Source organism: Pholcus phalangioides, unplaced genomic scaffold (genome assembly GCF_987345545.1).
Source record: "Pholcus phalangioides strain wild (caught in Gottingen) unplaced genomic scaffold, Ppha-v1.0 ptg000016l_1, whole genome shotgun sequence".
Lineage (NCBI taxonomy): Eukaryota > Metazoa > Arthropoda > Arachnida > Araneae > Pholcidae > Pholcus > Pholcus phalangioides.
In genome coordinates this window covers 6,948,533-7,020,621 of record NW_028301609.1, presented here as the reverse complement: position 1 = coordinate 7,020,621, position 72,089 = coordinate 6,948,533, and the positions used below count along the sequence as shown (strand labels likewise).

Sequence of the window (72,089 nt, the reverse complement as noted above, 5' to 3'; positions counted from 1 at the left end):
GTGAACGCCTTAGACCACTGGACTACAGAGGCACCGAATTCCTCAATCTTTCCTTGGAGTTCGTGTACACTGAAAGGGACCGTACATGGACGGCTGGACCAGACTCAGGCCAAGCTCACAACTGCTGACGCTGCCACCAGATGGCGACTTATACAAGGATGACGTCACTCTCCGCTACCATACGAAGGTTTTTTAACAACTGGCCGTTGCGAAGATATATTTTGGAAAGAGGAAATTCAACTGCCCCAGCGGGGAATCGAACCCACGTCCTTTCACTTTCCGGGTGAACTCCCTAGACCACTGGACTACAAAGAATGTAGTCTAGTGGTCTAGATTGAGAAATTCGGTGCCTCTGTAGTCTAGTGTTCTAGGGCGTTCACCCGGAAAGTGAAAGAACGTGGGTTCGATTCCCCGCTGGGGTAGTTGAACTTTCTCTCTTTCCAACATATATCTTCGCAACGGCCAGTTGTTAAAAAACCTTCGTATGGTAGCGGAGAGTGACGTCATCCTTGTATAATCCTTTATAGTCATTAGACTCTCTACCTTTTGGTTCCAGAAGTTGATGACTTGTATGAGAACATGGAAATTTAGTTTGTCATCAAAATTTTTCCTATGTGAATTGCTGCAGCATCGATACAGCTTCGTGGTCAGAATCTCGATGCATAAAATTGATGGTCAAGGCCAAAGTTGGCCACAGTACAACGTATTCGTACGATATCAGCACGCGTTTGTCATACTGCCCAAGCAAATACACACGCGTGTAATTTTGCGTTTGCAGAAATGTCCCGTTTTTCTATCCGTAATGTGAAGATTGAAGTATTCTAGGTTTGCAAACACAACCAGGAAAAGACATTAAACACGGACTCGATCAAGTTGATGTAAATTTGCATGAAAATATTCATGTGATAAACCGTTTTTAGTCAGATCATCTAATTTTTTTGAAACAAAGTGGGGGAAAAAAGTAATTTGGCACTTTTCAAGATGCATTCAATCTACTTAATGCAAGTAATTTTTTACCTCCGATATGGGTGAGAACATAGAATTAGAAGATGAAAATGCAAATTACAACCATATCCCTTAATTTGGGCTTTCCAGTTTGTCACTTCATGAACAGCTCTCGTAAATATCTGGGGTGTTGTAATTTTTCTTTACGTCTTACGTGCGAAATAACACTATAATCTCGGCTTGGGCCCCCCCCCCCTTTTCGTACGCCAATGTGCCTCCCTAACCAGTACCTTCTAGAGAAGACCACCTCTATCTTAGGGAGGTGCTGCCCTAACGCCCCCCTCCAAAACAATCGACCCTGAACATGGGTCCTGATATGAATTCTATTATATAATTTTGGGGGGAGGGGGGAGATTTTTAACAGAAACAAAGTGTATCAATTTTTTGGATCATTTTAGGTTTGGATAATGTGTGTGTATGATAATGAGAATTTAGTGAATGTTAGTGAGAGGTTTCTTTTTGTCATTCTTGATACAGCATTTGAGAGGTTCTATGATTTTTCACTAATTAATGCCAGTAATTAATAAGAGATTGTTCGTTACTTGAAAATTTTATGTATTACTCAAGGCCTGATGGATTCCATTGTCCGGGCGAGCACAGGACAAATTCACGAATGAGATGCTTTAATTTGAAATTAATAATATTTTTTTGTATGTTTGAAGTTAAATATTTCACTATTTTATCGTCTTCGTGAAAAAACATCGGATGTCCCATAAATGTGTGCATAGTTCAAAAATTAAAAGGATTGGTATTTGAAGTGTGTGTGTGTGTGTGTGTGTGTTCAATCTCTTCTACGCCCGAAACGTTCGTAAAGCTTAAGCAGCACCTCCTAGAGATAGAAGGCCTCCGCACTCTGCTTGTGCGGTCATTAAGTAGTCCACTTTTCCCTCAGAATATTCAGGGAATAAAAATTCCCTTCTCGTGCCAGTATTATCGTTGTGAGGAGAAGAAATGATCGGGCTCAGAATTGGCGATTTCTATGCCCCACATCTAATCACTATGCGGTGTTAGTGAGCCAATCAGGAAGATTCTACGCCAAAATAAAAAGAAACGAAATAGGATGGTGTATTTCAAAATGTGGCAAACTTGCTAGGTAGTCTGAATGACGTTTATGGCAAACAGTGCAGAGGCCTTCTATCTCTAGGAGGTGCTGGCTTAAGCCGGTGATTCGTGGCTGAAGAAAAACAACTCCACCAATAATGCTTATCCACCAATGTCAACATCACAATGAAAACCTTATAAAGCGCCAGCAACAGGAAAATTCATATATGAGCCGTCATTCACACAACCTGCATTTTATAGGAGTCTGATTTACATATTTCCAGTGATTCGCTTTCGCGCAGCGCTCTCTACGGACGAAAATTCGAAATAAATTTTTTCTGCCCCTCCCCAAAAAAATCTCCCTTCGTGAAAATAAATTTTTCTTTCCTTCAATTTTTATGAATTTTTGTTTCAACTATTTACGGGACACACCGTATAGTCGACGAGACCACACGTGTCCAATTTCAAAATTGTGATGCGTAGTTCTGGAATGTTCTGGAATAGAGTTTACAGTTGTTATATACCCGAGAAAGGGAAATATTCTCCGTTTTTGTTTAACGAAATTCCATTCGTACTAAATATTATCGAGGGATTCGAATTGTGGAGCGGCAATTGGATTATACGGAGGAGAAATGCTCGGCGATGAATGTGTATTCGAACGTTCGAGCATCAACAGGAATCATCGCGATGAATGGAAACTAAATTGGTTATTTAAGAGAACAGGAATTCGCACGCTTAGTTCAATCAGATTGTTTTTAGTACGGCTGCCATCGCTTGGCTATAATTCATCATCATCGTTTGTGCGATTGGCTGGAAACCCTTATATGTATATAGAAATTTCTTTTCGACCTATAATACATTCAATACACATTTAATACATATCTTTTCCCTGAGGGGGGGGGGAGAAAAATGCTGTAAATCAATTTTATTACAGCTGCGATTCCAATTTTTACCAAACTTGATTAAATTTGCCTTAAGTGTATCTATCGATTGATGACTGTAATTTGTTCACAGGCAGATTGATCGTTTTATCATTTTTAGACCGATAAATATTTTATATTAATATTTTATATTGTACTGTATTTTAGTGTGTATAAGTATATGCAAAAAACAATGCGATTGTACATGATGTAGATGAAAAATTACATACTTTAAGAATTTGATCAATTCTTGACCGATGTGATCTTCCAATGTTATAAAAAATTTGTATCAGAACTAAAACAATATTATATTCCCATGGTTTCTGGTGCAAAAATACTATTCACAGAACGCTAATGGAAGTGAATCTCTGTACCAGGGATTCCCAAAGTGGGCAATATCACCCCTGTGTGGTGATGGAACTAAAGATTAACACGTTTCCCGGGTTTTTCCCTTCAATCCCGGGAAAGCCAGAATCAGAAGAGTGCTCATTCCCGGGAATTTCCCGAGATTCGGTTATCGTAAACATGGTCAATTTATGTAAATTTAGAGGCGTTTAATAACAGATAAAGAATTAATATTTAAATTTTATTCATAGTTAAAAACTGTTAACTAACATCATTGATAATTACGTGCTCAATTAATTTGTTATTTAAAAAAATTGAATAACTAATACATTGATTTCCTTCTCTTCTCATCGAAGGTTCGACTCCAAAATAGGTCAATGTGTCTGGGAGAGGGGTGAATGTACCTCGCAGATTGCCAATAGTGCTTTGATTATTTTCATTTATTTATTTAGACAAGACAAAACAACATAAAAACAAACACTATTTGACTCAAATGGATGATCCTTCCTTCCATGGATCAAAAGGAGTAAGTTGTAACAAGATTCATGGCAATATACAAATGTACAAAAATAAACAGTAATAATTAATGAAAATGTTACCCCTCCCATTGTCCTACAATGATATTCAATCAACACTTTCAGGGAAAAAAAATAAAAAGATTATAGTAAACAGAGGAAATCAATTCCATAAAAACAATATTCCTACAATGTTGCACGCAAGAACTCACGTAAAACTCCCTACCGGTTTAGTATGGTAGGTTCTACCTATTTGGTATAATAGATCCCTCTTAACACTAACTTCATGTGATAGCATTTTATTCAATGCGGCTTTGTTTTCATTCTTGAAAACGCTACCTGAGACGCCGACGTGAAAAAAAAAGATTTACTTGGGAGTGGGTGTTGATGCTAGGGATGCTGGAGTTCCCATTTGTACGGTATTCAAAGACGTCCGCTTGGTCATCATGCATTAAATTATATGTTCATGAATTCTTTAGAGGTCGAGCCTCCGTTGCGCAAAATAGTGTCAGTAAAACGAACTTTTATCGATACATATATATAATCTACATTACGGTAATCAAATTTAAGATTTTAAAAAAAAAGTGAAAACTAATCCCATAAAACAAATTTTAACACTCATACCACACATATGGTCTACGAACTGTAAATAGTAACCCTTTTCAAACAAGCACAGGAATCGACGAATAAACACTAGACAAACCCAACGTAACATACAATTTCTCATTTTAAAAAAAACCACTACTCCAGAAAAAAAAATTCACAATATTAAAAATGCCTTTTCCTCACAAAATCCGTAAATGAGAATTTTTCAGAACCAAACAATACTTTCAAATCACGCAAAAATTACGCATTACCCCCATCACAAAAACACAAATCGAGCTATTATATCTCCCAACGCGAAAATCCATCTTTCTCTTCAAATCGAAACCAATAAAATGAACATTTCCTTTTCAAAAAAAAAAAAAAAAAAAAAAAACCAGCACAATAAATCTTCCTCACAAAAAAAATAAATTTAGTTTCATACGTTAATAAGAACAAGTAGGGTGTCGTTGCCCCTTTTCCAAAAAAAAAAAAACACCCAAAAAATTGGATTTTTCCTCGGCGATGTTCTTCGGAACAGAATATCGGGGGGGCCAGAAAAAAGGTAAGAAAAGACAAGAACGGACAAGGAAAAAAAAAAAAAGTGAGTAAAGTCCTTGATTAAATTTATAGCGAGTAAGAAAACGCACTTGATAGATTACGGCCAAAGGCAAGGCATGAGAGCAACAGCTTCTCTCTCTCTCTTCCATTCTTTTTTGCTGTTCGTTATAAAGTACTTCACCTTGGTTTGGTGTTGCATAAAAGAAAGAAAAAAAAGCACATTCTTCTTCTTTTTTTGCTGTCGGTATTCGAATAAATGAGGAAAGGATCCACTTAAAACAAACGCTTTTTTTTGTTTTTTTTCAAACATTTATCCTTTTTTTTTTTTCTGTGAATTTTCTCACTATTCACAAACAATCAGAGATTTACAAATGGGCGTAAGCACGGTTTGTTCTTAATTGCTTCCACTTAATTTAGCTGCTCTTCTTGTGGAAATTTACTATAGTTTTTTTTCTTTTTTTTTACTTAAACCTTTGTCTTCTTTTAATATTATTATTTCTATTCTTGTGTGATTCATGGATTAACACCAAATTTTTTTTTTTTTTTAGCGTTTTTACTCCTTTTTTTTTTTTTTTTTCTTTATTGCACCTTGTCTGTCTCGCGTTCTCATAGGAAATAGGTAAAGAAAATTGTTGTTTCCTGTTGGTTTTCATTTGGTTTGATTCTCCGAAGAAGAGATAAATTGTTACTAGTGTTTTAATGTGTTCAGAGGGATCATCAAAAATCAGTTTTATTTTAATCCTTTTCCTGCTTTTGGGAGAAAGAATTACTTTAGGAAAAAAAATTTTTTTTTGGGAAAATATCGTTTGAAGACTTTAAAATGAATTTCGGTTCGATCGTTTTATCTTCTCTATCCGATTCTGATACCATAAGATTTCTTTCAGAATGTTGACGAAAAAAATATGTATTTTCTTCGCGGAATATTCACGGAGGAAAATTATTTCTTTGAATATTGAAGAAACAAAATACGTATTTCTTTTACAGAATATATATAAAAAATATTTACAATACAATACAAATACAGCGCCACAACAGGCAAAATGTCCAACGAGGTGGCTGAGAAAAAGATGCCCGTAACAAATATGGATGAAACATACATCATGTATATTTTACATCATGTATATATACATCATGTATATTTTATAGAATCTTCATTAAATATATAAGTGATAGGCCAGGATTACACTATAAAAGTCTGATAAAAGTCCTTTTATAAAACTTGAAAAATTGTACCAATAAGATTATCTGTTGCGTTTTCTAGAATGTAACCAATAATGTTATTGGTGGCATTTTTCAAGTTTTATAAAAGTATTTTTTTCAAACTTTTATAGTGTAATCCCGATCTTAGAAATGCTTTTTTTTGGAATCTCGATGAAGTATTCGCGAATGGGCGTTATCACAGTTTGTTCTTTAATTGTAATTAAGAGCTACGCGTGTCCTTATTGGCACACAGGGCTTGAGTTATGAAGAGAGACTTCATTTTTTGAATATGTTCACATTGGATGAACGCAGGTGTCGAGGAGATATGATCGAAGTGTTCAAAATTTTCAATGGGATGGATAGGATGGACCATGAATTTTTAGTACACCGCCAATCGACTGCTTTTACAAGGGGACACCGGTATCGATTGGTGAGGGACAATGCAAGGTTATGGTGTCGCAGGGAATTTTTCTCTAATAGGGTTGTTAATAAATGGAACAGCTTACCCCCGGAGGTAGTAAATTGTAACACAATTGACACGTTTAAAAAGAAATACGATAAACATGTTGGGGTAAATCGAGAAGCTCTATCCATGCTTACAATAAGACAGCCATAAGTATTCTTTATGGGCATTGTATAATATTTTATCATGTGTATATATTGTTTATAATTTGTGTTAATGGCATTTTTAATTGGGTTGATGTATTTTTGAAATATATGATATCCATATTTTTATGGGCATCTTTTTATCAGCCACCTCGTTGGGCATTTTGTCTGTTGTGGCGTTGTATTTGTATAATTGCTTCCACTTAATTTAGCTGCTTTTCTAGTGGAAATTCACTATAGTTTTCTTTTTATCTTCCTCTTCTTTTAATATTATTTCTATTTTTGTGTGATTCATGAGTTAACTCCAAATTTGTTTGCACCTTGTCCCCCTCGCTCTCATAAGAAATAGGTAAAGCAGATGCTGTTTCCCCCTGTTGGTTTTCATTTGATTATTTCATTCTTCGAAGAGATGCATTATTACTAGTGTTTTCATGTGTCCGAAAGGATCATCAAAAATCAGTTGTTTCAATGAAATAAAAAATCATTTATTTTAATCCTTTTTCTATTTTTGGGAGAAAAAATTAGTTTAAATTTTTTTTTTTCACATTCCATTGGGAAAATATCGTTTTACGAATTCAAAATGAATTTTGGTTTGGTCATTTATCTTCTATCCAATCCTGATAGCATACGATTTCTTTTACAGTAAATTAGCGAAAAGGATACATACGTATGTATTTTGGCAATTACGGAATTTTTACAACTTTGAATTTATTAAGTTTCGTAATTCCTGAGAGAGCCACACCCTCAATCATTTGCGATAAACGCTGAAAACTTCAAACACAAATGCAGTACGTCTATTAATATTGAATTTTTGTTTTTCAATAAATTGATCTTCACGTATTCCCAAGGGATCAGCGTGATCCGTCCAGGGAATCTGTTAGTGTTAGTAGACATCCATGCCCGAACCGGGATTCGAACCCAGACCTGCACAGTGAGAAACTAGTTCCCTAACCACTCGACTGCCAGGCGGCTAGAATATGCAATTTTTAGTAAATTAATTCTCAGAGTGGCATTTACATTTCACTAACTGGAAGTTTTGGCACACAGGGTTTACATAAAAAGTTGATTTTTCTATTTTTTTTTTATGTATACGACCCCTTGGGAAAGGTACATATTTTCAGATATTTTTAGTAATTTCACGTCATTTGGAAACTTTTGTAATTGAAAGTATGTTTCTAAAGTCAATAGTCGTATTCCGTAGATAATCCGCTATGCAAACAATTTGCGACAGCTTGATTGCGAGTTGTTCTGCATATTTCAGATTTCATTATTGGCGATGATGATAATAATAATGATAAATGTGTGTTGCTTATATACATATCAAAGACTCTATAGTAGTATAGGAAGTAAAGGAAAGAAAGGACTCGCAATGGTGGAAATGTACGCACCGTATTGCTCTCTGGTGGAATTGCTATCCACGCCTTGCTTTTAATGCGCGTGATTGAGATAGGATAGTGCGTTGAGACACGAAAGGAGCCCCACGTGGATTGATAACAAACTGGCGATGGAAAAGGCTCAGAATAAGGAATTAAGCGATTGACTCCTCTTTGGGAAAAAGGATTCTTTTAGGCCCCACTTTCTCTCTCTCCCCCCCCCCCCCACATGGACGCCTACCCATCCTTCCTTTTTCTTCGGCAAAAGAATGTACACCGGGCTTCATTCACATAAAGGAGAAGTGGGGAAAACATTTCTGATTAGGAAAAGGTCCACCAACCACCACAACCACCACCACCAGAGGAAAACTCCTCTCTGTTTTTCGGTGGTTGTTGGAGAAGGTGGAGAAAATCGGCCATCGAGCAGTCGTCCTTAAGAAATAAAGCTCGCGGTGGAGTTAGCAGGAGGAGGATAAGGGATGGACTGCTCTGTGCAGAAAGGATTGCAAGGAGTGTGTATGTGTGCCGCCTACTGATAACGAGCATTCCACTGCCAAACTTATCCGGGGACGGTCGTGGTGGGTGATGGTGGCATGAAAGTGTATATGCTCAGGATTCCCACTCTCTCTTCCTTGAAGAAGATTCTTAGATTCTCTCTCTCTCTCTCTGTCTCCCCTTTTCTGGGGTGGGGATGGATTCCCAACTGTAGCATTAAGGGCTGCCCAAAATGAGCAAATACGTACGACCTCTGGAAACAAGCATTAACTTTTGCGTTAAATAGCAGAGATAACCTGTTTAGTTGCGCTGAGCCGGACATCCTTCGACAAGAAAACACGAAATATATATCTACGTATATATTCTTCTAGAGTTCTAGTTCACGCGCGCGCGTGTGTGTGCGTGTATTATCAAGAGGCTCATAATGAAGAGAATTTGCTGATGTTTGACCAGTCATGACCTGGCCATGTCCCGACAATAATTCGCTCTGAAAGTTATTACATGGCATCACCCCCGTGTGGTGCCAGAAAATTAACAAATAATTTTTTCTCTTGGTTCATGTGTCGTTAAGAAGTCTAATTAGACCGAATCGTTTAGCCTGAAATTGTTACTTTTTTGGCTCTAGGCTCGTGAATGTTTCATTATGTCAGTCGGTGCAGGATGCCTTGAAGACCAGAATCGGTATTTTGTACCTTGTCCTTGGTATCAGGATTCAGTATTAGTGATAATTCCTTGTTTATGGTCATTGAAAATACTAAAGTAGAAATAATTACCATTTAAATAGGTCCATACTTTCACTGTTCTTGAACATTTATCGAATGAAATCAAACGCAGTATTCAAAAGACTTAAAAAGTTTGAATAAAATAATTTTCATATAATTTATAGAAAAAAGCATTTTTCCTGTATTTAGAGAAAGTTTTTGTTGGTATATTCACTTATTTTTCAGCTTTATCAAGATTCTGAAAAGTATTTTTATCATTTATCATATTTTTCAGGATTATCAAAAAATGTTTTTACTACTATTATACAATATTTGATTACAAAATATCCTCTACAAACCGGAGCCAAAACTGACTGTTACCAAAATTTCCGGTTGATTTTTGTATGTTGCGTATCAAATGCTCTTTAAAAATATGTTTTTTAATTAATTAATTTTGGTCGATCTCTTTAATTGGACCATTTGAGTTAGGTACCCTTACGTATACCTCAAGTCTTAACTTGAAAAAAGAATCATTAAAGCTATTTAAAATCATTAAAAACCGTTAAAAATGAAGGTGCACATATGCGTACCCGTGGAGTGGAGAGAATATTGAATTAATATCGAATAATTCAGTATTTTTTAAAAATATATGATTACCTTAATTTTCGTTATCAAGTAACAGCAGACAAAGTTTTTTAATAATTAGCATAGAATAGTTTCATTTTCAGTAAAACTCCCGAACAAAATATTTTCCCCATAATTTTCATAAATACTAAGAAAAAAATTTTTGAATTTTGTTTTTCAATTTTATCAAAAGCTTTATATATAAAAAGACATTCTTTGTGTGTGTGTGCGAGTTGAAAATTTCTCCAAACAAAAGAGAATTTCAAATTCCGTATTTTAAACAAATTATCGAGAATACATGAATATACAGTCGAATCCCGTTTTAACGAATATTTAACGGGATAATCAATTTTAACGAATACCGTTATAGCGAAAATCTCGTTTTAACGAACACTTTTGAAATCCCCCCCTCCCAGATACGTTTGCATAGGAACAATGCAAAAAACCTGGAATTCCTTTATAACGAAATTTCGTTGTAACGGAATGATTTCTCCGGTCTCTTGGAGTTCGTTATAACGGGATTCGACTGTATTTGAGAAAAAAAGCACTTATACATACATACCTTATAATACATACCGATATTTTTTTCAAGATTATTTGAAAAATATGCTGTTATTATCCTACAACTTTTGTGTGAAAACAGTCCTAATATTTTTTAATTTTTCCCCCCGTCTTTCATGTTGTAATTTTATATTGTAATTTTTGTTATGGGATTATGAAAAAAAAAACTTTCATCGATATATTGTAGTTTTTATTGGGATTCTAGAGAAAGTTTTTGTTGATATTCTCTCATTTTATCTTTATCTAGATTCCGAAAAATATTTCTATCATTTATTGTGATGCTTTCTTTTAAGATTTTTTAAAAAAAAGTTTTCACTAACATTATATTTATATATAAAGTTTTACTAACAATTATTGAATTTGTCAAAATGTATAATTGCCTTAATTTTCGTTATGAAGTCACCGTAAACAAAATTTTCGTAAAAATTATTAGCGTAGAATTGTTATATATTTTCATCAAAAATCCAGAAAAATGATATTTGCCATCAAATATACTAAAAAAATAAGCAATTTTTTGGGGGTTTTTTTTTCAATTTTAATGTGAAAAAATGTAAATTATCAAAATCTTTACGTTTAAAAAAAACCATTCTTTACCAGTGAAAATTCCCCCAAACAAAAACTTTTCAAGAAACAAGAGGATAAAAAAAAGTTTCACATTCTATATTTTAAACAAATTATTGTGAATATATTTGTGAGAGGGGGGAAAAAAGCACTTACATACATATATATATGTAAGGATAATGTTTTGTTGTTTCTTTTGTACCCCCCAAAAAACCATTTTCAAAAGATTTTTCCTTCGTTGGTGACTCAATTAAGGAAACTACAGCTAAAAAAAAAAAAATAAAATAGAGAGGAAAATATATGTGTAGAAAGATATTCAGAGGGAGGATAAGGATAAAGGAACGTGGGGCAAGCGGGGAAAAGTTCTCGAAGATTCCACGAGTTCGAAATTGGGTTTGGCATCAATACACTCCCTTCTACCCTTCATTCCTTTCGGTAAGGTATGTATATTAATAGCTGAATACGAAAAGAATGAAAACTGTGGTAGGAACAATGATTGAATTTGTCGGGCCATATTAAGTTTAATGCTTTTATACAACCAAAAAAAAAGCAAAAGTATTCATTGAAATATTCTTATTAGATACCGAAGATGCCATTCGAATAACAAACTCCATCTTTTTATTTTTTCATTATCATTTTATCTCGTTTAAATTTAATTAAGGCATGAGTGCGCCATTCTCCTCACTTTGATTTTATTTCTTTCAAAGGGGGGAAAACTAATATTACTTTCTCTTTCAATTTTTTATAGTTCTTAAATATAAGAAGAATGCTTATGAAATGCGCGTAAGGAAGATTTGTTTCTATAGTTTTTTATGCTTACAGTATTATTGGCAGGAGAGTTGGATGTAATAATTGTTTTTGAAAGAGCCTTATGGAGTAGAAATTAAGATTTTGTAGAAAAAAACATTTTTTGGTTCATTCTTAAATAATTATTTTATACTAATTTTGTGTTAAAATATTTTGTATCGTCTTTTCTGTAATGAATGCTTTGGTCCTTTCATAAATGAATGAAAAAGTTTCTAATAGGAATCTATAGGTTTCTAATTCTGTATATTACGTAAATATTAAGTTAAATATTTACGTAAAAATTATATTTCTAATCAAAAGATCAAGATGATATATTAATTTAAAGATAAATTAATAAATTGGAAAAAACATTCCTCCAAAAAAGTGGAAGAAAAGAAAAATTTTATCAGAATTCTGTGAATTTTTCTATCAAAATTTTAAAATTTTTTTATCCAAGATTCTGTGAAATTTAAAAATAAAATCAAGATTCTGTGAAATTATTTAAAATCAAGATTCTGTGAAATTATTTAAAATCAAGATTCTGTGAAATTATTTAAAATCAAGATTCTGTGAAATTATTCAAAATCAAGATTCTCTCTATGAAATTTCTTCAAATCAAGATTCTATAAATTTCTTCATATCAAGATTGTGTGAATTTTTTTAAAAATCAAGATTCTCTGAATTATTTCTAAATTAGGATCCTGTAAAATTTTTTAAAATCAAGATTTTTGAAATTTTTTAAAATCTAGATGCTGTGAAATTTCTTCAAATCAAGATTCTGTGCATTTTTTTGTCAAATCTACATTGTATGTGTGAATTATTTTTAAATTAAAATTCTATGTGAATAATTTCATTAGTGAGATATAGATGGCTTTTTTTCTCAGCCAGAGATATCAAGGAAACAGTTATTTTTCGGATATTATGCTGAGGTGAGCTCGGAAAGAAAAGTCATCACGTCTCCGCCGGGACTCGAACCCAGGCCCTCTTGCATACATGCATCATGCTTGCCCGGTATGCAAGAGGGTCTGGGTTCGAGTCCCGGCGGAGACGTGATGACTTTTCTTTCCGAGCTCACCTCAGCTTAATATCCGAAAAATAACTGTTTCCATTAGTGTTCTGTAAAAATTTGCCATCAATTTTTCGTGAAAATATTTTTAACAGCAGATTAAAAAAGTTTTGTCGTGTTCTTGGGAAAAAACTATCAGGTTTTTTTTAATAATTTTATTACGATCTTTTTCAAATGTGTATTTTTCATCGTTTTTGTAGAAAATTTAAGTAATAAATATTTTTATTGCAATTCAGCAAGAATAAATTTTTACCAGGATTCTGCAAAATTATTTTAATAGTTAGTTATTGATTAAATTAATCTCTTTCATTAGAATTCTCTGCAAAAATATTTTCTATCAGATTCTGCAAAAAGCCTACATACATTACTGCATGGAAAAAATACATATTTCTGGAAATATATTTTCCATCAGCTATACTGTCAAGAATATTTTTGATAGGGACGTTGAAAGTATGTTTGATATCAGAATTCATGCAAAAATGATTCCTATCAGAACAACATACGTTTATTCAGATTTTTTAAAGAATAATTTTCATCAGGAAAACTGAGAAAATAGTTCCACTATTAACTTGTTCCGAAGGGAACATTTTCATAATGTTTTTAAAGGTGCTCTCTATCAGAATTCGCTGCAAACATTTTCTACCAGAATTTCGTATGAATTTATTCACATCAAGAGTACGCAAAAAAAATCATTTTAAGTACAGTATAATCCGGACTATCCGGCCTAATATGTGGGAAAGGCAGACCGGATAACAGAAAAGCCGGATGAGCCGGCGTTCTATAAATGCTCATTTCCTACTCATCATACCCCCCCCCCCCATTTCCTAGACATCAAAAACACCATTTTAATACCAACAACCACTCTTATTCATATTTTGTGACCTCTTGGTACAGGTCAGTAATTTATACATAAATGTATGTATATGGTACCGCCAAAGCCCGAAGTTGGCCTTTCCTAGAGCTGGCCGGGTCAACTGGACCGGGCAATGTACGAAAGTCGAGCTTTCGCCGTGCTTTGGCCGGCTTTTATATATCGATCTCTACATAGGGACAAGATGTCGGGGGCAAAGATTCCGTGAACCATACATATCTAAAAATTTGTCCCTATGATTCGGGGTCATCGCCATATTAGCATATTTTTTGTGATATTTATGGAAATTTATAATTAGCCATAGCTAACCCTAACTATTACGGTTAGCTATGACAACCCTTACGATCAAAGCAATCTGAATATCGATAGCTTAGTGATCCATATATAGGGAGTGGCATATAGGGGCCGACCAAAGCCCAGTGAAAGCACGAAATTCGGACATTGGCCGTATAAACTGGGCCGTCCAGTTCGCGAAGCGGCTAACTTCTGGCTTTGGCGGTAACATATACATAATGTAAATATTTGTTATGTACTGTACTGTAAGTTTTAAAAATTTATTACAGAAAAGGGAATGTAAATATTGTTACGAAAAATTCTTGTTATGTAAAAAAAATATATAATAAAATATTATTGTTATGTAAACAGTTCTTATTTAATATGTCTTTTTTTTTTTTTGCCTGTAAATAGACATCACTACCTCATGTAAAAATTTAAATTAAGGCATTCCTCTGTAAATATCGCAAAACTGGCAGCAAACTTAGCGAAGTTTGGTGACAGCTCCGATGATTTGGCGACCTCATGGCGCCAAGAGACTAGGCCGGATATTCGAGATTCTACCGTAATTGTGAAAGCATATTACTTGCTCAAAATTGGCTTTGTCCAACACTGAACGCGAGAAATAACAGTTAATTTAATTACCTACACAACGGTAATTACTGCTCACAAATATAATTTCATAGAGAAGAAAATTTCATAAAAATTGAAAAGAAGAAAATAAAAGAAAATGAAATGGAAATGGATCAGATTCCCTACCATCTTATTTGTTCAAATAAATTGATTAATCAAATAACAGACGAGTTGATGAATAATTAGTTTCGTTATCAAGTTATCTATTCCATTTGGTTTAATTAGTTTAATTTTAAGATCAATGAAGGAATATGAATTAGAGATTTAATACGATTTATGAGAATGGAAATTGATTAATGCGTATCACGAGGTTGATGAATTTAATCTAGTTATTAGTAACTGAAAATTGCATGTATCGATCGCCACTTTGGAAAATTCAATTAAGATGTATTTTTTTATTATCCATTTAATCCATTACAATTTAGATTTCTGAAAGATACGGAGTTATTAACCTCAATTATAGTTATTTTTTTTGTGTTTGAAAATTGAATATCGGAGACTTTTTGAGAAGTTTCTAATGATTTTCGCAATATAATTGATTGTATTAATTTAATTTTTGCATATCACGGTGGAATATTTTCCTCTGAATCCTCACAAAAACATATTCTTTATAAATTATAAACAATTTAAAGTACATATTGTGCAATTTATAATTGGTATTTTTCAGCTGTATTTCGAAAGTAAAATTTTTACTCATTTTCTCTGTAGATTTTTTTCCTTTTTTTAGGAATTCGACAAAAGTTTTGTGGATGGTAAAAATTTTTTGAATTCGGAAAAAATTTCCATCTGGATTCAGTTATAAAATTTTTAACTTTTCGTTACATGTGTAAAAATATTTCTCATTACACTGTTGTTCACTGAAAATGTTTTCCATTGATATTCTGCAAAAATGTTTAATTGGTGATGTGTAAAATATTTACATTAAATTTTTATCAATTTATTTTATAAAATACTTAGTAATATTCAACGTGGTTTTTTTAAACATTTCAACAGCTTGTTTACAAAATACTTTCTTTTTATGCATATTTTCAGAGAATTATCAAAATAAGTATTCTTACAGTATTTTCATCAGTATTCTACAAAATATTTTCATCAGTATTCTACAAAATATTTTCATCAGTATTCTACAAAATATTTTCATCAGTATTCTACAAAATATTTTCATCAGTATTCTACAAAACATTTTCATCAGTATTCTACAAAATATTTTCATTAGTATTTTCTATAAAATATTCTCATCTATATTCCGTAAACATTTTTATATGAATTCTATAAAATATTTTTCAGAATTATATAAAATATTTGTCAGAATTATACAAAATATTTGTCAGAATTATATAAAATATTTGTCAGAATTATATAAAATATTTGTCAGAATTATATAAAATATTTGTCAGAATTATATAAAATATTTTCATGAGTATTATGAAATATTTTTATCAGTATTCTATGAAATACTTTCATCAACATTCTACGAAATATTTTCATCAGCATTCTATAAAATATTTTCACTAGTATTCTATAAAAAATATTTTCATCTCGTTCTCTCTCGCATTGTTATTAAAATTATTTTCATCTGTATTCCAAAAACTTTTCTTATAGGAATTCTATAAAATGTTTTTCATCTCAGTATTCTATATTTTCATCAACATTCTATATTTTCATCAGCATTCTATATAAAATATTTTCATCAGCATTCTATATAAAATATTTTCATCAACATTCTATAAAATATTTTCATCAGCATTCTATATAAAATATTTTCATCAACATTCTATATAAAATATTTTCATCAGCATTCTATATAAAATATTTTCATCAACATTCTATATAAAATATTTTCATCAGCATTCTATAAAATACAAATATACAAATACAAATACAAATACAACGCCACAACAGGCAAAATGCCCAACGAGGTGGCTGATAAAAAGATGCCCATAAAAATATGGTTGTCATATGTTTCAAAAATACAGCAACCCAATTAAAAATGCAATTAACACAAATTACAAACAATATATACACATGATAAAATATTATACAATGCCCATAAAGAATACTTATGGTTGTCTTATTCTAAGAATGGACAGAGCTTCTCGATTTACCCCAACATGTTTATCGTATTTCTTTTTAAACGTGTCAATTGTGTTACAATTTACTACCTCCGGGGGTAAGCTATTCCATTTATTAACAACCCTATTGGAGAAAAATTCCCTGCGACACCATAACCTTGCATTGTCCCTCACCAATCGATACTAGTGTCCCCTTGTAAAAGCAGTCGATTGGCGGTGTACTAAAAGTTCATGGTCCATCCTATCCATCCCATTGAAAATTTTGAACACTTCGATCATATCTCCTCGACACCTGCGTTCATCCAATGTAAACATAAATATAAATAATTCATCAGCATTCTATAAAATATTTTCATCAGCATTCTATATTTCATCGGGCTTAAAAAGTAATTTTCACAAATTATTGTGTAAGTTTTCCTCAAGATTCTGGAAAAAAGTTGTTATTAGTATTATTTTACAATTTTTCTATCAGGAGTCTGGAAAGAAATCCTCAGTATATTCTCTGTTTCTTTTCTCGGGATTTCTTAGAAATACTTCAGTTAGTGCCGCATTCTGTAATTTTTATAATGGGATTGTAAAAAAACTACTTTTTATCAGTATCCTGTAGTTTTTATCGGAATTCTAGAGGAAGTTTTTTGTTCATATTCCCTTTTACATTTCAACCTTACCAAGATTCCAAAAAATATTTCTATCATTTATTATGACGTGTTTTTAGGATTCCGGAAAATATTTTTATTACTATTATATATGTAAAATTTTATTACAAAATATTGATTACAAATTCAGTAATTTTCAAGCCGGGATTATGAAAAATATTTTTCTCATCAGCATTCTGTCAGTTTTTATCGGTAAAAACAAGGTCACGATGAAAATACGTAGATGTAATCCGGTGAAAATAGTTTTCATTACGATTCTATGGAAGATGTTTAATACAGATTCCGTAAAAGACATAATGTAAGTATTTTTTGCGCATATTCTGTGTGTAAAATAAATAAACATTTTTTTCGTGAATAGTGTAAAAGAAATAGGTATTTTTTCTTCAATATTCTATGAAAAAAGTATAATGGTATCAGGATCGGATAAAAGATTCATTTCAAATTCTTCAAGTGATATTTTTCAATGTAATTAAAAGAATATATGTTTTGCAATTTTCCGAAAATTGGGAAAAACTCAAGATAAAACCGATTTTTTCGATATCTTTGAACGCATTGAAACCTAATAACAAAATATCTCTTTAAAGAATCAAAAACAATCAAATGAAAACAACATTTTCTTTACCTATTTCTTATGAGAGCGAGAGAGACAAGGTGCAAAAAAAAATAATAAAAGGTTGAAAAATGTTGTTTTAATCCATGAATCACACAGAAATTGAAATAATACTAAAAGAAAAAGATAAAAAAAACTATATAATAAATTTCCACTAGAGAGCAGCCATTAATTGGAAGCAACTAATGAACAAACCGCTTGCTTACACCCACTTGTAAATCTATCGAAAATTCTGAAAAAATATTTCTATCATTTATTGTAACGTTTTTTTTTAGGATTCAAAACAATGTTTTTACAAAAATTATGCAACATTTGATTGCAAAATATTGAACTGATATTAATTAATTCAATGCCTTTAAAATCGGGATTATGAAAAAAAAACTATTCTGTCTGTTTTTACTGAGAATTTGTAAAAAAAATATTAATAGTCCTTAGAAAATATGTTTTATGACGATTTTAAGGGAAGGCAGTTATTGAAATTTTCGTAAAATCCATGATGTTTATATTTTTTGTACATATTCTGTAGAATGAATACTTTTTTTTTGCCAATTTTCTATTGAAGAAATATGTATATTTTTTGTTAATTTTTTTCTGTAAAAGAAAATTGTACCCTTTTCGCTAATAATTCTGTTTTGACTAACTTTTTATGAAAGAAATATGTATCTTTTTCTCGGATTTTCTGTAAAAGAAATATATAACTTTTTGCTAATATTCGGTTTTGGCTAATTTTCTGTGAATGAAATACAATGGAACTTTGATTATTTCGTTCCGCCAACGTGCTCGTTATCCAAAAATCCCTCATATTCCCTATAGGAAATGATGGGAACTCGGATAATTCGTTCCACAATTATATATTCACATAAAAATGACTAACAGAAACGGCATTCAATCAATAATACAACACAATAATAATATATTAAATAATACAAAGATATATGTATATAATATATAATAACGCCATAAATAAACATACAAATACGATAATGTTTTTAGGAATTAACTTACTCTAAACGACGAGAGACAGGAGGACTACGATTTAAGGACTCGCTGTTGTTTGCACTAACTTATTCTTTTTGTGTGACTTTGAATAAGAACCTATCCAATGACACTTGCTTTTGCCTCCTTTTTAGGATTTCTCGGAAATGGGAAATCGCATTGTCGTTTGCTCGCTTTATTTGGTTGGTTCTTTTCTACAAAATTTTGCGCAGATTCCCATACATTCTATACATCTCTCTAATCTCATTGGAAGTGAGGGACTTCTCACTTCTCTATTCCTTAGACGAGATACGTCCATAAACACTTGCCGTTGCGTGCAAAGGAGATCCATGAGTTAATCTGCGGCCAACTTCAGGCCGTGTTCTTCCACTGGTTTTTGAATGTCATCCTCATACACCTCCGGTCACATTGTCTTCCCCAAGACGACATAATCTCTTCGATAAACGTTGGCTCCTGTTCATGAGCTAACCCCTAAAAGTTACGTTCACTAATGCTATCACTCGACACTTTTCTCCAAGCAGAATTTAAAAAAAAAATGCTTCCAACGCACATACGCATGGTTGCAATGCTACATCTAGTTTCGTATCGTAAACAGTCACGCTCGCACGTGTGTTCATTTCCTGTTATGCAGGCTGATCGGAGACTACTTTGAAGAGAATATTACCCACAATTCTACTGTGCATTTGTAGACGTAAACGAAAAACCATCAGCTCAGTTGTGATAACGTGAAAATAAATGAACAAGTCGCAAAAATTTTTGCTCGCAGTACGAATCATCGCTCCTTAACCGAATCAAATTTGTTCAAAACTTTTGCTCATTATGCGAATTTCTCATTAATCGAAGTTCCACTGTGTAATTTCTATTTATTGTGGATAAAGAAATCCATTCCATTTGCCTACAGTCCCAAAAAATCGCAACTTTTGAGCCAATCAACACGTGCCAACACACTGATAAGTTGCCAAAACGTTGTGTGATTTTATATGCATAATTTAAAATATCCCGATAGAGATGTTGCATTTAAAAATATGAATGTTTTTTGGCAAATGATTTTTTAGAATGGAATCTACACTTAGATAATCGGAAGTTTTAGCACACGGAGACTGTAATAAGTTAATTTGTTTATTTTTTTTACGTAAACGACCCCCTTAAACAAATTTTGAGATTTTAAAACTGCACGTCATTTGAAAACTCTTTTCTAACTGAAAATATATTTCTAAAGTCAACGGTTATACGTATGTCTGTTATGCAAACAAATTAGCACAGGCTGCATTATAAGGATACGAAACTATACAGGGTGTCCTGTAAGTACTAATGTGCCTTTAACTCATCAAAAGTCGGTCACAGAGGTATAGTTTCGATTTGGAAAATGCTCAAAAGACGTTCAAAAAATACCCTGTACCAGTTTTGAGCAAAAATGCAGCGTGTAACAAAATTAAAAAATCTAAATTTTATTACATTTCCTCTGTCCTCTAACTTCAAATTGGAAAGTTATTGCCCTGTCTCTTATGAGGCTAACCAAAAAAATAATAATAAATTCCAAGTTTCTAAGTGCAATATCAGCTGAGGTATTCGGATTCGGAAATCGAGTAAACGTTCGGAATGGACAGCATAAATGAGGGAAAGGAGCATTTTCCGTTAGTTTTGCTATTCTTTCACCACTTTTCTCCGATTTTTGAATTCGAATTTTTTTCTGTTGGCCTCAGGAGATACAGGAAAACAACTTTACAAGTGGAAGCTAGACGACAAGGAAGACGACATAAAAATTTAGATTTTTTTTTACATTGCGGCACACTGTATTGTCACTCTCAAATCTCGCACAAGGTAATTTTTGAAGGTTTTTTGACTATTTTTTAAATTGGAATCATACCTCTACGACGGACGGTTGATGAGATAAAGGCCGCATTAGCACTTACGCGACACCCTGTATACTCGCTACAACTTATTCACAAAAGTCATCCCAAAAAAAAAAAAAATTCAGTTCTTTACCACCTGATATATTCTTAATACAGTCGAATCCCGTTACAACGAACGCCAAGAGACCGGAGGAATCACTTCGTTAAAACGAAATTTCGTTATTAAGGAATACCAGTTTACCTAGCGTTGTTCCTATGCAAACCTATTTGGGGGATTAGACAAGTCTTCGTTAAAACGAAATTTTCGCTATAACGGTATTCGTTAAAACGGGATTCGACTGTATTACTAATTTATTACCTTTCAAACGACACATGAAGCAATAGCTTCTTTTTCCAATCAGAGACATCGAGAGTTTCTTTTAATTTGTTCTACGCTCCTTATTCACATAAATATTATGAATTAATTCTATCTTACGCATTGCAACAATTATATTGATTTTTATTATTTGGACTCATCTGAAAAACATGCACAGTACGTTTCACGCAGTTCCACTCCCTGCTGCTGCCAAAGAATACTACGTATCATTTCCCCCGTTTTAGTTTGTCGTTATTTTGTTCACTAATACGTACTCGTGTTCATTATTATTCATTATAAACTTGCAAGCAGTCGACCAGTCAGTCTCTTGACCCCTTCGGCTGATTTTTTTTTCTTCTCATCTTGAATTTACGTGAGAAATGAAATTAATAAAGTGAATTGGAAAAAGAAGAGCATACACAGAAGAGCCGCTGTGGTGGTCGAGTGGTTATAGTGACGGTCTCGCGATGCGAGGATCCGGGTTCGAACCCCACAGTGGTGGTCGGCTGAAGTTGGTTTTCTGTGGTTCCTAACTTCAAGGCGCAAATGCGAGCCGATCTCCCCGTTAAAAAGTCTCGCCACAGAGAGCAACAGTCCTACAATGATGAATCATTCAATGATAACACTTCACTCATAGTTAGAAAAACTAGTGGCAGATGGCAGCACTACACATAACAAGCATTACAGAGAAACAACGAAACTTCACGTCAGGTTTCACTACACGTACACGCACATTCCCGCATGTACCGATTCGTTGGGGGGTTCCGCGGGGTGCATGTGTGGTTTAGTAGTAGTAGGTAGGTAGGGCCTCCAAAAAATGGCTCGGGGATCCATGATGTTCTTAAGTCAGCCACCTCGTTGCGCAATTTGCCTGTTGTGGCGTTGTATTTGTATACACGCATATTCCAACATGTATTCATTCGTTAGAAATCCTATAGAGGTATATGGACAAGTGCATGTGTAGTTTGGTGGTAGAAGTCATATATAGTCACAAGTGCCGTCGTCCCGCATAGACCCACCCAAAAGTCCGCCCCCCCCCCCCGGCTCCTTCAGTCTTGTGATATTATTAATACTAGCAATTGATCAATATCGATAATTCCCACTTACATATTTATAGTTCATTGGACCTGAATTTGTACATGTATCCCCTGTTTTTCATGTTCTATTTTCAGATTCGGACCTATGAAATAAAAAAAAAACCCTTCCAACAGAAGACAAGATAAGAGAAGTTGGTGTTGCAGATTGGCTGATGGTTGGGGACAGAGTACAGTGATGAAGGCGGATGGCTCGGGATGTTTTCGTTGGCCTCTTGAGGGCGATTCGCCCGGGCTCCTTGGCGGGGGGTTCCGGGAACTTTGGGGGTCTGATTGCCGTGAGTCGGAGGCGATGGGGGCCCTGGCGGGATTGGGTCCTGTGGCTTACGAGCCGGGGATGCCTGCCGGGCCCGGACATCAAGATTTTCCCGCATGGCCCAGCCGCTAGGTAATCTGCCTCAGAGCTGGGCCACGTTTGGTGCTTGCATGCTTACATAGGCCCACCCGGGCACAATTGGGAGCCTCGTGAAAATTTTAAATGGTCAAAACTTCCGACAGTATAGGCAGAAATTTCTTTTTTGCCAAGTAAAAGCATAAGAAAAATCACTTTGCCAATGTTACTCCTGATACGACCATGTTGGCACCCAGTTTGAGGGACAGCTTTCGATTTGACTGGTTAAGAGTTCAAACCACTGGGAAGAGTATGAAAGAAAGCATTATCACCCGGTTTAGTCTCTTAATGTTATTAGGGGCTAATTAGCCTTCCTCATAAAATGTACCTTTTGTGACTAAAAACGATCAAATTATTCTTAAGAAAATAATCTAACGGTATCGTGTATCGCTTGTTACAAGGGGATATATTCTCATCATGCAAGAATATTAATTAGCAACGAAGTGATAGTTTCTGAATTGGAATATATTCATCCGTGAGAGAGAGAAGGAGGAACCAATTGCTAATAAGCAACTGTTAGTGTGTTAGGGATCCGTATAATATAGACTGACCACCTCCTCGCACTCGTTCTCCTTTTTATCTCGAATGCAGTGTAAGGGATGCAAGAGGAAGAACCGAAACTAAAAGAAAAGTTGTTGCTTGAGCCAGCGGGTATTTAATAGACTCTTCTTAATTAAGTTGGGCCCCTCTCCCCTCTGCATTTTCCTGGGGGCTAAGCCCGGGCCAAAGGGGAACCTTTAGTACTGACGTTGTACTTTAATCAGCTTTGGTTCCTTCTTTCTTTTTTCGACCTCACCCTACCCAAATCACCATTCTCGTGACCACCCACTGACCAACGCCGTCTACCTCTTTAATCCCCTCCTCCCTCTCTTTTCATCCCTAAAGAAAACTTACCCTTTGGGTTCGTAAGAAAATTAATGAGGGCTTTGTTTGCTTTTAGGGCTGACCAGAGCAGCAGTGACCAGCTAGAGAGAGAGTATTTCAGCCCAACCCCAACTAGGGCTCTCCAATCAACATCCTCAATGAAGATCTCTCTCTCTCTCTCTCTCTCCTTATTGTGTGTGTGTGTGTATATAACGCACATGCTTTTTTTTCTGCCTATATAGACACACACAAGAGGCATTTCCTTATCTTAAGTCCGAAGAGAGAAAAAAAGTTCTTTGATGAGAGAATGAAGGACTAAGAACTAATCCTCTATCAACCAATCGAATTTTTACATGGGATTGTTAACTCCACTCATTTCCTGTTTCCGGAATTCGATCTGTTAGAAATCTGTATCTGGATACGATCCCAATGAATTTAAGATCAAACGATGCGATGAAAAAAATCTCTTGATTAATTAATTTTTTTTTTCTGACAAATCGCTAATTATTATGGTTCCTTAAGAACTAACTTCCTCTCTACCGAGTTTAAGAGGATTTGGAGAAGAACTAATTTCCGGGACCAATTAACGAGTCCATTTTTTTTATCGCGCAATTTAAGAAAAATTTCCGGAAACTCATCAGTAGGTTGGTTTTAGCTGTAAAACATTCAAAATATATGTTTTGAGTAAAGAGTACGTCTGGAGTTCTAGAAACAGTACTCCCAAAAAGAAAAACATGTGTACCTGACTTGATTAGATTGCTTTGGTTCATACCTCTGTACAAAAGCATCGCTTACATCAGGGGTTCTCAGCCTATGGGTCGCGGACAAAACTGAGTCGTGCTCACTTACAGTCAAGGATTCTTAAGCTATGAGTCTTGACCCAATTGATTCGGAAGGGGACTTCCGAAATGGGTCGTAGGAATCCACTTACACCTAGGGTTACTTCAGCTATGGATCACAACCCTGTTATAAATGCACTTATGGCGTCACAGGTTTTAATAATTTCCAAAAATAAACAATCCCATGGGCCGCGAAGCTGTTCATGTTGTAGATTTTGGGTCTCGACTGAAAAAGGATAAGAACCCCCGGTTTAAATATTAGGTCATTAGAAAGTTTTTAGAGTTAACTATTGAAACAAAAATTTCAACACTATTTCAATTTTGAAGTGTACACTTTATTTCTTTTCGCACAGTTTCAAGCTAATTTTCAGGCACTTTCGAAATTTCATGCTTGTAGAATTCAGCTGAATTGGAAGCAGAAAAACATGATTCCGATATGTTTTTACAGCATTTACATCAATCAGAGCATAGTTATATACAGAAAAAATTTCAAAGGCTCGAAACAAATAGAGGCGGAAAGATACGATGCCTGATAAGTGCTCTGGATAATGATAAAACATACTAGCTAGGTGTGATTCAGAGTTTCCCCTCATAGTCTGCACAAATAGTCTTAGTCCTCCTAATATAAGTATGCCTTGCTTCACACGATTTCACTAAAACGCGATTTTCAAAAGTTTATTTTAGTAGTTGCGACCCGCTAAATTTGATGCGAAGTCTGATTTTAGTCCTGAGAATGGACTTGCAAATTATAGGTATGGGGTCATTCAAGTATTACGTCAGCATCGATGGGGGAGAGGGGGTTTCCGATTTGCTGACTTTTGATGACAGTGGGGGGGGGGTTGGATGATGCTTACGTCATCAACCACCCTTTATGAAGATATGAAATATTCTTACTGGCATCTTATTCGGTGCGCCAAAAACGAAAAAAAACTTTCGATAATTATTGGGCACCTGAACTAACATTCTCCCTATTGATAAGTCCTCTACAGAGCCACTTTAATGATCTCTGAATGTTTCACGGATCCTTCAAGTGCTCTGGAAATGTTTCCGGGCCGCTTAAGCGCTCTGGAACTGTGCCACGCATCACTCAAGTGATCCGCAATTATGCCACGGATCACTTAAGTCATCTGGGAATGTCCCGCGGGTAACTTGAGTGATGTAGAACCGCACTGGGGGTTACAGTTTTTCTGACTTTTGCTGACAGGGTGTGGGGGGGGGGGATCAAAAATGGCTAAAAATTTGCTTACGTAATACTTGAACGTCCCCTATGAAATAATTAAAATTAGAAAATCCGTTGGGTTTGTTATTGTAGATGAGACACACGTATGAGGCGTTCAGAGCTAAAGTGGATCAAGTCCAGTAAATTGTGATTTAAAATTGAATTGTGCCACCTTCATTTTTGATTTAAAATTTTCAAATTATGACCCATATTTAAGTTAGTCTTCCTACTACAACAATAAAATTATCCTCTAAATCACTTTAGATTTCAACTGGTGTTATAATAAACGTTAACTTTGATTATCTCAAATCTATAATTTATGGACTTGATCCCCTTTATCTCTGAACGCCTCTTTTACATGGAAGAAACGCTCAAATCCATCTTACCACATCTTACTAATGAGCATCTTTTTGTAGCACAACGCCACACAATGCCATATGGTCGGAAATAGAAAGAGGGGGGGGGGGGGCAATTCCAGGTGGGAACAAAGGACACCGTTACAAAATTATCGGATTGTTGTGGCGGTGGCAAAAGTTTCCAAATAACGTGCAGAACTCAGATATATCATTCACGTTTCAAGGGATTGTACAGTTATTAAAATAAAATATATTAACTTTCTATACAGTCCCCGTGTGCCCCGAAACCCAATTGGAAAGTTATTGCCTCGTTCCTCCTGATGCCAACAAAAAAAAAAGTATGATTCCAAGTGCACTGAGATATTCGAATTCGAAAAACGGAGGAAATTTGGGAAAAAGCAGCTCTAAAACAGTTTCGACCACATTTAACGCTGTTACCTCAGTGACTATTGCATTTAGAACATGGATTTTTTTTTTTTTTTTTTTTTTTTTTTTTTTGGCATCGGGAGAGACAGAGCAACAACTTTCTAATTGGGTTTTGGGGCACACGGGGACTGTATAGAAAGTTAATATATTTTATTTTAATAACTATACAATCCCTTACAACAGGAATGACATAACTGAATACTGCACGTTATTTGAAAATTTTTTCTATCTGGAAGTACACTTCTAGGATCAACGGCCCGCCCCCGTCATACCCCCTATTGCTATGCACTCTGTATGTACAGGGTGGTGCAAAATGAACGTTATGGTTTATATGCTTTATAACTTTATAATCCGTGCCATAATCCCTGAAATTTTGACGATTTCGTCTTACGCGATAATTTTGTGTACCCAATTGATCGCGTAAAGTGAGGGACGGCTGTGTATCTTTATATAACGCCAGGTTTACACAAGGAAAGTTTGATAAAAGATCTTTTACAAAACAACCAATTAACCAATTGGTTACAATGTACGCTTGTTGTCACGACGATACGCTTGTACGACGATGTTACAACGTTGTTGTAACGATACGCTTATTGGTTGCATTTTTTCAAGTTTTATAAAAGAACTTTTATCAAACGTTTTCAGTGTAATCCCGGCCTCTTAGATACTATACAGGGTGTCCTGTAAGAGCTAATGAGGCCTTTATCTCATCAACCGTCCGTCGTAGAGATATAGTTTCAATTTAAAAAATGCTCAAAAGACGTTCAAAAATTACCCCGTACCAGTTTCGAGAGTGAAAATACAGTGTGTAACAAAGTAAATGCAATCTACATTTTTATACGGTCCCTCCACCCTCTATTTTCAAATTAGTTGTTGCCTTGTCTCTCCTGAGGCCAACAAAAAATTTAAAGTTTCTAAGTGCAATATTTTCGCTGAGATATTCGAATTCAAAAGCGTAAAAATAAGGGAAAAGGGGCATCGTCCATTACTTTTTGTTGTTTTTCGTAACTTTTCCCCGATTTTGAATTAAAATATCTTTCGCGGATATCGTTTAAATTGCAATCATACCTCTACGACGGACGGTTGATAAGATAAAGGACGCGTTAGCACTTGCGGGACACCCTGTATATAAAGGGGAAAAAAAAAAATCCGAGATGCTTTTTTAGTCTTTCATTTGAAATATGATAGGACATGTTTTCGGAGACATGTGTTTTGAAGTGAAAACAAGAGACAGACGTAAGAAGAAGTAACTTAAAGATGTCGCTTCTTAATAATGGAAGCGACTTCTTGTTGCTTTCTCTGTGTCGTTGTTTTTGTTCTTTCCCGGCTCTCCTTTTGAAACTTTGATGAGAGAAGTCTCACTGTCGAGAGAGTTCTTGGTCCATCCTCTCATATCTCCGGTTCCTCATTGTCCTTGTAATAAGTCTTTTATTCCGCGAGGCTAGTTGGACACGGAAGCTGAGCCTGTCCGAGGATGGACGACGCTGAGGGAGTTTTTTTTTAAAGTCCCTCGGGATGTCACGAACAGCTTGAGATCTCTCGAGACTCTTATGTTCCGAGTTTATTTATATGTACTGTATATATATTTTTTCCACCTATATATATTTTGTGTTTCCTTCTGTTTTTTTTTTTACTCCATAGAAACTGACCGTATCGAGAGTTCGACCGAACGAGAATCGATTTCGGGGATGCGTCCACGGTTAGATCGTGATTTGCGCCCCCACTGATGGATCCACGACTTTCATATTTTCAATGTCCGGCTTCACGGGTCGGGAGTTGAAATGTCGAGTAGGCTGTAGGTCATGCATGCTCAACCCGTGGCCCGCGACAGGGCCGTCATTTCAACTGTTTCCAGGTGGGAGCAAAGAACACGTGCTCAATGGATTTATAATTTTATATGCAGTCAAACCTCGTTAATGAGTCACTCTTGGGAGAGCAAAAATATGACTTAGTAAGAGGAGTGACTCGTTAAACGGAGTGAGCCATGAATGTGCCGATTCCTGCCTGAAGACAATTGGGACTTCCAAAAAGTTACCCGGTAAGCGGAGTGACTTGTTAACCGGGTGACGCACTAACGAGGTTTGACTGTATATAAAGTATAAATACATATATATATATATATATATATATACATATATACCATTTTTAGTGTATTTTCAAAAGCCGGGGGGGGGGGGCACCCCAAATGACGGGCCTGGCCCGCGAGCCAAATGTGCCCTCCCCCCCGGAGTCATATATGTGAGAATTACCAAGCCCACTGAAAGTGGTCCACGAAAGGTTATCAAGCTATTTAAGAGGCACATTTCCAGTTCATTTAGGCTGCCAACGGAACATATCCCGATGACATATACTCCAAGACATATACTTGAATGACCCGCGGTACACTTTCAGTGTGTCAGTCACTCACGTGACTCGTGGTGCATTTGCAAATTACTTAGTGTGGCTGTCAGCATATTTCCAGATCACTTCAGTGTCTTGCACCACACTTACAGAACACTTCAATGGCTTGCACCACAATTATAGATCACTTAAGATGTCCGCGGCATTCTTATAAATCACTTAAGCGGCTCGCGACATTCTTATAGATAAGATTAGTGGATCTTGGCACATTTTCAGATCATTTAAGCAACTCAAAGCGAATTTCCAGATCATTTAAGTGACTCAAAGCGCATTTCTATGTCAGTTAAATTGCCCGCTGCGCATTTCCAGATCACTCAAGTGACCCACAGCACACTTTCAGATCACCTCAGAGGCTCGCGGCATATTTTCAGATCTCCTGAGAGGCTCAAGACTCACTTTCGGATCACCCGAGTGGCTCGTGGCACATCTCCAGATAACTCAAGTGGCTCGCGGCATGTTTCCAAACGAATGAAGTGGCCCACACTCACCAAAATGTCGAGAACCCTTGCTGTATATAGATAGATAAACCACTCGATCAAAAGCTTCTAGGCACGCATGAAAAGTAAGGAATGTTGACGTCACAAGGGAATAATTTAGAATGCGTGAAACATGAGTTAAACCCTCCGTGTATTTGAATTTAATGCATGAATTTGAGGGCCGACATCTCTTCTGAATTGGAGACATGTCCATGTCAGTAACAGGGCGACTGATGATAATATGCTACCCCCTCTTTATATTATGATAATTTTTTCTTATTTTTTTGGTCCACAGAGCGTTGTTATAGCGAGGTTTCAATGTAATAAATTCCGATGCGGCTCCTTAGCGCTTGTGGGTCAAGAAATTATGCATTGTCATAACAAGAAACATTCGTAAAATCCAAAAAATTCAATGGTTCATTAACTCGATCAATTTTTGTAGTAAGAAGATGAATCTTTTGGAATCCATATTTGGAAGAAAATATGGATTTTCATTTTTTATAAAAGCCCTATTTGTTGTGATTCCAAAACGGGCCTTGTTTTGTTAACATGATGCTTAGAATCAAAGTTACGTTCACTTTAGTGTTGCGTTTTTACATGCAAGTAATACGCGAATAAAGACTTTAAACGTGTTTCACGAACAATGCTATTTTTGACATTTTATTTGACTTTGTGACATGATTTGTAAAAATTGGTGCATTGCATCCTTACGAAATTTTAATGTGATATTTTGCTATATATTGTTGAGGTTATGAACCAAAATCTAAAGTCTATCACATATATTTTTTGAATTACTGTGTTTTATAGACAAAATCTAGGATGAAATTTCAAAAAATTCGCACGTGCTTAAACGTATTTTGGTGTTAACTTACGAACATGTCATGCAATCCTTTAAATTTTGGTTCATAACCTGCAACATTACTAGCTAAATGCACTGCGAAAATCACAAAGCATTTCATTGATAAAATTTTTTTGCAATCGTGTTTCGAATATCACATGAATTTTGCCTAACATTTGACATAAAAGCGACTTTTTCATAGAAACTATAATAGATAGACCAAAATTTGTCACTGTTTTGACCATTTCGAGACACTTTCTATCAAAAAATGTGTTTTAAGAGTTCACTCCAGAACCATTTTATAGAAAAATGACAAGAAAAGGTAGTCTTAATTCCATCAGCACCTGAAAGAATCTAAACTTACTGAACCATATGAAAAAAGAAATCAAATTTCTCTTAATAAATAGTTTTTTTACGACTAAAACCGATTGTGGGATGGTGCCTGTATATTTGAAACATTTTTTATTTGTAGTTTTAAAGTTTCCTCTAATATATATATAATTTAGGAATTGGATGTTGCGAACGATACAAGTGTACAACCTGTATATTGATCTTGGAACATTATAACTTACATTTCGTGATATTTCAGGCTCACAAAGTACATATATGAAATAAGCACAGTATTTACTCATCCCCAATCCAATAACCACCAGGCTTGAAACAACAAAGGAACAAAAAAGGGGATCCAACAAACATCAATTTCCCGTCCCTGGATGCACTTGCGATGGGATCCGGATCAAATCTGTAATTTTCCGTATCTTATAAGAAGGGAACTGTATCGCGGAGAAATTCAATCAGTTTATTTTAAAGTCAAACAGCAGGACCTGTATATATACACACACATATACACAATATATATATATATACACGTCTTTTTTGAAACTTTAATACCGCGATTTTGGAGCTTTAAGCTCGATGTTTAAAGACGGAACAAAAGAAAATGGTAGAGAAAAATACGGACTATCTCTCTTTTTTTTTTGTTTTCCTTTCGGTCTCGTAACAACGTCTGTGTTTGCTTCCAGGGTCTTAACTGTTGCCGTTTATTCCAAGTTCCCAAACTCTTGACCCTTTTATTTCTTCGCTCAAAATTACTTTTACTGCTATCGGTCAGCGACATGGATCGAGTCTTAAGGCTGTTGCCGAGATGGTCTCGACGAAGATGACGTCTCGGGGATCGTTCACATTCCATGTGTGGGATGTGGCCCTAAGCACACAGCAACTACATACGTGAGCTTATACAGTCGAACTTTTTTCAATTCGAAACTCGAGGGGACAGCAAAAAAAGTTCGAATAATCCAAAATTCGGATCATCCAATTCATCAATAAAGGATGACTACATTTTCGCAAGAAAAAAAAATAAAAGAATTCTTAATAATTATGAAAAATGTTATTAAATGCTATTTTCATTACTATGCTAATTTTCTCTCTGTTGCAACTAGTATACTTATACTCTACTTTTTTCACCAATGTCCACATTCGTAAGTTAACCATAATTTACATCTCATTTAGACATGGTCAAAAATGTTATATTGCTATTCCAAAATTAACGAAAAATAATGCTAGAGAGATATGAATTTTCAACGCGTTTCACCAGAAAATTCAGTAGGATTTCAGCAATCCAGCTTTAAAAAATTCTCTCTGAGGAGAAAATTGCCACGGGCACACTCACACAAACGTACTTCCTGGGTTTTGTAATTTGCATCTTCGATTGGCAGGCTCTAATGTGTGAAACAAGCCCCTGTGTAATGTACACTGATAACAAAATCGTTGCTTCTTAGAACCAAAACAAAATGAGTCCAGATTTTTTTTTGTATTAGTTGTAGTTCCCCCGGACTAAAACGGTACAATCATTTAATCATTGCACTTCACTCATATTTAGAAAAATCGATGGCAGATGGCAGCACTACACATAACAAGCATTACACAGTAACAGACTTCACGTTAGGTTCAGTACACGCATATTCCAACATGTACCAATTCGTTAGAAATTCCGCAGAGGAATGTAGACGAGGTGCATGTGTTGTTTAGTAGTAGTAGTACATCTTGTATTAACAAGTGGACAAATTCTCTACATAGGACATCTCTCTCTACATAGTGTCTTCCCACACTCAAAATTTTGTATTTCTAATGTAGTGCCATCCGTCTTGAAACAAGAATATTTTCCACCTGACGTAGTCTGAAACTACTCAATTCCGTCTCTTAAAGATTCACGATATACATACATACATACATACGGTATAACCTCGACTCGACGACCATCATGACCAAAAAGATCCAATGACCACTATCCGAGGGGTGAGTGTGAGTAGGCGGGAAGAATGAAACTCTCGGGTCTGGGGGGGAAGATAACAAATGATGATTAGGCTCGCCCCCCCGGGCTAATGATCCGGAGCCCCTTTAATTACAATTATCAATAACGCTGTAGATCTCCCAACGGTCTGGTCCCCACCCTACCACCAATACCACCACCACCACCACCTATGTCTCGCTATACCTATTCCTTCTTCAAACCCTGTACTTGATCTTTGCTCTTTTCTCCTGACATTGGCACCAGGGGACACTGGGCTCTCTTGCTGCACAACTCTTCTTCTAGCACCACTAACACGTACGCTTCAATCCCTATTTCCCGTTTGCTCCACCACCGACCCCATCTTCGGTTCCCATGTTTTTCCTCAGTGAGGGAGGAAAAACCCTTTCTCTCTCTTACCAGCGGCCACTCCATCAAGCTCTCCTGGTCATCTGGACATAGCAAGCAATGCAACATTCCCTACCTACCTACCTACCTTACCCAGCGATCCCTGGATCTCTCTTTCTTTCTGCTCATTTTCTTCTCCCAGGATCTTAATTATCTTCTCTTCGATAATGTCGTCCAGTCTTTCTTCTCTTTTTTTTTTTTCACTCGCTAGGAAATTCTCTCGCTACAGTCAAACTCGGTTACAACGACACTGAAGACTCCGTGATATTTCGTCGTTGTAGCCGAGGTTTTTAATACTTACTTTAAGGAAAACATAATTAGATGCTATTAAATAATGTGTGCCGTTTCATTTCATTGAAATCGCGATGACTATATTGGACGAGAAAAATACGGGACGCCGATTCTCACCAAAAATACTCCCTCTTAGTTGGCCCCACTTGATTGGATATCAACTATTCCAGTACACAATATCCGATTATGCTGGAGAACAATTCAATTGCCATTTTACAACGTTAGTATATGTAGTTTATACATATTGAAAACTGATGAAAGATCAATATTAATGAAGTTTCCAGAATAAGTCAGACATCAAAACTAAAACGAAAATTCTATTTAATTACGATGATCACAATACCCAAGATTTTCTCTCCTCATAAGGGAAGTTAGCGCCCTCTATTGGCTCAACAGAAAACGAAAATAAAATAATTAAATGTACGTATTAAAGACAAACTGAATACTCGCGGAGACCAGTATTTACTCTCAAATGAATTCATCTTAAGCGAGAAATATATTTTCCATTAATTCCAAATGTTTTAATTCATTACAAACATTATGTGTATAGAGGGTAAAGTGGTGTGTGTGTGAAATAACCTCTACACACATAATGTTTGTAATGAATTAAAACATTTGGAATTAATGGAAAATATATTCCTCTCCGGTTAAGATAAATTAATTTGAGAGTAGGTACTGGTCTGTGTATGTGTGTTTACCGGGTTCTCTATACCAGTGTTTCTCAACCACCGGGCCGCGGCCCGGTACTGGGCCGTGACATCATTCATACCGGGCCGCGACTGATCTGCCGTTTCCTTTTCCCCCGTTAATATTCCGTTAATCATGTGTTTGACCGGGCCTTCCACTTATAAAAATGAATGAAACCGGGCCGCGGACTTCCAAAGGTTGAGAACCACTGCTCTATACTAATCTACAATTTTAGACTGATCATCGCCAAATGTTGCATACATACGTACTAAATGGGACCCGACTTGAACGATAGGCTACTTTATAAATTTGTCGGAGCTACGCAAATGCCCGAAATGGGCAAAAAAACCTCGAGCAACAATGATTCCTGGGCCTCAACAATCACTTTCGGAATGTTTACTTTAATTACCGTGTTTCCCTATCAATGCGTTTCAGACATGTATATGCCCTTGCAGTGGTTTGTCACTTCTTTAATGCTGCTACTATAATGGTTTGTCACTTTTCATCCTCCCAGTAAATTATAGCTAGTTTATCATATTGAACTGGGAACTTTAACATTGTTTCTATGGGAGGGATTCTGGTGCGCGTTGATTTTATCCGTTTCAGCGGAAGGAGGGTGGGGGGGGGGGGTGGTATCCTTTTTTCCGTTATCCGATTAATCGGAGCCGACTGTATCCCTTAAACCTTTTTCGAGAAATAGTGATGCAGCAAAACTCTGCTAAAATGTATTTCACGGGAGAAAAATGAACATGAGCAAATATGTGAAATATGAAGATTTTTTTAGTCATATTCATTATAACACAATTTTTAAATTATGCAAATGCGAGTCATGTCAATCATCAAGTCGGAGCGTCAAACATGCAATTTTTGAACGCTACATATGAATAGAGCAATATACAAACATCACCTCAATGTGCTGATCTCTAATTCCATGATTTTGTTGACAAAACGTTATAGAAACGGAAACGAAACCGACGGAAAATTTGTCGTTATATCCAAGATCATCGCGTTTATTCGAATTAGTAGCCCGCTCTAGCGGTTATTGATGAGAGGTGTCGTTACAAACGAATTTGACTGTATATATATGCCACGGTAAATGTGATAAATCAGTTACTATGTGTAACCGGTTATTATAATACTTACCAATCTCCTTGGTAAGTTTCATATACTTATCACTAGAGCCCGGATTATATGCATATGTGCATATGCATTTGCATATAATGGCCTTTTTTAGCATTAATGCATATAAATGCATAAAATCAAAGAATTTTCAGCATATGTGCATATTTTTGAAGGTTTATTTAAGTCAACTCAATTTTTTTTTTTATAATATTTCAAATAAATATTGTTCACATAATGTTTTCATAACATCGGTTTTTCCCCGCAGGTGAAATTTAATGAATTAATACATATTTATAAAGTATTTTACGGAAATTAACCGTTTTATTGTAAGTCTATTTCTAGAGATATGTATCAAAGTGTTGCATTTTTTTTAGAAAATAGTGTCGAAATTCTTTTGTTACTGAGATTTTTGTTATTGAGCAGCTACACACAACAAACTGAACATTAAGAAATGTCTGAATAAAAATATGTAGAAGTTATTTGCATATGCGATATATATATATGAGGGGATATTTTGTTGGTAAATGTATACATATGCACGAAGAAATGGAAAAGATGCATTTAAAAAACACATCTTTCTTTTTGCATGCTGATTTTTTTTTATGCGTATTTTCTCATTTTTTGTACATATTTCGGAATTTTTGACTTTCAAAAGATTTTTAGTGCATATTCTGGGGTGTTTAATGCATATTTTGGGATTTTCAATGCATATTTTGGGATTTTCAATGCATATTTTGGGATTTTCAATGCATATTTTGGGATTTTCAATGCATATTTTGGGATTTTCAATGCATATTTTGGCATTTTAAGTGCACTATTTGCATATTTTGCCACTTTTTTAGTACATATAATCCGGGCTCTACTTATCACTTTTACAGGTAGTGCATAATACCGAAAGCGTCGTTGGCAAATTCGATAAATACTTGAAATTCATCTGTGTGTCTACGCATGTAATGTAGTGTAGGCATGTAATGTAACCACAATGTAATTGGTGAATTTGATAAATATGAAAACACTTCAAATGAGTCCAGTACGTGTATTGATGGGCGATAGTATCCATCCTGCATAAATTGAAATAGCTGAAAAAGTGTCAATTCTCTTCCATTCGAAAATCAAAAAATCAGCAACATTTTGCAACACGGGAAGCTCCGTAGAGGTTCTGAATCTCGAAGACTTGGATTCATTGCAGTTCAATAGCGTGGGTCAGGGAGAATCGCAAGAGGCAATTATTTTCTTTGTGTGTGATGGCTGGGAAATCAGACACGTGTCCATTGTGTGTGTGTGTGTATTTATGGATTAGGTTGGGTCACCGACGCTACCATCAAATAAGGTTTAGTGTGGGAAGGGGGCGGCTTTTCTCTCTCTCACAAATGCAAGCAGATTTTTTTCTGCTACAAGTTGCTGGTCAGTATGTAATTCCCATATCGGTCTCCCCACTCCCCATCTTGACCAATGGAGTGGAACTTCCATAAGGTCATCTTTTTTGCTGTGTGTGTCTAGTTTCAGTTTCCCCTAACTTTTTTCCCGTCTTCACGTTGCATCACCGTTAGCCTCACATAACGAAGCCTTCATGGCCATTGTCTACCATTGGTTTAGGGCAGTGTTTCTCAACCTATGGTCCGCGACGATGGTGTAAGTGGTCCGCAGGCAGACTTGATAATTGAATTCTGAATGAAAAGTTATTCAATTGTTGTTATTGGTATTAGTGATATCCATGAGTGTTCAAATATAAATTAAACATTCATACTTAGGTTCATCATACCGCATCGAGGAAATTGCCACCCTAAATGCCGGATATCATTGATTGTAGGGGGGAAAAAAATTCAATTTACGGCAAATTTTCTAATCACTGCTAAAATTGATGATGAACGGGCTCACTATAAATCACAGTAAAGCAAAATGTATTCAACGAGAAAAAAAAAATACACGCAAATATTCAAATGATTAAATGACCATATCTCATTGAGAAAAATACGGGTAATTGCTATCTTCAAATTGGTCCCTTGAATTGTTTCAGAAATTTTATTGGTCCTCATGTTCAGAAGGGTTGAGAAACGCTGATTTAGAGGGGGTGTATGTATATATATATATATATTGTGATTACTTTAAGATTCCAGCAGAACTGCCCATACATCCAGGTCCATCTCAATGTATGGACCTATCCAGGAATAGCAAGGAGACCCCTTCACGTCCAAAGTTAGCCTATGACGAGATCTGAGATACTTTGATTTTTGTGAGTAAGTATGAGAATATGAGAGTGTAAGTATGAGAGAGTAAGCCGTTATATATGTCCAGTCAAGTCCAGGGCTCTAAAACATCGCTTTGCCCCCCGGGTACCATCATGTTGAGACTGCAACTTGTCGAACGCCCGCAAGACTGTCGTTCACAGATCTTTTTTTGCCCGGGTGGGGGAGCGCGGAGTAATTCTGAAATTATTTCTAAAATAATTCTGATATTATTTCTTAAATAATTCTGAAATTATTTGTAAAATAATTCTGAAATTATTTGTAAAATAATTCTGAAATTATTTGTAAAATAATTCTGAAATTATTTGTAAAATAATTCTGAAATTATTTGTAAAATAATTCTGAAATTATTTCTAAAATAATTCTGATATTATTTCTTAAATAATTCTGAAATTATTTGTAAAATAATTCTGAAATTATTTGTAAAATAATTCTGAAATTATTTCTTAAATAATTCTGAAATTATTTCTTAAATAATTCTGAAATTATTTCTTAAATAATTCTGAAATTATTTCTTAAATAATTCTGAAATTATTTCTTAAATAATTCTGAAATTATTTCTTAAATAATTCTGAAATTATTTCTTAAATAATTCTGAAATTATTACTACGTATTATCGGAAACCTGCTTAGCGAGAAACTATTAACATAAGTACCATTATATTTTTAAAATAATTCTGAAATTATTTCTAATGTAATTCTGAAATTATTTGTAAAATAATTTTGAAATTACTTTTTTTAAACAATTTCCCTGAATTTTATATAACTCGTGAGCTTTTTCGTCGGTGCCCCCCCCCCCCCCGAAAGAAGCTTCGAGGACCAAATCTAAAATGCTGAACCCAATCCGTGGATAGCACGTTAGAAACAGTTGAGAGGTAAGAGTCATGCTTCGAGGGGCCACACGTGGGGTCCGCGGACCATGCGTTGAAGGCCCGTGTCTTGAAGGAATTTTATTTGGCCGTGTTACACTCAAGCACACACAACATGAGTTTCTCCTATTTTCCTTAAATAAAGGCGTTGTGTATTTTGAGCGCGTTTCGGCATTGATGCCCCCTTTAAGCAACTCCTAAACATTAGATTTTCACTTGTGAGCTGTTCATGAAGTTTCTACAATGACCAGCAGAATGACTCAAAGGTACACATGTCTCCTTTTTCTTGACAGGTCAAAGCAAGAACGTTTTTTGGCCATTTTGGAGGAAGTACCCCCATGTGTGGAGGAGATATATTACTGTGCATTCTTCAGCCATGATAGAAAAAGAAGTTGGCACAAACAATAAATGGCATTTTCGAACTCTTCAAATCTATGCAAACCATGTAAATACAGGGTTCCCCCCCCCCTGAAGTGCAACATCCCATATTTTTTTTTATATATTGACAATAATTTTTTTGTTGTTGTCATGCAATAGCATTCAGAGTACCTCATTTGCTTGATATAACCCTTGAAAATTTCTCTCCTTTGGATATTTCAATGATGGTCAATTAAAGGGTTAATTCTAAAAAAAATTATGAATTAGGGAAGGCTATGCTCCTGATTGGGGGGGGGGGCCATAAGAAGGAAATTCGGTCTAAAGGTCCGACTGATGATAGGTGTGTAAAAAATAGAAATCTCACCCCCGATAAGATGTCACCGGAATCGTTTCTGCCTTAAAACAGGCGAGCAAATACGCAAGTGCGTGAGTGGATCCGTAAGGGAGTCACTCTCATGCGGTCACTGAATCAATCGCTCACTCACTCGGTCACTTAATAATTTACTAACTCCGTTATTCACTTGGTCACTCATACGGCTACCGGCTCACTCAATCTATCATTCACCAGTTCACTCAATCTATCATTCACCAGTTCACTCAATCTATCATTCACCAGTTCACTCAATCTATCATTCACCAGTTCACTCATACGATTACTCAATCAATATATTACATGACCGCTGGCTCAATCGCTCACTCATTCGGTCACTCACTCGCTCATACATTCATTCACTTGCTCAATCACTCGGTCTCTCACTAACTCGTGACGGACTGATGTCGGTGAATTTTCCCGTCGATGAATTTTCATAGCTATGAATTTTCCTATCGGCGAATTTTTTACGGTGAATTTTCCGTAAAAACTTAGTGGAAGTTAATATATTTGACACCATCTTTCATGTCCATGAGTGTTCAACATTTATTGGCTAACACAAAACATTCTTACACCCCCACAGATTTCCATGGTGCGAGGAATACCATGATAATAACACATTTACATATATACTTGTACACCATTAACAGCTGAAGTAAAGTAAAAGTTGCCACCTGATTACGAGTATGAAATGTGTTGTATCAAAATTCATCCACATTACGCCACTGGAAACTTATCAAGTTGTGTTGCACTGCTCGTAAGTAGATCCGTATTCGAGCACTTGCACCTGCGTCGGCGCTGAAGAGAAAGAGCGATCCTCGTTCTCGTCGTCCCTCTCCGGATAGCACAGGCTCAGGACCTTGACGGTCAATTCGGCGACGGTGTCATTTTCGTTGCCCTGGAGGACCTCGAGCATGTCGATTCCGCCCTGCATGTCCAGACATCTCGCGAAACTCTTCAAGTCGAGACCAGGCGTTTCCAGTATGTTCTGCAGTGACTCCAGGGTCCACACGAGGACCTCCTGGTCCTGGTAATCCAGTAACCTGCTCAGGCGGGACACGACGTTCTTCTTGACCAGCTCGCTCACCTGCGACAGTACCTTGGGTGCCGTGAGGTACTTCATGATCTTGGCCATTTCCTTCTGCATCGAGAAATCGTTCCTCTTCAGCAGATCCCATCGCAGGGCCAAGGGTACGATCCCGGCGTCGAAGGTGGCCTGGACGATGTCGCTGTCACTTTCCGACTGTCGTTTTTCTTCTAACGCCTCTGCCAGAATGAACAGAGCCAGTTTCCTGACTTCGATCTCGGAATGGGAGAAAAGGACCTTCAAACCCCTGAAGACTTCCCGGTTGAATTGACAGAACTTGTTCAGCGTTCCGCCAGCCTTCGCGATGACTTCGATGAGATTCATCGCGGCCTCTCGGACATCGCAGTTGTTGTGGGCGACGAGCAAGATCACCCTGCACCCATCGAGGTTGTTCGAAAACAGCTTCTCAACTTCGTAGCCCGAGGCTTTGAGGCATGAAAAACTTCGCAACACGTCCACCAGGACCTCGACGTCAGAATCATACAGAAGCTGGCACACGGCCGAGAAGAACACGTCGATTATATCCACCGCAGGGGGTCGCTTCTTGTACCTGCAGATGTTGGATATGCACCAAGTGACGTTGCGCTTTACTGCAGTCGGGGTTTCGAGGCTCATCAGCGGCAACAGAGATTCCAACAGCCCCTGTTCGACGGCATAATCTCTTAGGCCCTGTCCGTCACCGACGATGTTGCAGATCGCCCACAAGGACTGTTCGCGGACCCTTTCGCACGGGGACTCCAGAAGATCGATGAGAAGCGGCATCGCACCGGCTTCGACGACCGCCTTCGCGTGTTCGGAGCTGGAGCACGCGACGTTCGTCAGGGCCCAGGACGCTTCGATCTGGATTATCGGCTCGTCATCTCTGCGTAGAACCCGTATCAGTGCCGGTAGAATGCCAGCGTGGATGATATCACCAGCCACTTGGTGGATCGCGTGCGGCGGCGCAGTCGACAACATCCTCCTGAAAGCGTAGATCGCGCTCAGTTGCTCGTGCGAGTCGCAACTGCTTTCCATGGCTTTGGCGAGAGATTTCAACCTATCTGTTTTCTCCTGTTGCAGCAGGGAATGGTCGCCCTTCATAGCACAGGCTCGTTTGCACCTATGACCTCGTACCCTTGCTTCAGGTTCCAGCGATCCTGGAATTTCAGCCCCTCTATATCCATTCGAATCATTATCTGCCGACATTTTGAAATGGCTAAATGATGTACTGGATCTTCGCCTACCGTCTTTGGATCAACACACGGAACCCCTTGAGAAAATTTTCGCCCTCACAGATCCTTAACCTTTGTTCGAAAACAAAACACGGAGGGAGAGAGAGATGTGTGTCAAGTACCAATAACTTCTGGACGTGGCACGGTGAATAAAGCCGATTGCTACCACGAAACTAAGCGCGAATGGCGAAAAACAAAACAGATAAAACTCAAAGCAAATACGGAAATGCCTTTGTATCGGCTTGTGGCTAGGTGCCAAAATTACTCGAGGAGCGAAAGAATGAGCCCGAGTTCGCGGCTGAATATGTTGGACATTAGCAGTAATTACGCTGGTTGTTATACCATCTTATTGATATAACAGGTTTGTGAATCACATCAAAGCTTTAATCTGGTCGCCCACTGGAACGAGCTACTACGAGCAAAAACAAATCGGGAGTGTATATGCGCAAAACCGCAGACGCGACTTATTATCGCTCGTGATGATTTACGGAAAATTCACCGCCCCGCAATTCATCGTTAGAAAAATCTCCACCGTGAAAACTCACGACAACAGTTTGTCACCAGTGAATGAGCGACCGAGTGATAGAGCAAGTGAGTAAGTGTGTGTGAGCGAGTGAGTGACCGAAGGAGAGTTGTGATGAACGAGTTAGTGAATAAACTAGTGAGTGAAATCGAGTTAGTGGGTGAGTTACCAAGCGAGGGAGCGATTGAGTGGCCGTATGAGTGAACCGTTGAATAGGTGAGTTACGAATAAATGAGCACTTGAGTGGGTCAGTGATTGTATTTGAGACAGAGTGAGTAAGGGATTGAGTGGATCAGTGATTATATGAGAAGCAGATTGAGTGGATCAGTGATTATATGAGAAGCAGATTGAGTGGATCAGTGATTATATGAGAAGCAGATTGAGTTGATCAGTGATTACATGAGAAGCAGATTGAGTGGGTAAGTTACCAAATATATGAGTAAGCGACTAAATGAACGGGTGAGTAACCGATTGAGTGAGTGTGTAACTGAATGAATGAATGAGCGATTAAGTGAGTGACTTGTAAGTGGCTCACCTGCTCACTCACTCATCCTCCCTGACCCAACTTTCTTACTTACTCACTTCCTCTTTCACCTGCTCATCCACTCACTCACTCACTCGTGTCACGTTGCCGATTTGTGGGTGAATTTCCCTAGCAGCGAATTGTCGGTTTTTGAATTTTCAGGTGATAAATCATTGGCGATGAATTCTCCGCACACGCTCATGGTAGCTTCCAGTGAACGACCAGCCTTATGTCTAACTGTACGCAATTGACTCGACCTGTCGGTTACGATCGGTAAGAATTGTTAGGATGAGGGCCTTACAAGTGGAGGAGTTGGATATCGGTCTAGTTAGGCCAACGGGGCTCTGCACGTGAAGAGTGTGGACTGGCCACAAGGGCCCTGTACGAGAAGAAGACGGATAACTGTGCAGCCAGGCCATAAGGGCCCTACACGCAATGCAAAGAATATCTGAGGAACTGTTGAGAATTGGCAATACTAGAAACGGATGCGCCGTAAAGGCCTGTGTCGTGAAGCATCCAGATGTCTGTAAATATTTTTGTGTGTAACTATTTATTGTTTTGATTTATAGTGAAGCTCTGGAAGGGGGGGCGTGATGTGGGGTTTTTGGGTGGTCGGGTGGCGGCTGTTGTGGGACTTGGCTGCGGATGGTGCCGAGCGGCGATGCTGTTCTCTTGTTGGGTTTTGAATGGGATGGAGGCAGGGTGGCGAGGGGCGCCCTGGGGTGGTGGGGGGGTCGCTTCTTTTGGCTAATACACCAGTCGGTTTTCCCGGCACGTCCGCGGTCTTATGACCACTGTGCTTAAAATTGCAATAGCGATAGAGCCTGGACGTGCTCGGTTCATTCTGTATTCCATTCTGTGTCGGTTACGATCAAATCAGGTTATTCAAGTTCAAAATCCTATCAAATCGCAACAAAATCTGTCGCAAAGGTCATGTCTCGTAATAAGACAGAAAACAGTCGAAAAACGGATATTTTCCTTATTTCAATAGTAATGGAAGAGAATTCTGTTTAGTCATCACCCCCTTCCATCTCAATACACACAGTCATTGTAAGCCCCCCTCGATCCATTCCCCCCCCCCATCTTCTGGTGAACTCACTCCGCTCCACTCACTACTAAAGAAAGTGGACACATTCACTGGGACTCTTCGAGTGTTCAGAATACAGTAATATGCTTTCTACACGTGCTCTGGTCATTAGCTCCTAGCCTTTCGATGGCCGGGCTACATTGGACTTCACTTAACTCGCCTGGCTATAGAAGTGCTTGAGCTAACATATAAGAACCTTTTACGTCTTGCACACGGTTTATCCTGGAGTAGGGGATGAGGAACGGGGGGGGGGGGACTTACTCTTTCCTCTGTTTCCTCCTCACAACCCCCCCCCCCACACAGGTACTTATCCGTGCTCGGAAAAGGGTTAAGGACTCTGATCTTGATTCACGTTCTCGCCATTCGTCGATATCGTACATGATCAACCCCACGGTCCTCGGATCCATCCGATGTGATGTGCGACCTCAAATCTAAAATTTTTAAAAATGAAATATCACCAGTAATGAAGCTATCACTTTTAAAATTAACTGTCACTTAATCTGTAAATGTGTCATTTGCAGATTAAGTGATGTGACATTACCCACATCAATTACGTAGATCATGGCACATGCCCGGATCGCTTAAGCGACCCGGAGCACCTTTACACATAACTTAAATGACCCACGGTGCAGTTTCACATCACTCAAGTGAACCGCTGCGCTTTTCTCGGTCACTTGAGTGACCAACGGCATATTTCCAGATCACTTAAATAGTTCGCGGCACATTTCCAGGTTGCTAAAACAGCCCGAGACACATTTCGAGGTCACTTAAACAGCCCGCGGCACATTTCCAGCAGAAGGAATATGAATTACCGTTGTGTATGGCGTTCATTGATTTAGATTGCTTAAACAGCCCGCGACACATTTCTAGATCACTCAATCAGCCTGCAAGATATTTCCAGGTCAATTAAACAGTCCACGACACATTTCCAGGTCACTTAAACAGTCCACGACACATTTCCAGGTCACTTAAACAGCCCGCGACACATTTCCAGGTCACTTAAATAGCCCGCGACACATTTCCAAGTCACTTAAATAGCCTGCGACACATTTCCAAGCTGCTTAAACAGCCCGCGGCACATTTCCAGGTCACTTAAACAGTCCACGACACATTTCCAGGTCACTTAAACAGTCCACGACACATTTCCAGGTCACTTAACCATCCCGCAGCACATTTCAAGATTGCTTAAACAGCCCGCGACACATTTCCAGATCACTTAAACAGCCCGCGACACATTTCCAGGTCACTTAAATAGCCTGCGACACATTTCCAAGCTGCTTAAACAGCCCGCGGCACATTTCCAGGTCACTTAAACAGCCCGCGACACTTCCAGATCACTTAATCAGCCTGCGACATATTTCCAGGTCACTTAAACAGCCCGCGACACATTTCCAGGTCACTTAAATAGCCTGCGACACATTTCCAAGCTGCTTAAACAGCCCGCGGCACATTTCCAGGTCACTTAAACAGCCCGCGACACTTCCAGATCACTTAATCAGCCTGCGACATATTTCCAGATCACGTAAACAGCCCGTGGCACATTTCCAGATCACTTAAGTGGGGACGCGACACGTTTCCAAACCGATGAAGTGTGACCCGCACTCACTCCTTCAAAGGTTGAACATCCTTCCTTGACTCGAGTATTTCGTCCGTTTCTCGCATATTTTACAAATGTTTCAAATGTCTTACATTTCTCTGCAGTAAAACTGCCCTTTCGTCTTGGGAAACTTGTCGTGGAAAATACCGACGTACAACAAATGTCGTATTGATTGTTTTCTGCATAAAGGTCACGGTTAGTCTTCAATTTGTCCGGATCACCGAAGCGTGTAATAACTTTTCCCAAAATCCTGGACGGACGGACGGACTTGTGTGACAGCACACACCTCTCTCTCTCTCTCTTCTACGGAGGAAAAGGACACGCATAACGGCGGATGGACATTGGACGTCAATACTTCACAATTACTACAACAACTCTAGGACATTTTCGTCCGCCGACGCCTCGGGCCCCCCCCCCCTCCCGTCTCAAGCGTCCCAGACTTCGATCCTTCCAGTTATGTAACATCTCTCCAATTGATCCGTGGAATCAACTTCGACGTTATTCTGTGTGTGTGTGTGAAAACTTTTCAGGCTACGCGTAGTGTGAGAGTAGTTGCATTTTAAATGTTATTAAATGCCAACGTACATGTTCTTCGACCTAATGAATTTGCTGCTCTTTTACGTGTGCTCGGAAATTCATCGCCAAAAATTTACCGCTGGGATAATTCACCGGCATACGATTCATCGATAAAGTGACATGAAGGTGTATTTTCCGACGGTGAATTGTTGGCTATGAATTTCCTGTAAATTCTCACTCGGTCACTCACCCACTAGCTTTTTTCTCTAGCTCATTCACCAACCCTCTTTCGGTTACTCAATCGCTGACATATTCACTCACTTGCTCAATCACTCGATCAGTCACTCATTCACTGGTGACGAACTTTCGTCGATGTTTTTCAGCTGTGATTTTTGCGTTGGTGAATTTTCCATGTACATTGATTTTTTTCGTCTGTGAATTTTCCATGCATTGATTTTTTTTCGTCTGTGAATTTTCTAGCGGTGATTTTCTCCGTCGGTGAATTTTTTGTAAATCTTAAGAGGAAACCATACCAACTTTGGTTCGAGTCCTGTATTTGTCACTGAATAGACGAGCGCCATGAGTGCTATACAGCGACTGGAAATCCCCAAGCTGACTTATACGTCCTCAATGTGCAAAAAAAGACGTCATTAATTATCGCTACAGACAACAGCTGTTTCCTTTGCCGTTTTATAATTGACCATTATATATATATATATGGGCAATTTACTACCGAATGAGTTGTGCCGGAAATGTGTATATGTAATATAAGTCTTAGTATATATATACACTAAGACTTTTACGTACATATACACATTTCCGGCACAACTCATTCGGTAGTAAATTGCCCATGGCAATGCACCGGAGTTGTGCTCGGTTCGAAAACGAAATAAAGAAAGGCTTTTACGCCCTACTTCTTTTGTACGCCGTTTTGTAAGCGTTTTTTATGTGAAGAAACAGGAAACTGGGTTTTCCACCCTAAGATGGAGGACGATGAGACGATGACCACTACGTAATTTCCCAGTCGCCTTATCTTCCACTGAAAAATAAGGCATCGTCATCATTATTGCACTGAAAATGTCCCGAAGCAGCCGTTATAAAGGCTTGTGTTGTCAACGTTTCTGAAGTACGGCGGGAACCTGTAAAGCCGGAGTACCGAAAACACGATAGACGTCAGTGTTTCAAAGTAAACACGATTGCTTATTTTTTTTTTATCGTAATAAGTTCCTCTTTTGGAATTAAAATACGTATTAGTTGCGACCACACGATACGCAAATTGACGTCATCCGAAGCCTTTTCTATGCGGCATATGAATTGTCTCCCAGGGGGGAATCGTCCGCCCAAAGACGCCGTGGACCAACGAAAACGTCGACGTCTTCCATCAACGACCCGAGTTCAATCGCTTTCGTTCTTGTCGTTCTAGACGCTGTAGTCATTTCTTGTCGTGAAGACTGACGAGTCCAAGGTACATTTTTAGATCGGTTTGAGACATCGCTCGAATTGAGGTGTCCATTTTGTTCTGTATAAGTGTGACTGATAATGTCTACAGATTCTGATGGATCAATTGGATCTTACGCCTCGACCAATTATTCTGACGATCCGGGATTCTTGTTGGTCGTACACGAAGCAGAGCAGGCCATTGAAAACGGGGTGTACCCGGAGAGGATCTTGCAAGGTTCCAGCGGGAGTTACTTCGTTAAGAACGGTGACGGGACTAGAAATATCGCCGTCTTCAAACCGAAAGATGAAGAACCATACGGTAAAATGAACCCGAAATGGGTCAAATGGATTCAGAAACGATGTTGTCCTTGCTGTTTCGGCAGAAGCTGTTTGATATCGAACCGGGGTTACCTGTCCGAAGTAGGAGCTAGTATCGTCGATGAATACCTCGGGCTCGGGATAGTCCCGAAGACGAGGATCGTTTGCCTGGCCAGCGAGACCTTCAATTACTCCTCCATCGTCAGGACGAAATCTCGAGTCAAGAGACAGATGCTGGAGACGTTCCCTATGGTCGGGAGGAAGTTCTCGAGGATAGGGCTGCCTCTGAAAATGGGATCCTTCCAGCTCTTCGTCGAAGGATACTCTGAAGCCAGCACCTTTCTCAAGAACCATCTCATCGAGTCCCTGCCCAACGAGATCCAAGACCGTTACCAGCTGCAGTTCGAAAGGCTCGTAATCCTCGACTACATCATACGAAACACCGACCGCACCACTGATAACTGGCTCATCAAGGTCGAGCATCTCCCGACAACAGCAGCAGCAGCAGAAACAGCAACGTCAACAACGTCATCTACATCGCCGCCATTGACGACTGATGTCGCCGATATCAAAATCGCAGCGATCGACAACGGTTTGGCGTTCCCGTACAAGCACCCGGACGAATGGCGAGCTTATCCCTACCAATGGGTTTGGCTTCCGCAGGCCCGGAAGCCGTTCTCTATCCAGACGAGGGACTTGGTGTTGAAAAAGTTGTCCGACATGACGTTCGTCAACGATTTGTGCGACACCCTCAAGATCCTCTTCAAGTCGGACAAAAAGTTCAGCCTGAGCCAGTTCGAGAGACAAATGTCCGTGATGCGCGGCCAAATACTGAACCTGGCTCACGCTCTAAGGGTCGGGAAATCCCCGGAGTCCCTTGTGGCGATGCCAGTTCTCACGATCGAGAAGGTCTACAACTCTGAGACCGACCATGACAGGAATGGGTCATTCGTCCAAAGATTCCAGAAAGTTCGACCTTTTTTCTCGTGCTTCTGAGCGCTTTCCAATCAAAGACTGCGTCATCAGATTCAAGTTTTGGTAGGGCTGTCATCTTCAGGAACTATCATCGCCGACACCCCTTAGTATGCACTCGTATATGAATATATAGGGCGTCCTGTAAGGCCTAATTCTCTCGGCCTTTATCTAATCGACCGCTCGTCGCAAAAAAAGGGTACTGTTCCGAATTAAAAAATTCTCAAAAGGCGTTCAAAAATTACCCTTTAGCAGTTCCGACAGTAGAAATACAGTGTGTACCAAATTAAAAAATGTAAATTTTTACACGGCCCATCCCCTCCTCCCGTCTTCTAAGAGGCCAACAAAAGTGATTTTTTATTTTATTTTATGATACACTGTATTCTCACTCCCGAAACTGGTACAGGGTAACTTCTGAATACAGTTTGAACATTTTTTAATTGGAATCATACCTCTACAACGAACGGTTGATAGGAGAAAAAATGACCAAATTATGACTTACAGTACACCCTGTATACTCATATGAATAATGCTCAGCGCAACTCATAGCTTGGCTGAAATGAGGAAAATAGTCAATAACTGTGCTGTTTTATCACAATGAATTGAACAAGGTGTTCATAAAATAACTTTGCCGATATACGACCCCCGCCCCCCTAGCGGCCGCGAAACTAACGAAAACGAATAAAACCGAGATATAGATATTTCAGAGTCGAAAATGCATACTTCTGAGAAACACCTACACCTAGAATTTCATTCTTATTCGTTGATTATTGCAGCCGCTAGAGGGGGGTTCCGTATATCCGCAAAGTTATTTTATGGACACCTTGTATATTTCATTTGGTTCATTTTTTACATAAATTTATTCAAAATGTATCATGAAACAATCATATGTGATGCGTCTTTTTTTTTTTAATATCCTGAAATCATGTTGAACCTCACGTCTCGAAATGTGCGTGTGTATCGTCTCTTTCCCGTTGATTTAAATACAGTATATTCAGGACTCGTGACGTGGCTTTGCATTGTTTCTTCACGAATAGGGCTATATTGTATTCAGTAATTTAGCGTTAATTAATATTGTAATTATACAAATACAACGCCACAACAGGCAAAATGCCCAACGAGGTGGCTGAGAAGAAAAACTCCCTGCGACACCATAACCTCTCATTGTCCCTCACCAATCGAAACTGGTGTCCCCTTGTAAAAGCAGCCGATTGGCGGTGTACTAAAAGTTCATGGTCCATCCTATCCATCCCATTGAAAATTTTGAACACTTCGATCATATCTCCTCGACACCTGCGTTCATCCTATGTAAACATATTCAAAAAATGAAGTCTCAAGCCCCGTGTGCCAATAAGGACACGCGTAGTTCTTCTCTGCACCCCTTCAACCAAGTCTATGTCCCTCTGTAGGTATGGTCTCCAAAACCTTACAGCATACTCCAGTCCAGGACGAACTAAGCCTCGAAAAAGCGGAAGAATGACTTTAGGAGAACGCGAAGACACCTTTTTGAAAATTAGACCGAGCATTCTATTCGCTTTTTTGACCACCGCTGAACAATGTTCAGAAAACTTAAGTCGCTCGTCAATGAGAATTCCCAAATCGGTGACCCTAGTTGCATCCGGGATAGTGACACCATTCAACTCGTAAGAGAACCGTGGGTTGTTCGAACCAAAATGAGCGACCATGAGCGAACAATTATAGTTTATTGATCTCCCATATCTATGTGCGTGTGCCTTCAGGCGGCTAGTGTTTAAATTTATTGTCCAAAACGCTAGGGGTCTCATGCCTTTCAACATGGTGAAAAACTATACGCTCCAATAGAAATATACAAAGATTTTTTAACGGCTGGCTGATGCGAAGATATATTTTTTGGAAAGAGAGAAAATTCAGCTGTTCCGTCCCTGTGCGGGGAATCGAACCCACATCCTTTCACTTTACGGGGGAACGCCCTAGACTACAGAGGCAACCGAATATCTCAATCTTTCCTTAGAGCTTGTGTGCACTGAACGGGACTGTATATGGACTGTCGGACACAATTCAGGCTGAAGCTCACAATTGCTGACGATGCCACCAGATGGCGACTTAACCGAGGATCGTCACTCTCCGCTATCTATACGAAGGTTTTTACGGGCGTTCTCACCCGGAAAGTGAAAAGTCGTGAGTTCGATTCCCCGCAGGGGCAGTTGAATATTTTCTCTCGTTCCAAAAAATATAGCTTCGCGTCAGCCAGCTGTTAAAAACCTTTGTATGGATAGAGGAGAGTGGCGTCATCCTCAGATAATAGAAATACCATTAAAAATACTATTTGATCATTGCTATGTTTCAAATATTTTACGCATGTTCTTGATTGTATATGCTATCCTATGCTAGTATAAAGTTTTAAATGTCTCGAATACTTAATTTTTTGTAAGTTTTCAAAAAAATGAATCAAAATCAGCTACGCGTGCAATGATGAAATGCAATAACATCAATATAACTGAATAGAAACCAATTAAAAATATACCGTATATACTCGTGTATAAGCCGAGTTTTTTTGTGGAAAAATTCGTTCCCCAAATGTGGGGGTCGGCTTATACTCGGGTCAGCTTCAGATGAGAAAATATCGACCACCGTAATCAGTAGTCATTTTTGTAGCAGCGTTCGAGAAACCGGCATTATTGGTATGGGATACGTTCAAACCCCACAGAACCGATAATGTCAAAGCCGAGGCAAAGAAATCGAAAACATCATTGGCTTTTGATACCAGGTGTGCTTAACGCCGACTGTACCGTGAGCCTTTACATGTGAGCATCAACAAGCCTTTCAAAGACTATTTGAGGGATTTGTAGATCGAATGGGGATGAGTTCCGACGATAAAGAAACCACAAAAAGTGGTGTCTTGAAGAAACCTGACATTGGCCATGTGCCAATGGGTACACGAGGCGTGGAATTCTGTTTCGGCCGATCCTTCAAAAAGTGTTGCATCAGCAATGCGATGTGACGGAACCGAAGATGATATCCTCTTTGAAAGTGGCGATGACAGCCCTGATGAGGATAAAAACGAATATGCCGCACCCCCCTATGGTGATCTGATGGATTACGATGAGCTTGGAGACTCAGAAGAAACGGATTGAAAAGTTTGAATCATTTTCTATTGTAAATCTCCGCAAACTATTCATTTTGCATGAAAACATAAGAATTTTTTTTCTCTCAAATGCTCGGATTTTTTGGAGGTCTTCTTATGCACGGGTTTTCAGTTTATTGCGGTTTTGGTGGTCCTGAAGTGGGGCGGTCGGATTATACACGAGTATATATGTTACCGTAAAAGCCCGAAGACTGGTAAAAACCTAGGTTTTACCAATGCTAGTTGGTAAAAGCCCAAAATACGCTTGTGAACGTTTTCATTGCCGACTTTTACCAAGTCAAAGTCCGTTTTCAATAAATATATCAACCATCATTAACTTATTAGTTGCTGGACTTCATTAATTTATTAATAATTACAATTGTAATTATTAAGTAAATATAATTGTATTAAATACACTAAGTTAATTATTAACTATTGAATTAATCAACCGCCTAGAACTCAATACTTCCTGGCGCTAACGAAATAATGACCAATTATCAATAATTTATTAACTGATTTTAAACTTCATACTGTCCGGAGAAAATTAATTTTAAACAGTTAAAACCCGTTTACGATGAACCAAATGACCATTGATGGTCATGACGATTATTGATAGTCGGAGCAGATTAATTAATTAATGATTATTAATAATTGCTTAATCATCGCCAGGAGTAAATCATTTCAACAATTGTTTAATTAGTGTCAGCAACTTATAAGTTCATGGCAGTTAGTTAATATTTATTTGTTTATTATTTAGTTACAATCATTAAACAATTATTAACTATAATTTCTTTTTTAATAATAACGCCATCTTCACGTATCCCTAAGGGATCAGCATGATCCGTCCAGGGAATTTGTTAGTGTTAGGTTAGTAGGCATCCATGCCCGAACCCAGACCTTGCACAGTGAGAAGCTAGTTCCCTAACCACTCGACTGCCAGAAATAATGAGTTCATGATGGTTGATTCATTCATTAAAAACGGGCTTCGACTTGGTAAATATCTGAAACGAAAACGTTAACACAAGCGTATTTCGGGCTTTTACCAACTCGCCTCGGTAAAACCTAGGTTTTGCCAGTCTTCGAGATCTTTTACCGTAACCTATACGGTAAAGGAAACTGTTCAGTTCATGAAATGAAGCAAAAGTTTGAGATTTCATTGACTCAATCTCATATTTAAAATTTTTTGGAACTTAAAATTTAAATTTTAAAATTCAATTTTAAATGAGATTGAGAGTCAATGAAATCTCAACCTTCTGCTTTATTTCATGAACTGAACGGTTTATTTTATTTTGAATCAATATTTTTATTCAATCACATTGATGTCACGCTATTTCATCATGCGCGCAACGCAAGCTGTTTTTAATGAATTTTTTGAAAATTTTCAAAAAAATTGAGTATCAGAGATGTATGTGAAATTTTATACCAGAATACAATAACACATACTGTCAAAACTATATGTAAAATATTTGAAATAAATTAGTTGTTAAATGGTCTTTTTAATGATATTTTTATTAGAGCAAAGTTTTTCCACCATGTTAAAAGGCATGAGACCCCTTAACTGCAGTATAGTAACTTGTTGCTATAGTATTTGTTACTTAGAGTGTTCCTCGGGTTGCCAAAGGAAAGTTCGTTAAGCGCCATGGAGTATTACGTTGGTGTCACTGGCTAAATACCATTTACTGTCGATTCCCGTTTTAACGAATACCGTTATAGCGGAAATCTCGTTTTAACGAAAACTTTCCTAATGCTCCAGATATGTTTGCGTAAGAACAATGTGAAAATCTGGAATTCCTTTATGAGAAAATTTCGTTATTACGGAGCGATTTCTCTGGTCTCTTAGAGTTCGTTATAACGGGATTCGACTGTATTATCAAGATTTTTCGTCCGTGTGCCCCTTAGAGGCGAGATGGGAGGTCTAACTCTAATGCCATGCCTCTTTATTAACGCTAGACATTGCGATGATTTTTAAGACGTAGGCCCTGATTCAATCGAAATCCACATTATTGAATGGTGTGTAACAAACAATGGTTTTGTTCATCTAACTTACACCCGTCCGTTAATTTAAGACCATCATCATAAAAAGAGCACCCCCAACCCATTATAGCATCTGGCATATACTTCAACTCTTAAAAGACAAAGCATAATATGAATTCTTGAATGAAATGGTTTAATCGGTTTGTCGATCGAAACCTCGCACAGTGAAAACAAAGTTTAAAAAAATCCACTTAAGGTATCCGACTACGTTGAAAACGTCATTTTGGAAGAAAAAAATTATGGATTTTCATTTTTTTATTTTTTATAAAAGCCCTATTTGTTGTGATTCCAAAACGGGCCTTGTTTTGTTAACATGATGCTTAGAATCAAAGTTACGTTCACTTTAGTGTTGCGTTTTTACATGCAAGTAATACGCGAATAAAGACTTTAAACGTGTTTTACGAACAATGCTATTTTTGACATTTTACTTGACTTTGTGACATGATTTGTGAAAATTGATGCGTTGCATCCTTACGAAATTTTAATGTGATATTTTGCTATATATTGTTGAGGTTATGAACCAAAATCTAAAGTCTATCACATATATTTTTTGAATTACTGTGTTTTATAGACAAAATCTAGGATGAAATTTCAAAAAATTCACACGTACTTAAACATATTTTGGTGTAACTTATGAACATATCATGCAATTATTTGAATTTTGGTTCATAACCTGCAACATTACTAACTATATGCACTGTGAAAATCACAAAGCATTTCATTAATAAAATGTTTTGCAATCGTGTTTCGAATATCACATGAATTTTGCCTAAAATTTGACATAAAAACGACTTTTTCATAGAAAATATAATATATAGACCAAAATTTGTCACTGTTTCCACCATTTCGAGACACTTTCTATCAAAACATGTATTTAAAGTTCACCCCAGAACCATTTTAAAGAAAAGTGACAAGAAAGGTTGTCGGATACCTTAAGAGGTCTCGTACCTTTTAACGTACTGAAAAACTATGCTCTTGTAGAAATATCATTAGAAATATTTTTGATTATATATACGCTGTCTTACATCAGTATAAAGTTTTATATATCTCTGATATTTTATACACAATTTTTTTAGAAATTTTTAAAATATTCATTAAAAACAGCTTACGTGCATGATAAAATAGTATTACATCAATGTAATTGAATAAAAATTTATTCAAAATAAAGAGCACACTTTTCAGTTCGTGAAATGAAGATAAGATTAAGATTTCATTGATTCAATCTTATTAAAAAAAATTTTAATTTTGAAATTCAAAAACATTTAAATTCCATTTGTTTCCTTCGGCAAATTTTTTAACTTATTTATATTGCAATTTATATGTGCAAGAATTATTTAATTTTCGTAATTATCTCAAAAATATCATTAAGGATGAAACTATCACAATTAAGTTTTAGCTAGCGATTTGCTATATTTAATTTCAGATCTACAATGAATGCGCCTGAAAGTAAAACGCCTCGTACATGTGCGAGGACCACTCTGAAAGTTTTAGAGCCTCCCAGTTGGGGTCATCATAACACTATCAAGTACATTTATATTTACATGCATTGAATGGACATTGAAAACATTCATGTGTAAGCTCTTATTTTTTAATGAACGCAAAGCAAAAAAGCTTTGAAAAAAAAAATTGCCATTAGACCATAAACATCGTTCTAATTTTCGTGGGGTCCATGGAAGCAAATTACTTCTAAGTAATAGAGCCCCACGGTAACCAGTTAGTTGCAGCAAGAGCGGAGCAATCTTCCATTCGCACTTTCGCTCTGCTTTGAAGGGCTGGGACAGCCGCTTCCATTCGCTCTGCTTTGAAGGGCTGGGACAGCCGCTTCCATTCGCACTGCTTTGAAGGGCTAGGACAGCCGCTTCCACTCGCACTTTCGTTCTGCTTTGAAGGGATGGGACGGCTTCTTCCATTCGCACTTTCGCTCTGCTTTGAAGGGCTGGGACAGCCGCTTCCATTCGCACTGCTTTGAAGGGCTGGGACAGCCGCTTTCACTCGCACTTTCGCTCTGCTTTGAAGGGCTGGGACAGCCGCTTCCATTCGCACTGCTTTGAAGGGCTGGGACAGCCGCTTCCATTCGCACTGCTTTGAAGGGCTGGGACAGCCGCTTCCACTCGCACTTTCGTTCTGCTTTGAAGGGATGGGACGGCTGCTTCCATTCGCACTGCTTGGACAGCCGCTTCCATTCGCACTTTCGTTCTGCTTTGAAGGGCTGGGACAGCCGCTTCCGCTCGCACTTTCGCTCTGCTTTGAAGGGCTGGGACAGCCGCTTCCATTCGCACTTTCGTTCTGCTTTGAAGGGCTTGCGCAGCCGTTCCCGTTTGCAGCTTCATTCTGCTTTGAAGGGCTAGGACAGCCGATCCCGTTCGGGTTTGCACATTCGTTCTGGCTTGAAGGGCTTGGACAGCCGCTTATGTTTGCACAGTCACTTACGTTATTGTGCGTGGCAACTACTTTCGTTCTGGCTTGAAGGGCTTGGACAGCCGCTTACGTTTGCACAGTCACTTACGTTATTGTGCGTGGCAACTACTTTCGTTCTAGTTTACGGGGCAGGAGTGCCACTTTTCGTTCTAGTTTGCGGAGGTGGCAGACACTGACCGACCCTTAGAAGTGATGGGCTTGCAGTTCAGTACGCACTTTGTTAGTGCAAGTCCGACACCAACAACTTCGAGTCGCTTAGCACTATCGCATGCGCTCTTTTACACTCCTCTCTATTGACACTCCGCCCCATAACTACTTTCGAAGTTCGTATTATCATCTATTCGAATTCTCTGTCTCTCCTCTACCCCACCCCATTCTTTTTGGTTGCCGAGAACTTCAGATCGATCTCAATTTTGATACGGATTCTGGTCTTTCACTTATGAAGGACCGAATTATAGAAATTTTGTTCCCATGTGTTTCGTTTTTTTGTGTGTTATAATTATCCTCCGCTTTACGCGATCTCGCGTTAAGAGGTTTTTCATGATGCGATCATTTTTCATACCAACTAATCGCGTAAAAATCTCGCGATAGAGTATGATTATTTATTATCATTTCGTGATCAATAGAATGTGGTTCCCGTGGTCTTTTTTGCTATGTATATCTCGCGATAGAGTATAGTTCTTGAAGTCCTTCTGCGATGTATATCTCTTGATACAGTATGGTTCCCGACATTCTTGTGCTACATAAATCTCGTAATAGATAGCGTATGGTTCCCGTGGTCCTTCTGCTTTGTACAGCTCCCGATCACTGTTCTCATGCCCCCCCCCCCTTCTAATATATTTACTTCTCACGATAGATAGATTATGGTTCCCGTGGTCCTATTCACAGTTTCGTATTCACTTTGTGCTTCATTCAATCGCATGGAGGTGTTTTAAAAAACAATATCCTTGCATTTAATCACCAATGTCTTCGCGGAAGATTTAAGAAATTCCTTATCGGAGCACAGTTTGGGAGCCCCGGACTTAAGAAATCTGGAAATGTGCCGTGGGCCACTTGGGTGGTCTGTAACTGTGCGGCAGGTAGCTTAAGTGATGTAGAACTGTAATGCGGGCCGCTTAAGTGTTCTGTAATTGTGCCACGGGTCTCTTAAGTAATCTATGAATATGCTGCGGATCCCTTAAGTGGTCTGTAATTGTGCCGCGGATCACTCAAGTGATCTGAAAATGTGCCGAAGGTTACTTGAATGATCTATACGTGTTTTGTGGTTCTTAAGTGATCTGGGACTGTGCCGCGGATCACTTAAGTGATCTGTAAATGTGTCACGGGCCACTTAGGTGTTCTGTAAATGCGCTGTGATTCATTTACGTGATCTGGGACTGTGCCGGAGTTCACTCAAGTGATCAGTGAATATGCTGCAGGTCCCTAAAGTGATCTGTAAACGTGCCGCGGGTCACTTAATTCATGTGGGAACCGAACCGCGGGTCACTTAATTAATCTGTGAATGTGCCATGTAGTTCATTTTCACAAAATTAGGTTTGAGGTCACGTCAGGTGACTCCGAGGGCCCACATTTAGCCCGTGCCCATAGGTTGAGCATGTATGATCTATGACAGACACCTTTATCCCGTTACTCGCGAGCATCATGGGTGCTCCCTGAAGCAACAAGAGTACCCGACGCTCGTATCCGATATTGGTGCCCGCGAGCACTTGATCAACGTTGCAATCAAACACCTTGTACAAATTGTGCTTTCAAGGATTGAAATCATCCTGATTCCATGCGTTCGTATGTCAACCACCTTGCCTTAAACGGGCGCTTCTTTTGGCGATGGTTAAAGGCTGTGCTCGCGACTAGAAAAAAAAGACCTCTGATATCTACGGTATTTATGTACACACATTAGCATATTATCTAATACATTTTTTTAGGAAACAAAACATACTTTCCATCTTATTCCTCCGACATTATACTTCACTCAGGAAGATAAGCCAGAGAAATCTTAAAAAAGATAAAATTATCCAAAAAAAGAAAAGCTAAATCATAAGAGAGAGAACAGAGAAAAGACAGACTCTGTGCGTCGTGTGTAAAAATTAGTTCCGTCCTGCTTATCTTATTTAATTAAAAACTATTCTAAATTCTTATAAAATCTGTCACTTTCTTATTTTCTTTTTCTTATGTCGGATTTAAAATCTTCCCACTGATAAAACCCCATTATACTATCTCATCAAAGGATAAAAGAACAGGGAGATAAAGAGTGAGGGGGGGGGGTCGTGTGAGATCTCTGTGAATTCTTAAGACGGAAAGTTAATGCATTATCTCATCCGAGTCTTTTTCCCACACCCACGACCCCCCTTTTAATACTACTACTACTACGACGACGACTGCTCCAAAACAAAGCATCAAAATGCTAATTTTGCCTGCTGGTGCGACCCCCCTCACGCCCCCCCCCCCCCTCACGCACAACTTTTCAATCAGATGCTTCTTCTGAAGGAGGTAGAGAAAGAGAGAGGGTCGCGTGGATGAGACGAGTGGTTACAGGACGTGGGACGTGTCCCAAAACGCCAACTCGATTTTCGCTTTCTCTCTCTCATTTAATTTTTTTTTTCTCTCTCTCTTATATGCCCTTTCTCCCCCCACATCTTGCCCTATACTGTATCTTCACGTGCCTTCTTGTACTTGCCCTAGCGAACCCCTCCCGCCCCCCGTCTTCACTTTGGATCCACACGCCGTATGATGACGGTGGTGGGTGGCGAGCAAGCAAGAGAGCCATTGCGGAATGGAAGAGCGTGGGGGTGGGTTAAAAAGCAAACTTTCAGAGCCTTCGTTAATCAGTTCGAAATTATCCATTAAGAAGCGAATAATTGGCACGACGTGGGGGGGGAGGTTTGGACCGGGTAAGTAGTGGGTATGGGGGTGGGTGGGTTGGTTATCTGGTCGATACTTTTGCTTTGCTTTTAGCTGCGGGACCGTGGAGAGGTTGGACAAGAAGAGTATGGCGTTCGGATAAGGTCCTTAAGGGAACTGAGAGAGAGTGAGTATGGCAGAGTTCTGTAGGTATGTATGTATGTGTCAATGGAAGAATTCCTCGCCAACAAATTCAAAGTGCTACAACAAAAATATCTAAAACAAAAAAAACAAAATAAAAAGGCTTTTGGGGTTTGGGTTTGTATAATTTACGCTTGGATGCAATCTCGGGTTTATTAGCTCTTCGCATGTGCAGCATGTCGCGGGATTCTTGTGCACTAAACTCCTTGATTTCATTGACAAGCACTCCATTTCATTCAGCTGTAAATTAAGAGAGGGCTGTGTGTGTTTTTTTAATCCTTCTACGTGTAGTTATTAAGTGATTCCAACAGAGATGGGGGGTGGCCATGGTTAGATCCTTTCAGTAAATGTTGTCATTGTTTGAGTATTTATGGTTGACTCGTGTATATCTCAGGGTGAGTATGGATCAAAAGATTTTTTTTTTACGTTCACCTTTCCGGACATGGAAACGATTGGTGTGTTAAAAACAAAGTATATGTTCCGCTTGACGTACTAAGGGTGTCGATTAGCTAATGGAATACTCGAACTACAGTAATACCCCGAAGTTACGAGATACGTGGAACCGATGATTAACTGCTCGAGTCAGGGTATGGTTTTATACATACAAATGCATATAAATATTAGTTAATTGGGATTTAAAATTTGGGAAAAACTCCATTTTGCGTTCTTACTATGGGTGCACAGTACCTACTACGGCGGCAGTCTTATATGACTTCATAACGTTCAACTTGCTTTTTTTACGGTGAGGTTCTTAAAAAAGGGCTGTGTTGGGTGTTCCCTATAATCTGTACAAAGTCGTGTTTTAAACGCTTTGAATGTTTTAATGACACCATTAAATGGGTTAAAATTAATTGAGAGAGTTCCGGATCAGGTAAATTTTCCAATCAATGCACCACACTCTAAATGACTTTTTTTTTTATTTCTAGTGAAAAACGTTGGACTTCATTTCAGGACCGTAACGGGCCTTCTCGGATGCCTCGGGACAGATGTTTCCTTCGGAGTCCCTTGAAAGGGTCGTTATTATGCAAAAATAAGTGTAAATTTTCTGTGGGGGGCCTCATCCAGCTCGGGGGCCCTGAGGCAGTGCCTCAGATACTTTTCGCCGTCTTCGAGAAATATTATTAAGAAAAACTCACGCTAGAGAGAGGCATAGCACATATGTAAAATGATTTTTTGATAATGATGTTGATTTGTTTTAAGATGATGTGAAAACAAATCTATTTCAATAAAAAGCCATCACAATTTTTTTTTTTCCAATGAATATTTTAAAATCGGTGCAAAGTAACTAACTCATAAGAGCGGGATACTTTGCGCCTCCCTTATGCACGGTGTCCACTCTTATCGTTGTCCAATGGCTACTTCCTGAACCGTTGGTTTTAGAGGCAACTTAATTATAAAAAATGTTTCAAATGATGTCGTCCATCATCTTGAATGAAATTTAAATTTAAAAAATTATTCACAGAAAAATTACAAAATTTAAATTTTTATACGTTCCCCCCCCCCCCCCGTCTTCTGACTTCCAGTTGAAAAGTTTTTGTCCCGTCGAGGCCAGCAAAACAAAATTCTATGTTTCTAAGTGTAATTTTCACTGAGATATTTTAATTTAAAATTAGAGAAAAAGGGAGAACAGCAAAAACTCTCTGAAGGACAACGTTCCCCTCCCCCTTTCTTTCCTTCTTCCTTCTCCGTTTCTTTAAATTCGAATATCTCAGTGAATATTGCCCTTAGAAACTTGAAAATTTTCCTTTTGGCCTCAGAAGAGACAAGGTAACAACTAATTGGAAGTTGGAAGGCAGAAGGACCGTATAAAAATTTATATTGTTTTTACTCTGTTACACACTGTATCTTCACTCTCATAACTGGTACAGGGTGATTTTTGAATATCTTGAGCATTTTTTAAATAGAAAAACGTCTCTACGACGTACGGTTGATGAGATATCTCTGCGAATGTTGCACTTGGAAACTTGGAATTGTTTTTTTGTTGTGCTTATGGTAGACGGGTCAGAAACTTTCTATTTGGAAGTTAGAGAGGAATTTGAAAATTTAAATTTTGTGACTCTTCACATTTTTTTTTTCATTTGAACGGGATTTAAGGTGATGGCGTCACATTTGAAGCATTTTTTTTCTATAATTGAAAGTTTTCTCTAGAAACCAACGCTTCTGGAAATAGCCATTGGACAACTATAAGAGTGAACACCCTGCGTATTGATTATTTCTTATCGAGACAATGTTTTGGCGCACTATCGACCCTCTTAAAATTTATTGTGTTACTACATAGTGCTACGGGAAACTAACAGGGAATGGATTTTTTTTATTTGAATGGAAAAGTGATAAAAATTTCCGAAATTGCAACTCATTTCATTTAACATCTAAAGTTCATCAACTAATATGCATGAAAAAAATTGTATTATTGCATCAAAAAACAAGAAACAAGCACTATTCGTTTTGAATGTAACATGATTGATACTGAGCTAATTTAGGCCTAAAACGTAATAAAGAAACTACTTTGGGGGTTATTTTACACGTTTTTTTGGGTGGTGCAAAGTAGCCCCAGTTTTGCTTAGAGCATTGCCATCAAATTGCTATAGATCATTTAATGATAAATAATTATTAATAAATAGTCAGTTGAGGCATGACTTAAAGGACAGTCAGTTTCAACATATAAATAACCAGCATTTTTAAGTCGGTTATTGACAACAAAATTCAACTTTTTTCCTTGACAAAAATTTCATGTGAAATCCAACAGCACAGACATGTTCAGCTAACGATAGCCAAAATAGCTGACGCATCAGGTACTCAAATCGTGAGTTTACCGATTATGTCCCCTGTCAGGAAAAATCAAAACCATTTGAAAATTGCCATTAGAATACCCGTTATGCAAAGTTGAATATCTTTTCAAGATTGGTGCAAAGTTATCCCTCTAGTTGCAATGTGAGTCCCGGATTTGATTGTGGTCTCGGTTCAATGTATCACTCACACCCTAAAGATTGTCTTCGTATAAAGAGACTCTAATTTTGAGATCAGAATTGGTGATAAAAACGGGGTTTTTTTACTATGCCGTAGTAGTAGGCTGTAAAGTGAATTCCAGCTTGTATGGCTCCCACATCCTTCAACAAGGCCTCTAGGATAGGATCTTTAGAGACCCCTCTGGCCAGACTTGTCACGGGTTCCTATTCAGGGTGTCCTTAAGTCCTAGTTTGACCTTTATCTCATCAATCATTTGTCGTAGAAGTATGGTTTTAGTTTAAAAAATGCTCAAAATATATTCAGGCAGTGCCGTAACCAGGCAGGTGCAATAGGTGCTCCCGCATAGGACCCGGTTGGGGGGAGGGCACATAATTAGCCTAAATGGGCCAATCTGGTCCCGAGAATGAACAAGATGGGGCCTAAATGCAAATTCTTGCACAGGGCACAGCTAGTTACGGCACTACGTTCAGGAATCACTCTGTACCAGTTTCGAGAGTGAAAATATAGTGAAATATATATAGCGTCATAAAATAAAAACCTAACTTTTTATACGCCTCCTGTCTTCTAACTTCTGACTGGAAAGTTGTTGCCCTGTGTCTCCTAAGGTCATCAAGAAACATGCCTTTTATCCGATATCATTGCATTTCGTTGACTTTAAAATATGATTCCAAAAGCCATAATGGAAATGTTGCCTAACAAGACGGCTAAAAATATAATAGACACACACATTTGATTAACATCATTCTCTAAGGAAATCGGCTTGAGCTAATAGTTGTTGAAGTTATATCTGAGTTCTCGCAATAAAAGAAGTCGTCACAACTTAGTTTGTATATATTTCTTTTCGAAAAAGGTTGATTTGTGTAATATCGAATCTTTCTTTCAAAGGGAATGTAAAACCATGTAAAACCCTCATGAGTCGATTCCCTGCAATGCTACTGTTGATGCAAAGAAAAAGTAACTCCAGGGGCAGATCAATTTTGCTCGTTGGTAACGTGTAGATATTGGCCAGTCGATAGTTCATTGGGAAATTTGAAAGCATTGGATCTAATTCTTTTCAAGATGTCAATAACTTTTGCCGCGTCAATGATATAAATAAAACTTCCATAGCAGTCACCACGACCATAAAAGCCACGGTTTAGAGGTTGAAATGTAGTCAAAAATTTTCGTTCGCAATTTGAGCAGGTTTCATTATTAGCAGCATAGTATTTTTAGTAAAAGCAATGGATTTTGATGCCAACATTTTCAGTAAATGTTATTCTTGACTGGGTAACATTATGGTCCGTCTCAAAAGTTTTAGCGCACAAGGAATACGCGGAGAGGAAATTGAAATAAAATAAACTTTTGATATTTTCTTCTTATCAGAAGCCTTAATATCTCATGTCTATAATTCACGTGAAAAGTCACAAATAATAATTCAATCATGATTTTTGATATGAAATATGAAATTGGACATTTGATTCTGTCTCAGATATTTAAGCTCAACACAAAAAAAAAAAAAATCCTGGTACAATACATGCAATCTCAAAATAAAGTGTCAATGATGTTTTCCTGTCCCTGTATTACTTTGAAAATACATGTTGCCATTGACAGAATCGTATTTTGAAAGATTCCTGGCTTCAGGGAATGTCAGCATCCTCGATAGCAATACTTAGTCCTACTAGAGGCGTATAATGCCCTCCGTGATTATAAACCTCTCGGATAAGTATGCCACAATGATTCATTACCAGGTTCAGACCGATAAAGGTCAGTACGAAATTAAGAAAATTTATTGTGAGAGCTATGTTTTGTGCATGTTAGAATAGGAAAGGTAGCATTTTCATGCTAAGAAACTCTCACTCGGATACCTAAGCTCGTCAAATGGCAGCAAATATTGCACGAGTGTTTCCTGATTCTTCTTTGAGTCTTGTCTTCCCTCGAGAATTAGCAAAAGTGGTCTGACCATTCAAACCAAATCCTCTCCAAATCATCAGTAATTTACCAACTTTTCATTGGCCGAAGACAGTCCCTTTCTCTTCCGTAAAGTCATGCCAATAAATGTCTCTCTCTTGCCCCACTCCATCTAAATTTCACTTTTTCCCTTCGATGAATATTACTTTCAGACATTTGTTCCATAAAAGTACACTTTCTTGCTTCACTCCATTCTTACTTATCTTGTGACGTTTTTTTTTAGGCATGGTACGCATACTATTTCTTTTTTCAGTTTAATGTAGTTAAAGTCCCCTATGCGTCTACGTACTGTATCTTTGACATGTTTAGCCACAGATTATTTTTCACATTTTTCCCTTCGCAAAAAGACATGTTTTGAGTTGATATCATTCTCTGGATCAGGCTGTCTGTCGGAATACACGTTGCATGTACTCTTCGAAAGCTTGGTTTTACATCGAAAGTACTCTCTTTAGCAAGGACTTGATATATACCAGTTGATTTGATCAGTCAAGAGTACTAGAAATTTGCCCAACACTCTTATTTTTCAATTTGCACTTCTAGAAGATTCTAGAATTCGTTTTCTCGAAACCTACGTGGACTCCAACAATTTGATTCACTGGCGAAAACATTCCCTATGCTATATGAAAAACCGTTTTACCCGCATTTAATGCTGTTCTTTCACAAATTTCCTCCGTTTTACGAACTCGAATATCTCTGTGAATATTGCTCTTAGAAACATGGAATTTTTCTTTTGTTGGAATCAGAAGAGACAAGGCAACGACTTTCTAATTGGAAGCTACAGCACAGGGAAACCGTGTAAAGATTTCATTTTTTATTTTGTTACACACTGTATTTCCACTCTCAAAACTGGCGCAGGTTAATTTTTGAAACCCCGGTGAGCATTTTTTTAAAGTGGAATCATAACTCTACGACGGACGGTTGAGGAGGTAAAGGCCGTGCTAGCACTTACAGGACACCCTGTATCGTTTTTGTCTATACTTTGAACTTAGTCAAAAAAAAATCAGTTCAATTAGTTAAAAGGGTCTCGCTCTTGGATGAGGGTAGGAAGACCCTGCATATCACAAGGGACCATGAGAAGAAAATATTCTTCAAAGGTGATCATGGGTGAAAAAAAATATTTAGAGATGACCCATTAACTTGGCTCAACAATCACCTGTGCAATCTAAAAGAAAGCGAATTTTTCTGTCTTTTCCATACCAAATATTCACTTCAAGGATACCAAGAGGTTTCGATCGAAACCTGTATTGAAACTGCAATTGGCAGCGGTGGAAGCTGCATATTTAAGTCCAATTGGTTGGTTGTTCCAAAGCGGAATTCTGTTGTTTCCATTGGAATGTTTAATTTGAAGAAAATTCTCAAATCAAAATATTTAAAGCAGGGGATCGTTTAATTTTATTGCTGTCAGTGACTTGGTACAAAAGTTATTTTGGTAACCAGTTTTCTCCACAAGATTGAATACCCCTGGTACACAGTACCATTGAAATTTTTTGGATGCATTAATTTTTTAAAATTATGTACCAAAGTACAATGTATTTAGCTCCTCGTAGGGTGAGGAATGAGGGAAAATAAATGCTTTTGGGGAAAAAGTTTTCGTTAAAAAAGAGCAAAGATCAAAACAACAAAAAGTACTCGAACCATCCCTTCCTTTTAGTAAGGGGGGGGGGTGGTAACCTATACACCCGAAGGTGACAAGACGTTCGAAGAGCCGTACCAGATGGACTAGAAATGGCGGTAGGTGAAGGGTAGTATGTTCGCGCCATCTATGGGCCACGAGTTCAATTACCCAATGGGGGGGGGGCTGTAGAGTGGTATCTTGTACGGTATTCGGAAAAGTGGAGGGGGTTGGGAATGTTGTGAAAAGAACACGTGACCGTGGGTGTTGAGTGTCGGGGGAGGGAGGGAGGGGGGGGGCGAAAATGAGAAAATAAAAATAAAAATGTGGACGAGGAAGCAGGTGGTCGGTCGGAGGGTTGATGGCGGATGAAGTGGATGGAGGTCTCAGGCGGAAAAAGGAATATTTTTAATCAAGGGAGGTTAAAGGCAGGAAAGAAATAAGAGGGGAGGGCGATGGAAACTCAATTTAAAGATTAATGCCGCAACCGTCGGAATAAGAAAACCATTGTCCTTTGGACTCGGTTGTTCTCTACACACACACAGAGAAGTGAGATGAAGTGAGAGAGAAGAGAGAGGATGTGGATGTTTCGAACTGGAATGTGGTGGAAGGAAAACTGATGGAAGCGAGGGGGAGGGAGAGAGAGAGAGGTACCATTGGAAGAATAGGGCGGATGTGGGTTTTGAAACTCTGCTGGGAATTTTCAGAAGCGAACATTTCAGTGTGTTGTGTGTTCAAGGAAGGAGTGATGTGATGCTGGATCGGGTGAAGGTCGGTCGGGGAATGGCATATTTTATTCCGCGCCAAGTGCTTGGAGTTTAACAAGTGCCAGCTTGTAGGATCCTTCTTATCACATGCCTTCCGACACCGTCCTCCTCCCTCGTCCTCCTCATTGGAAATTTTGAGATAAGGAGGAAATCACGATGAAATTTTTAGCCTTTTTTTTTTATTTATTTTTTTGTTTATGTACTTGTATAGTAGCAACGTGACGTCGTTGAATTTCATTGTCCGTAAAGTCCGATCATGAATATCTTTCATATTCATGTGGTTTCCTCTCCGTTGGAAGTCGAGTGTTCCTTCGACTACGTACGTGAAGTATATGTAATAGGCTCTCTTTTTCTTCCAGATCATAGATCACTTCGGAGCAGGTAGCAACGCGAAAAGAGGCCGAGTGCCCATCATTTAGCCCATCTAGAAAAGGAGCCGAGGGTCCCAACATATTGATCAGGAGAAAAGAGGCCGAGATCGCACCAACTGGAGCCACGTTATAAGAGGCCGAGAGCCCACCAGTTAGCCCAATAAAAAAATAGACCGAAAAAAGAACTGGGCAAAAAGTTAGCCCAGCTGAAAAAAGAGGCCGAAGGTCCAACAACGTGATCAAGGGAAAAGAGGCCGAGAGCTTTACAGTTAGTCCGATTAGAAAAGAAGCCGGGGGGGGGGGCCCAACATATTGATTAAGGGAAAAAAGGCTGAGAGCCTACTAACTGGAGCAACATTAAAAGAGACCGAGATCCCGCTTACTCGGACCACATGAAAAGAGGCCGAGATCCTACTAACTGGAACCACGGGAAAAAAGGCCAAGATCCTGCAAACTGGAACCATATGAAAACTGGCAGAGAGCCCACCAGTTATTCCAGTGAGAAAAGAGGCTGAGAGCCCACTAATTAGCACAGTAATAAAAGAGGTCGGGAGTCCACCAGTTAGCCGAGTAAAAAAAAGAAGGGGTGAATGTCCACCAGTATGTTTTTATAATAAATTGCCAGAGTTATCCTGTCCGTAAGGATAGTGAGCTCATATTGCCATATAGCGATATAGCTTGGATATCTTCCGGTTTGAAGGAACACCAAGAAAAGAGGCCCAGAGCCCACCAGTAGGAAAAACGGTCGAGAGAGAGAGAGAGAGCCCACCAGTTCGCCCAGTAAGAAAAGAGCCCGAGAGCCCATTATCTGGAATAACATGAACAGAGGCCAAGAGTCCAAACGGTTAGAATTTTCTCCTGTACGACCACGCGTTCCGGGGCGCTGAGCTTATATCGCAATAGCGACACAGAGCCTGGTCGTGATTCTTCTTAAGTCCATAATCACTGCAGATCGTGCGTTGACACCATCTTCCGGAACAGAACAATTGCTCGTCTTCCAAAGCTTGACTTTTCGTAACGAAAAGGAATCTCTGAGAACCACCGTTGTGAGCTGTTACTTCCAGCCACGTACTGCCCCAACTCCAGAACAATACGGTTCCCAGGCTGACGATGTTGAAACGCCCCTGCATAGAACTAGGACAAGAGGGGAAGCCACTGAGTTCTACCACCCAAACATTCAGATCCTGGCCACTTTTTATAAAACTTAGGCTAACTCTCAATTTACTAAAAAAACCGATTCATTAAGTAGTGTCACTCCTGAATGAATTGGGAACCCTGAATAAAAGACGTGAGTGAGTGGGCCACGAGAAGAAATTATGGGCCAAGGGAGTGAAAATTTTTTTTGAGGAGCACTGCTGTGCATGATGGCATCTTTCAGGCCCGGTGCTCGCTAGAAAAGATGGAAGAACAAATTTTTTTTTAGGATTAAGGTAAAAGAAGTTTCAAGTTTTTTACGACCCGAAACTTTCGGGGCGACTTATACCAGAACCTCCTAGAGATAGAAGGCCTCCGCACTCAGCTTGTGACGTCAGTAAGCAGTCCATTTTCCCTCAGAATATTCATGGAAAAAAAATTCCCTGCTCGTGCCAATATCATCATTGTAAGGAAAAGAAATGATCGGGTTCAGAATTGGCGATTTCTATGCCCCACATCCAATCACTATGCGGTGTTTGTGTGCCAATCAGGAAGATTCTACGCCAAAATAAGAAGAAACGAAATAGGATGCTGTGTTTCAAAATGTGGCAAACTTGCTAGGTAGTCTGAATGACGTTTATGGCAAACAGTGCATAGGCCTTCTATCTCTAGGAGGTGATGCTTATACACTATCCACCAATGAACGAAGAAAAATGATTGTCTGGTTATCGAAAAAAGGTCCAGGAATCCAACGAGGTTTCTCTTAAAAACAGCAATGAGAAAATCGAATGTAACTTATTACGGAATCTTCGGTGGGGGTGTGTTGTTATTTACAGTTTCTTCCGAGATGGCAACGAATTACGAGACTTTGAGCGAGGGATGGTTGGAGGGAACTTTATACGAGAGAGACGAGTAACACACACACGGGCGGCTGAATCTTATGACCATTGGCCGGAGGCTATTTTTGAACCTCAATTTTTAGCTGATCGTACATCATCATTAGGTTTCCTTCGAAAACTTTCGTTTAGAAGTTGGAGGATGTATATATACATAGGGGGGGGGGGGAATAGAAAAGGACCCCCGCGTGATGTTTTAAAAGAAAAATACAGAGCCGTTGATATTGAAAGCGTTCTGATGTCTCGATCGACTAACAATTGGAATTTATCCTCACGTTTCAAATCAGATAATCCGCCGCTGTGAGATCATAGTGACAGACTTGCATCGTGGGGACCCCGGTTCGAACTCTACCGTGGACATGGTAGTGGTCGGCCGATGCTGGTATTCTGTGGTTCCCAACCCATAACGGTAAGTACAAATATCATAACAGCTCACTCACAATTTGAAATATAGGTGACATCATTGAAAATTCGCGCACCACAAACACTAAATACGCACTCAGACCTTTAGGTACCCACACTAAACACTTCTGTGATACTTACAACAACATGGAAAATTCAAACATTTACCATCTTCGATTCAAAAAAATTTACAGATGGCAGCACCAACAACAACACGAAACAAGTGCGACTTGGGCGACATAAATACGTCATTGCCACGCATAAATCACGCATACACAACACGTTTTGGTATCTCTACCTATTCGTAAGAAATTCCGCAGAGGAATGTATACTGAATGCTTGTACGGTTAAGTAGTAGTGGTAGTAGTACCCCAGTAGCACAACGATATAGTACAATATCTGGACCATATTGTTATAAATCGAAATGTCAGAGGAATATCAGATGTCATAACTATGATATAGAACTATCTTGTCCTACATGGTGCAAATTATTTACGATATTAATTGATCAAGTCTTTAATTTTTCAGTCGAATATGTATTTGATTCCATGTGAATAAACTCTACGGGCGCGGTAGCCCGGTCGATAAGATACTCGCCTAAAGTACCAAAGGATGTTTAGAGGTGTCGCAAGTTCGATACCCGGTTCGTCCTTGTCAGAAAACTTTCCTGACACAGGGGTACAACAAAAAAACGGCGACTTGACCGCCAGGGGTTAGTGCACGCACCAACCTCTCGACGAGTATAAAAAACAAGCCTGCCGTTCGGAATCGGCAATAAATTGTAGGTCCCGGTCTAATTAGCCCTCGTGTGCAGAAAATGACCCGTGGTGCGACAAAAATGATCAAATAATCTCTACTTTTGAAGGACAACAACTTGGGACAATAAATTATTTTAAAATAGTTTGAAAAACATAGATCTATATCGTGAACCTGACAAAGATATATATCAGGTACACAATATGCTGATATATCAACATATCGTGTGCATTTAAATAAAAGTATTGCCTTCAAATAAAAATTTGGAGAAAATTTAAAGTCGGTACAATTTTTTGTTTGAATGGGAATTAAAAACGTTTGAATGAATAATTCAAATTCTTCATATGAAATTTTGATTTTAATAGGATTAATTATGTTGATATATCAAAATCATTTCATCAGTTATAATTGAATCCTTACTGTGCATGTTTCACATAGTAGATGTTGGTATTTTAGGAGGAGCAAGAACTTATCCACCGTAACTTTAATTGCCACTTTATATATAAATACAAATACAACGCCACAACAGGCAAATTGCCCAACGAGGTGGCTGACTTAAGAACATCACGGATCCCCGAGCCATTTTTTGGAGGCCCTACCTACTACTGCTACACCACACATGCACCCCCCCACCCCGCGGAACCCCCAACGAATTGGTACATGCGGGAATGTGCGTGTACGTGTAGTGAAACCTGACGTGAAGTTTTTTTTTTGTTTCTCTGTAATGCTTGTTATGTGTAGTGCTGCCATCTGCCACCAGTTTTTCTAACTATGAGTGAAGTGTTATGATTGAATGATTTATCGTTGTAGGACTGTTGCTCTCTGTGGCGAGACTTTTTAACGGGGAGATCGGCTCGCATTTGCGCCTTGACGTTGGGAACCACAGAAAACCAACTTCAGCCGACCACTAAAAAAGTGTATTTTTCTGTAGGTGGGTGGGTTTGAACCCATGTACCCATCCCATCCGTAACTCCGTATCTTACCAAATCACCACAACAGAGCTAAAATTGCCCATATTTTTTTAATATAGAAAAATTTGCTCTTGTTTTTGTTGTATATGTGTGTGTTTTTCTTAAAATTATTTATTATTTATTTTTTTCCTTTTATGTTTTCATTTTCTACTATACTTTGAGAATTTTAACTTTTTGGTGTTGCATATTTTTTATTCTGTATTTTTTTGTTTTATTAGCATAAATTAATAATTTTAAATAAATAATTAATATACTACAGAATACATTAATTAGTTCCTTGTGTTTTTTGTATTATATATGATTTCCTTAATTATAATATAATTTTTCAATTATCTGCCTCAAAATGATAAATATGTCTCACAATTTCTATTTAGTAATTTTTGTGCATACATGAAAATGAATAAATTTGATTGAAAATACAAGTAAAAAAACCATTACTTGTAAATTAATGTTATAATAGCAACCAATAACCAGTGTTGTAGTGGTGGGTTGGTAAGATACGGAGTTAGAAATGGGAAGAGTTCAGGGTACATGAGTTCAAACCCACCCACCTTCAGAAAATTACCTTTTTTTTTTCCCCCCCCCTTCTTCTGAAAAAGCGCCATCTATCGCCCAAAATTTGAAATATTTGAATATATCACATTCACGATATAGATCTATTTATCTTTGACTATGCCCTTTTTTAGCCAGAACGATATCGTGGCCTGATATAGATCTATATTGGAAACTGAAATTTTACGATGTAGATCTATATCTTTGTGCTACTTGGGTAGTAGTGGTAGTGGTAGTAGTAGTAGTAAATTGCCCGTGGCGATAGACCGGAGTTGTACGCGATTTGAATGAAAGTAAGAAAGGGAAGAAAATCAGATGTGTTGTGTGGATCCGGCATCTTCTTCAAAGTGACGGGAAAAAAAACGGCATAGGAACAGCTATTGGCTGTGGTGATAACACTGACGTTACAGCACGCAGTATGGTACAATAAATATTTACGATAGCCTGGATCTTTCCAGTGGCTTATAGCTTTGCCCTCTCCCAGATATGACGTCGTCGTATGCCAGGGCCGTATAATATCACCGGGTTTTCCTAGGAGCAGGTTTTTACAGCGTGAAAACGCTGATTCGTCAAAAAAAACTTGAATTTCAGGTTTTTAACCAATCAGCATTTTTACGCAGCACACGACGCAGAAATTATACTCCTAGGAAAACCCGGCTTAAGGGCTGTCATATTATATAAAGGCTGTCGATATATAACGCGCTGCAGTCGGTACCAGCTGACGTTATCGCTCTGACAGAACCGGTTGATAGTCATTGTTTACACTGATATATTACTGTGACACTTTAGAAAAACAGTATTGAAGCAGTAACTCCACGTACCCGATCCGAGACCATGCGTACTGAATCAAGGCGGCAAAAGCAACTCCAAAGGAATGAGACAGCCCTTATTACATAGCCCTGGTCACATATGCAGGCAATTCTATTGCCGATGTTCGTGTGCAGGCCAGGGTCTTCTAGGCCACAGTTTTAGGGCGATTTGCACTACTTAAGTCTTCGTCTTTCTTCGTATCAGGATTTTCTGGT

At 38.2% G+C, this 72,089-nt stretch overlaps 1 protein-coding gene and 1 pseudogene across 1 annotated transcript; one reads left to right on the top strand and one right to left on the bottom strand.

The window, feature by feature from the left end:
* Nucleotides 1-39,557: 39,557 nt before the first annotated feature.
* On the bottom strand, nucleotides 39,558-41,093 carry LOC149074963 (uncharacterized). The gene has a single exon (XM_089245982.1). The coding sequence runs from the start codon at nucleotides 41,091-41,093 to the stop codon at nucleotides 39,558-39,560; it is 1,536 nt and encodes a 511-aa protein (XP_089102108.1).
* Nucleotides 41,094-46,904: 5,811 nt separating this feature from the next.
* On the top strand, nucleotides 46,905-48,119 carry LOC149074962 (phosphatidylinositol 4-kinase type 2-beta pseudogene; annotated as a pseudogene).
* Nucleotides 48,120-72,089: the final 23,970 nt, after the last annotated feature.

Excerpts from the sequence above, each read along its gene's own strand:
- LOC149074963 (XM_089245982.1), bottom strand. The coding sequence starts at position 41,093 with ATGTCGGCAGATAATGATTCGAATGGATATAGAGGGGCTGAAATTCCA.